The sequence below is a fragment of the Brassica napus genome, chromosome C4 (genome assembly GCF_020379485.1).
Source record: "Brassica napus cultivar Da-Ae chromosome C4, Da-Ae, whole genome shotgun sequence".
Classification (NCBI taxonomy): Eukaryota; Viridiplantae; Streptophyta; class Magnoliopsida; order Brassicales; family Brassicaceae; genus Brassica; species Brassica napus.
The window spans coordinates 58,209,845-58,280,600 of record NC_063447.1 but is presented as its reverse complement, the minus strand read 5'-3'; the positions used below and the strand labels follow the sequence as shown (position 1 = coordinate 58,280,600).

Sequence of the window (70,756 nt, the reverse complement as noted above, 5' to 3'; positions counted from 1 at the left end):
TATACCAAGGTGGACCAGTGAGTGATAGAAGAGCAGTGATCAATGAATCCCAATTTTGCGGCAAAGTGAAACCTAGTCGCGTGGAGAGGCACGACCAGAGAGAAGCAGAGTAGTGGCACTCGAACAGGCGGTGATCACGAGACTCATCAGTGGTGGAGCAGAGAAGGCATTTAGGGTCTGTATTTAAGCTCCATTGAAGCAGGCGATCCCTAGTAGGTAGACGGTTCAGCGTAGCTAGCCACGCCATGAAGTTATGTTTCGGGATTCCACCTTTACTCCATACGATTCCACTCCAAGGTACCCTATTACCATGGTGCTTTAGTACATTGTAGATTCCACCAGTGCTGTATTTTTCCCAGATTGAATTGTCCACAGACCAAATTATAGAATCCGGTTCCGTTGTCAAAGTAAGAGAAGATAGTAGAGCTTGAACCATGACCTGTTTGTCGGATCTCGCAGGTCGTACTCACCATGTACCGTTGTGGTAGATATCTTGAAGAGTGGCGTCTTGAGGTATGCCCATCGAATTGGAAGTGGAGGGGGCCAAGTAATCAGAGATAGCACCCACAGGAGCCCAATTATATGTTTCTAATTCGTACATGTGAAAACTGTAACTCATAACAAGTGACATAATGTCGGGTAGTAACATATAATCAGGTTTATAGTTATAATCTGTCCAAGTTTCCATCTCCCATTTAAGAAAAAAATAAACGATAAAATTGATCTAGTGGTTAACTATTTTGTTTTGATTACAGAAAATGTAAAACTATGGAAACGAATACAGATTCACGTGGAAAGAGTTTTATTTCTAAAAAAAAAGTATTAAATCAATTATATGGTTTTGTATCATTTGAAAAATTATCGCTATCTCTTACGAGACCAGCCTTTTCCTTAAAAATATACATATCCATAGGTTTTGAACCCCCTAATTATAAAAGCTTGTTAATTATTTTTTTTCTCTCATTTTCTCAGTTATGGAATTATCCAGCCTATCTTTTTCTTTATCGTCTGTAATTTAATAAGACATGCACACATGCTCATGTATAACGCACGTCACCTATGACGAAGTTTATGGAGTATTATTCTTTATTTCCCTTATAAGTGACTGTAGCGTCATTAGTTTATATAAAAGTTTTGTATGGACGGTTACATAACCTTGAGAACAGGGCATATTCATCAGATTTGACCTGTCAAACAAATCAAAATTTTGATTGCACGTTACATATGTGCATATATCATACGTACATTAATAATATACGGTCCCAATAATAAACACAGGTATGGACAACGTTCGTGGAGTGCTAGTGAAAAAAAAACAACTCTGGCTTAATAATAACTGTGCGTTGACTTTCAAACAAAAAATCTATAAAAGTCAACTATCTTGATCATGTAATAATTGTCAAGAAATCAACATTGTACTGTAATGACACGAATCTCATAACTCTTTAGCGATTTCTTGATCACCATTTAACTTTTAATCTTGCACCATCTGTATGATAAGAGATTCTAAACACTACAACGAAAAGACTGTTTTTCAAACAAACAAAAACACTACAACGAAAGACTAATCAACTTATAAACCGCACTTACATTTTTCAACTCGTAACAAAAAATCTTTCAACTTCAACAATAAGTATAAAAAAGAAGATAAAGTGTAAAGTGGTGGTAACTAAAGTCTTTGTTTGAGCAGTGTATTAGTTGTGTTGAAAAAAAAAGAGCAGTGTATTAGTGAAGTTTTGGCCGTTCCAAAACATAAACAGCGTCCCTATGCACTGGAGCTAACTATCTTCCCAAAGAACATCTATGAAACTTGCATCTCCTGATTTTCACTATGCTTAGGAAACGAACTTCTTCTTTCTCCTGCCAATTAAAAAAAACATGGATGAGTTTTGCCATGTGAATATTGTTTTCAATCTAAAGCAATAAAGAACGTATTCTTATTATGTTTTATATAGCCACTGAGAGCATGCGCATCGACGTATTTAGAAGGGGTCATGGGCTCGGTATCATATGGGCCAAAATTAAAAAAAAAAAGAAAAAAATTGATTTAAACGAGTGATCCGGTTCATGGGAGTGAACCCGTATGATACGGGTTCATGGTACGTGTCGACGCAAGAGTGGCCACGCGGTATCGCGTCGAAGCGGAGAAAAAAAGGGAATCGCGTGAGAGGAATCATTTTCTCTTCTCCTTTCGAAAACTAGGGTTTCTCTATCTCGGAGGCGATTTCTCGTGCGACGCCGACTGTGGGTGATTTAGTGGTTCTAATCGACGGCGCACTCTCTCCCCGACGAGCTAAGGTCAGTATCGATAACTTTCACGGTTTGATTTAACGGATTTGGGCTCCAAAGGGTTATCGGTGAATCTTAATCGATTTGGGGGTTTCGAGGGAGGGTTCAAAATTGATATGGGAGTTTAGATTTATTGTTTGAAGGAGCATATCGAACGTCTCAGTAAGCGTTTGGAGGAGGTTGAGATGGTGATCAAGTGGATGCCGGAGCTCACTAAACAAATTGAGAGACTGGAGGTAAAGCCACTGAGCAGGTGTGCAAGTTTGTGGGAAGTCATGAAGCCGCTTTGAAGGAGCAGGCTAGCGGAACAAACGAGAATGATGTCATGAAGGCTGCTCATGACATCTTCTTTAATGACTACCATTCGCGGTTCATACTGGAACATTGTTGGAGAGAGCTTAGGTTTGATCAAAAATGGAGATCACAGTCTGTGTCCAGAGAGGGTGCAAAGGAGAAAAGGAAGGAACCGGCGGAGGAGGTGGCTGCGGAGGAAGATGTTAGGCCACCTGGTATTAAGGCTAGCAAAGCATCCAAACGAAAGAAGCACGGGAATGAAGCAGCGTTTGATCAGATTGAGAGCATCTTAGCCGCGAAAAATCACATATCCAAACAGAAAATCCTAGACCGTCTGCTAGCAAAAAATGAAGATAAACTTTCGGCTCAAGAAGTGTGTCTAAAAAATAAACTAATCTCTGAAATGCTTTGATTTGGTGAGAAACGACTTTGTTAATTAATTTTTGAGTAGGTTATTGGTTAATGTGAACTTCTGTTGCTTAGTATATTGATTATGATAAATCTCCACCAAATGCTAACATTATGAATTGCTTTGTAGGTCACGGGTTGCAGGTGGATGCGTGTGGAGGTGGATGCTTGTAAGATAGTCTCGGTAATGTCAGGTCACGGGTTGATGCTTGTAGGTGTAGGTTTGATTCACGGGAGAGTATAGTATTTTGTCACATTCTACACTTGTTTTAGATTCATCGGATTTTAAGGGTATATGTACCCACATTTTCTCTTTTGTAACTCACGGGTGTATGTACCCGTGAAACTTGAATCTTTTGTATGTTAAAAACTAGTCTCTCTATATATATGAACTCTAGTTCAGTTAAAGTTCTGCATCAAAACTTCTCTCTCTAAATATATAAACTCTAGTTCAGTTAAATATCTGCACCACTGCCTTGTATTCATCACAACCACGATCACCACTACCCATTCACCACTGCCTTCTATTCATCACAACCACGATCACCACTAACCACGATTCTGCCAACTTCTACTTGTCATCAAACATTGAGGTTAGGTCTGAATCCTTCTTAATCGCATATAGGAACTGAAAATATTATAATTCTTGGTTTATAGCTAGTCTTTAATCCACATATCTAATAATATAATTCATTTTAGTATACATTACATTATCTAGTTAGCTTTAATTACATGAATAAAAGGCATGTGAGAGTATCAAGAATATATACTAATCTTGTTCTTTTAAATTGTAAAACCGTAATGAAGAAAAAAAATTTGTTAATATTTATAAAACCGTAATTTATAAAACTCTTATCAAGGAAAGAAAAATTATAAAACCCTAATCAAGGGAAAAAATTGGTCTTTTAAATTTTTAAAACCATAAAACAAGAAAATATAAAACCCTAAATCAAGAAAATAAAATTGTTTATATTTAATTTATAAAACTCTTATCAAGGAAAGAAAAATTATAAAACCCTAATCAAGGGAAAAAATTGGTCTTTTAAATTTATTAAACCGTAATCAAGAAAATAAAATTGTTAATATATACCCCCTTTTGGCTTATGTAGTAAGGAAAAGATCATCAAATTTCATCAACAATGTCTTCCTCATCATCAAGCGATGAAGCAGATAAAGCTTTTGATGAAATGGTCGACGAAGTGGTTGATAATTTCATAGACACAATAGTTGCCGGTCAAACCAACAAACCGAAGAGACGAGCTTATATCGAAAGAGACCGAGAACAAGGACACAATCAACTATGGAAAGACTATTTCATGGAAAATCCAACATACCCACCTGAAATGTTTAGGCGGCGTTTCCGAATGAACAAGCCATTGTTCCTTCGCATTGTCGATCGCCTAAGTAGTGAAGTTCCCTACTTTCAGCAAAGGAGAGATGCTGCCGGAAGGTACGGGCTATCTCCACTTCAAAAATGTACGGCAGCAATACGTATGCTCGCATATGGTCAATCGGGAGACTGAAATGACGAATATCTCCGACTTGGTGATAGTACATCACGTTTATGTTTGGACAATTTCACTGATGCGATAATACAATTGTTTGGATATGAGTATCTACGAAGCCCTACACCAGAAGATCTTCAACGATTACTAGATGTTGGAGAGGTCCGCGGGTTTCCAGGGATGATAGGCAGCATAGACTGTATGCATTGGGAGTGGAAAAACTGTCCAACGGCTTGGAAAGGTCAGTTCACACGGGGTTCAGGAAAGCCGACAATTGTCTTAGAAGCCGTGGCATCACAAGATCTTTGGATATGGCACGCATTTTTCGGCTTACCAGGTACACTCAACGATATCAATGTTCTCGATCGGTCACCGGTTTTTGATGACATCTTACATGGTCGAGCACCTAAAGTTAAGTTCAAGGTCAACAACCACACTTATCGTATGGCCTACTATCTTACTGACGGAATTTATCCAAACTGGTCAACATTTATCCAATCCATCCCACTTCCTCAAGGTCCTAAAGCCGAGAAATTTGCACAAAAGCAAGAATCCGCCAGAAAAGATGTCGAACGGGCTTTTGGAGTATTGCAGTCGAGGTTTGCAATTGTTAAAAACCCAGCTCTACAATGGGACAAGGAAAAGATAGGAAGGATAATGAGAACTTGTGTCATATTGCACAATATGATTGTAGAGAACGAACGACACGGATACGCTCAAATAAATACTTCTGAGTTCGAATCAGGAGAGTCAAGCAGAAGTTCAAAGGTGACAACCAGAGAAAGTATTCATGCCGGTGATATGTTAGCCATGCGCAGAGAAGTCCGAGATCAAGAGAAGCATGCTCGTTTGAAAGCTGATTTAATGGAAAATATTTGGCAAAAGTTTGGTGATGAAGATGAATAAACTTTGTTTGTTTTTCTATTTCTCAATTTATGTAATCTAATCTTTTAATGTATTGAATAAATAGTTTTCAAAAATTTAATAATATTTTAAATATTTTATTCTTGTTTTCTGGATAATTTGAATATTAAAAAAATATATATATATATTATTATTTTATTGTTATGAACTCATACTTCAGGTTCACCAATACAGAAAAAAACAATTACAAGTTCATAACTATTCATGGACCCACAAAAAAATATTAAAATAAACTTGTGAACTCCAAAGAGGGGTTCACCAATGCTCATGCTCTGAGTAAACTTCACAGGACCGGATGACCTGATTTAAGATTTAAGAGGCCATAAACTTTTTTAGGTTAATTTTAATTAATAAATACCATGTAACCCATACATAATACTTCTTTAAAATATAGGGGCTAATAATATATAGCTGTGCCTGGAACCGGCCCTAAACTTCAGAAAGGTGTTCTCTGTTATTACTTTCCTCAGGGCCATCAAAGTTGCCTTCCTTTGCATCACACATCTTTTTACTTTCCTCAGGGACATCAAAGTTGTCTTCCTTTGCATATCACACATCAAAGATATAGAAACCGTCAGAAAAAGCTGGATTCACACATCAAAGATGCGGCATAGCAGTAACAAACAAATTTGGAAGACCTGAAAACAATGTAGACAAAAGCCCGAAACCTTTTCAGTCTGCAAGAACCTTTTCAGTCCTGAAATCGTAACCGCCATCAAAGGTTCTAATATCGTCTTGCTCTCGAGAAACTACGCTTCTTCCAAATGGTGCCTTGACGAACTGGTTGAGATTATGAAGTGCAAACAAGAGTTAGATCAAACAGTGTTGCTCATTTTCTACGACGTTGAACCTTCTCACGTAAAGAAGCTTACCGGAGATTTTGGAAAAGTTTTCAGAGAGACTTGTAAGGGTAGAAGCAAAGAAGAAACTGAGAGATAGAAACACGCTCTGGAGGAGGTAGCTACAACTGTTGGTTACCATTCAATCAACTGGTTAATAACTTCTTCTTTTTCCTCTTTTATTATTATTAGTCTATAAAAAATTAGTATCTAAAAAAATGTTTCAAATTCTTTCTAAGGGATAATGAAGCGGCCATGATCGAAAAAATCGCTACTGATGTTTCAGCAGAGCTGCTAAATAATGCGCCATCAAGTAGTGTTATGGACGGTTATGTTGGTATGAGAGCTCATATGGCAAAGATGAAACAATTATTATGCCTAGACTCTAATGAAGTGAGGATGATAGGGATTTTGGGTCCTTCCGGAATTGGTAAGAGCACCATCCCCAGAGCTCTATTTGAAGAATACTCTCATAAGTTCCAGCTTTGTGTCTTCATGGAGAATATCAGAAGACGCTATCCAATACCTCGTCGAGATGTATACAGCGCGCAGCTGCAGCTACAATCAGAGATGTTATCTCAAATATTCAACCAGCAGGGCATCAATATTCGTCATTTGGATGTTTGATTAAAAGACAAAAAAAATGCTCGTAGTTCTTGATGATGTGGACCATGTGATGCAACTCGATGCACTGGCTAAAGAAGCTCGGTGGTTTGGTCCTGGAAGCCGGATTATCATGACGACCCACAAGATAAAAGAGTTTTGCAAAGACACAAGATTAACCATATACATGAGGTGGGTTTCCCATCTGACCGTAAGGCTCTTAAAATCTTCTGCACGTATGCTTTTGGTCAAAAGTCACCGTGTTATGGTTTTGAGAGCCTTTCTAGGAAAGTTACACAACTTGCCGGTAACCTCCCTCTAGGACTAGTGGTTATGGGATCTTATTTTCGAGGAATGACGTCGAGGCAGGAGTGCAAGGTTATGGAGTAGCGTTAACGGAGAAATCGAATGCGTTTTGAAGTTCAGTTACGATGCTTTATGTGATGAAGATAAAGATTTATTTATCTATATAGCATGTTTCTTCAACGACGAATGGTTTGAAAGAGTGGAAGAATTTCTAGCGGAGAAATTCTCTAACGTGAGATATGGTCTTCGCGTTTTAGCTGATAAATCTCTCATATCTATCGACCGTGGATTAAAGGATACGAGAATTATCTCCATGGATCAAGGAAATGACTCGTCTACGTAAACTTGTGATCAGTGGATGCACAAAGCTAGTTTCACTCCCGCAGCTTCCAGACTCCTTACGATGCCTAGAAGCAGAAAACCGTGAGGCTTAGAGAGGCTAGATTCTTCTATTTCTTCTTTACAACATGTTGTCAACTTTGGTAATTGCTTCAAACTGAATCAAGAAGCAAGAGAACTGATCATAAGGACTTGTAGATTTGCGGTCTTGCCTGGTGAACAAATTCCCATGTACTTTCTTTGGCAGGCTACCGGGAGTTCCCTGTTGATGAAAGGGAATGGAATGGATCATATACCGTTGATGGGTTGTGTATTGGTAGTTAACAAGGTTGGTGACAGGAGGAAGAAGGAGTTGGATGTATATTATTGCTTCAAGGATGGTACCACCAGTGTAAGGCATAGATCAGGGATTCACTCGCAACGTTTTCCAGTTTTAAACGAGCATCTCTACACGTTTGAGATCGAAGAAAAGGAGGTGTGTTGCGGAGAATCATCAGTCTTTGAGTTTGAAGTAAGAGATAAGAAATGGGAGGTTAGAGAATGCGGTCTAAATTTGGTTGCCAACTTTGATTTTAAAATTTGAAACAAAAAGTATTTCAACTTCAACAATAAGTATAAACAAGAAACAAGATAAAAAGTGTAGAGTGGTGGTACTGGTAACTAAAGTCTTTGTTTGAGCAGTGTATTAGTGAAGTTTTGGCCGTTCCAAAACATAACCAGCGTCTCTCTATGCACTGGAGCTAACTCTCTTCCCAGAGAGCATCTCTGAGACTTGCATCTACTGATTTTCACTATGCTTAGAAATCGAACTTCTTTCTCCTGCCAATCCAAAAAAGAAAACAAACCGACGAGTCTTGCCATGTGAATATTGTTTTCAATCTAAAGCTATAAAGAAAATATTATCATTATTGTCAGCATGATCGTATTTGAGATTTAAGAGGCTATAAACATTTTTAGGTTAATATTAATAAAAAAAATTCATACGAACTATGTATAATACACCACCTTCAAAATATAGGGTTGTGTCTAGAACTTGTCAGAAAGGTAATCTATGTTATTACTTACCTCTGGGACATCAAACTTGCCTTCCTTTGCATCACACATGTCCAGAGATACAAGCCGAAGCATTGGAAACTGCTCATTGTTGAGATGAGTTAAGCAACAACAGACATAACTCTCTTTATGTGATAAAACATGGAATGTGTGAAATATATATATATACCTTCAAAGAAGCATCAAGAAGGAAGTTTTTCTGTATCCCAGAGCCCTGAATTAATAACATATAAAAACCCTCAGTAAGAAAGCTCAACACAAAGAGCATAGAACTAAAAAGAGTGTGGAAATATGATATCAAAGAGAAGACTCACATTGTGGCGAAGCAAAAGATCTTCAAGAGCAATGCACCCATAGAGAGAAGCAACACCATTCTCTGTTATTCTCCCACATTCCTATAACCCCAAACATGGTTAAATATATTTGTGAATAAACTATACCTTAACATGGAGAAAAGATTTGAAGATGACCTTAAATAATCTTAAAGAGTACTACTAACAAACCTCAAGATGAAGAGATATCATTCCAGGCCATCCAGATGAGATGATTGGTTGAGAATCTGATTAATAAAACATCCAAAAAGGTGAAAAAACTAAGAAGTGGCATTGGGTTATGAGGTTAGGTGATTGGTTTCCTCTGTACCTGAGTTTAAGTGTAAACATCCTACCAGCTTAAGCTCAGTCAAGTTGGGACAGCTTTGCGTGAGAACAAACAAATCTTCATTAGTCATCCAACGAGTTACCCTCTCAAGCCTTAGTTTCCTCAGGTTCGGTATAGAGAACTTAAAACTCTGAAGTGTTATGTCACCGAAACAATACGACAAAGCTAGCTCCTCTAGGTTCTTCAATGATGTCACTATACTCGTCAAGGCAGAGTCAGATATTTCCTGAAAGTAAAGGACAATAGACTCTAGCAAAGGACAAGCCGAAGGTAGAAGGTTTAAACCATCTTCACCTAAGGAAGCACCCAAACCCACACTTATAGCTCGTAGGGACGAAACCGCAGGTCTCATAGACACAAGAGAGAAGTAAGTAAACCCCCAACCAATCTCAAGCTCCTCTAGTCCACTCCCCTTGCTTAAACAGTTAAACATAGTCTCTGATTGTATCAGATTCTTACATCCCCTGGCTTTAAGGCTTTTTAGATTAGAGTTTTTGCTAATGACACAAGTAAGAACCATACTAGATATCTGTAAGAAAGCTTCAAGCATTAATGCATCACTTGAATGATGTTAAGTAAGATAATATTTTGTTAATAAATGAAACTGACCGTGGTATTTGAAATATCAAGTGCTTCTAAGGAAGAGCCAGAGAGTTCACATAGCACACTGTCTGAAACTTTTGTATCCCTTAAGCAAAGACTCTTCAGTTTCTTTGTCCGTGTTATCAAGTTTATAAGCGATGTCTCGCTAATTCCTGAGAACATAACACTAAGTTTATGTTATAAGCCATGAGATTTTACATTAAAGAGAGACTGAAATGGAAAAAAAAGACACACATACCTTCGCATTTACTCATGTGCAGCATCTGAAGATTGGATGCTAATGAATTGGTCACAGAAGTATCAGCGCATAGTGCCAAGACTGAGTTCTCCGAGAAAGAGGTGTAGCAAACTATGAGAGAGTGTAAGCTTTTACACCTCTCTATAACATAAGCTATACATGCATCTGAGAGTAGTGCACACCCTTTTATGTTCAGGTAACATAATGAACCACATGACCTAGAGATGCTCCTTAGATCCTTATCTGTTACAATGAGGGCATCAGCTACTTTAATATACATCTGAACTGCCTTTTAGTTTATTAACAGTACCAAGAAGAAGACTAACCATATAAATCACTTCTACCCTCCAGAGTTAGTCTTGTGATACTCGAGAGAGAACGATGAACTTGGCCAGAATCAAAGATATGACTTCCATATGTTAAGGAGATGATGGGAGGAGTCTGAGCTAAACCTGGACTTGTGTAAAACACAGATGCTTGACACGGTATTATAGGAACGATATCAACTGTTAAATCGACTTCAGTAAGCTTGTGAAAGTTCTGGAGAAGTTCAAGCATAGTGGACACCTTGATGTTTAAGAGGTAAGCAGCTCTCAGTTTTCTCAACGATGGGAATGACTTGGAGATGCACTTGATCGTGACTATATAATCAAGCTTCTGGCACTTGGAGATATCAACCTCTTGCACCGTTTCAAAAGATGAGATTGGTAGAGTTGTCTGAGATGACTGTTCTTGGTTTCTTGCGTCGTCCTCAGGGTTCTTTAAGAAGCTTTTTAAACTCTTTCTCCACATGGGGTTTGTAAAATATGTTTCAGGAAGTACTGAGAGTAGCAGAATGGCTTCGTTTAACTGCGTGCATCCTGAGAGATCCAGTTTCTGATTCAGGGAACAAAGGCATCATTAGACATAACCATGGCCGGTCCTGAGACCTATATATAGACCCCAAATTTGTAAAAAAAAATTACATAAATTTTTATAAATTGTTTATAGCCCCAAAATCTCAGGACCGGCTCTGCCGGAACAAAGCCTTTGAGGACTCAGCAACTAGTACAAATGAATCAGAGACATCCAGTGTCTATATTATATGAACATATAAGACAGAGACTTTGTTTAAGATAGATATACCTCTGTGTATTGAGTCAACCGAACTCTAAGATCAGTAGGAGGTCCATCTCTTAGACTATCAACCAAACATTTGGATGACATTTTGGTTAGTTTAGTAACCAGTTCAATGCTATGATCAGCAAACGTTGAGAAACCATATGACTTTCTTCTTTCTGAAACAAAGGAACAAACTTAACTACATAACTTTCTGCTATATCTCCAAGTATCAATCACATACATTACCTGCAATAAACCACAGCGGCAAAAGACTAAACCGGACCTGCAATATAACACATCAGAAAACAAAAAATGCTAAAGTCAGAACCACAGTTCCATGAAAGCTAAACATGAATGGAATGAGCAAAACCAGAAACTACAAAGATGAAGTGCTTAGAAAATTTATATTACATTATAGATACATGTTTTTGTATGGTCTAATTCATCTCTGCATAGCTAACAGAACTAAGCTTTACCTGTTCCATCAAGTTGACTATGTTATCCTTACTAGTCTCTGACAAGTCAAACAGTCTTTTGTTGGCATCAAGCCAAACAAGAAGTGCATCGGCAAGATGCATCTCACTGTCAGAGTTTGGTCAAAAAGGTGAGAATCTAACGTATGTTTTGCATTGGTATAATAATATAGACAACGTGCACAAGCCTACCTGTCTACAGTCAGGTGAGGATGTCTTATGCAGCACATCAACAACTCATATGGAACATTTCCAAAATACTCATCAGATTTTACCAGCATCTGCACAAGACATAAGGATCAGATTATTAGCTGTCAGAGGCTACACTATATGAATAATTTAGATCGTTCAAACAAAAAGGATGAACAAGCTAAACAAAAGCAAAAACTGTATTCTCTTTAACTTCACAACACCAATATGATTTATAAATACAGATAGAAAATTTTGTTTTCTACATAATTAAACATGTTTTTGTGATGAATTAGTCAGTAAATAACAACAGTAGATGCCAGCATTTTCTTATCATATATCATTGAGATGCTAAAGATGCATCTCAATTTTAGAGTTGTAGATACATACGAGATTCTTTGCAAGATATGCTCCACAGAGATCTGGCACAAAGTCTACATCTGTAAGTATCAAACTTAATATGTTAGAGATATAATAATAATGTCAATAATCATTAGCTTTGTACTTGGAAGGTCGCCAGAAACATTCCACATCAAATGAATCATGATTCAGAGAAACTAACTTAATATAACAAGTGTTAAACTCAAGATTCTAACCACGCTCGAGACCGAAACTCCACATCTGAACAAGGTCAGGCAATTCTAGCATTGGTGATGCAGAGTCATTCGATGATGCCAACAGTAAAAGCCACCTCTTGCATTTAGATAGAAGCCTCTCCACACCAAAATAGAGTGCAGCCTATATTGGCCATTCACAGTTAAGCTTAAACTCTACAAAACATGTAAAAAAAAAAAAGAGAAAGAAAGAAGAAGAGAGCAGAGGATTGATATAGAAAGAGAGCTTACATCGAAAAGAGGTAAGAAACTAGTGGATGTAACATCAAGGGCGCAATCATATATACACCTCATAAGATTCAAGAAAGTCTCTAAGTTCCATTCTATAGAGACATGATCATGACCTGATTCACTATTACAAAATCCAAGTTACACAACACGAGGTACAAACAATAACATAACATACAGAGCAAAGAGAAGATTCTAACCTGAAGCTTCCGCTAAGAAGGCCATGGAAGTAAGATGATTCTTGAACGAGCCTGGCATATAGAAACATAAACCAAGAATCACTACAACTTGTTACTACTACAAAACACGAGATGTTGTATATGACGTGTATGAAACTAGACATGCCTAGTTCGATGAGCTCGAATTTTAACTCTTCTGTAGCAGAGTATCTCTGACAAGTCCCAGGATGAAATATCCAAAGCTGAGATCGAAATCTCTTGACATGGAGAAGAAGAAGACTCATCTTCTTCTTGAGGTTGATTATTATCAACGACAAGGATCACGAAGTCATCGTGTAAGCTTCTTAGCTGCGCCATTGATTCTTCAGAGAGAGAGAGAGAGATGAGAGAGAGATCGGCGGCCAGTTAAAACAAGAGTTCGTTTACTATGGAGTGAGATAATTTTTAACAGTCACTCTCAATTACAGACCGATCCACAAACCAAACCGGACTTAACTTAAATCTTTTAATTTTTAATAACCGGAATAAACCGGTCTCCGACACGAGTCATTTCCACCTGCAAATATGTTTTGGATACTTATTCTATTTCAAAAATGTCATTATAACATTTTTTTAACACAATTCAAATAAATTTGCAAAATAATTATATCCTTTTAATCAATAGTTTCTGAAATAAAAAGAAAATTATTTACAAATCAAAATATTTTATAATTAATACTACACTTAAGATTAGTATAAATTGCATTAAAATGTTAAAATAATAACATGCTTTATATAACAAAAAAAATTGTAAAAATATCACTTCCGTGAAACGAGAGTAACAATCACTGATTAACAAAAAAAAACTAGTCACACACTAACAAAAAGACAAGCCACAACCTTTTCTAGATTGGCTAACTAACAATTCAAAATTTTGGCTTGAGCATCAAAAAAATCATTAGTAGCAAGAACCACCATGTAGTACCAAAAAAAAAGAAAGCAAAACTTGATGTTTCTTGAATCAACAAGACTCCTCCCATGCGCTTGCAAGCTTTGCGGATAAACTCAGTTTCTTGCCACGCACTTTCATCTCCTCGTCAAGCAATTCCTTCAACTCGTCAGCTAGCTCTTTTCTTCTTGGACCCCTAAGGTTTTTCAAATTTTGAAGCAGGGCCTTCTGTTGATATTTACCTATGCTTTGAAAGAATGTCGTCGCCTCAAGTGCATCCTTCAGAGCACAATACTCATCCGCACTATCTTCCTCACTCTTCTCTTTATCAGCTAGTGCATCCTTCATAGCACAAAACTCATTCACACCATCTTCCTCATTATTGTCTTTATCAGTTAGTGCATCCTTCATGGCAACAAACTCTTCCTCACTCTTCTCTTTCTCTCCTTTGTCAGTCTCTATACTTACGTTACTCAACGGTCCATCCTCCGCGCAAGGAACAGCCTTATTCAAAATAAGAATCAACGCATTATTAGATGATGTTTTGTGATAAGTAATAAGGAGATTGGGAGAACAGAACTAACCATCTCTACTTCTTCAGGGTCCATATTCTCGTTAACTAGTTCATGCTCCACACAAGGTACATCCTGTTTCACAATAAGAATCCAAGATCAGTACACATTGTTAACATCACTTTTTACATAACGGTTTGAGATGGTAATGAGGATGGAAGAAAGTCTCAGTACCTTTTCTTGGTCAAGGTCCATATTCTCATTAGTTGGTTCATGCTCCACACAAGGCGCATCCTTATCCAAATCAAGAACCTGAACAGCATTAGACATAGTACTTAGAGATGGTAATAATGAGCTTGGTAGAAACAGAACGAACAACTCACTACCTTTGCTTGGTCCACATTCTTATCGACCCGTTCATCCTCCACACAAGGTAGATCCTTATTTTAAAACAAGAACTTAAGATCAGTTACACGTTACTAATAAACAATTCTGAAATGTTTTCAAATGGTAATGTGGAGCTTGATGGAACAATACTCACTACCTTTGCTTGGTCCATATTCTCATCAACCGGCTCATGCTCTACACAAGGCACATCCTTATTTAAAACAAGAACTTACCATCAGTCATTGCTAATATAACATTCATTAACATTTAGAAATGGTAATGTGGAGCTAAGTGGAACAAAACAAACACTCACTACCTTTTCTTGTTCCATATTCTCATCAACCCGTTCATGCTCCACCAAAGACGCATCCTTATTTAAAACAAGAACTTAAGATCAATTACGCATTACTAACATAAAATTCTATAACGTTTAGAAATGGTAATGTGGAGCTTGATGGAACAGAACAAACGGTACTCACTACCTTTGCCTGCTCTATATTCTCATCAACACGTTCATGCTCCACGCAAGGTACGTCCTTATTCAAAACAAGAACTTAAGATCAGTACTAATATGAAATTCTATAATGTCTTTTACAGAACAAATGGTACTCACTACCATACCTTAGCTTGGTCCATATTACTCTCACTAACTTTTTCATGCTCCACACAAGGTGCATCCTTATTCAAAACAAGAATTCAAGATTATTAATATAAAATTTTACAACAATGTTTAGAGATGGCAATAAAGAGACACTCACCACCTTCCCTTGGTCCACATTCTCATCAGAAGCACACTCTGTTTCATTCGTTGAATCCCAAATGATCACTGACAACTTGAAGATGATATCGTCTTCAGTATCAGTAAACGAAGGCCCTTCCTCATCGTCACACCTCGCCTTGTTACCCAAAAACCTCTTGTTCAAGTTCCTAATCTTATCAGTAAGCTGCTTCTTAGAGAAGTCCGCTTCTATAAAATCTTTAACGTATCCGTAGAACGCATCCCAGTCAGATCTATGACTCAGCTTCGTTTCCTTCTCGTAATCTACAATACTCTGTTTTTTTTCAAGAAAACAGAGTGTGAGTGTTAAAAAAAAACAGAGTAAATGAAAACAGAGAGAGAGAGAGGGTTTCTCACAAACCCCGAGGATGATGAGCTCGTCGTCTTTAGTCCAGGCCATCTTGTTGTTAGAGGGAGAAGACACTGGCGTTGTCTTGGGTTGTTTTCTCCTCCGGAGCATCGACTCCACGCCGGAGACGTTGTCGTCATGGATGATCCTCCTGAGGGGAGACGAAGAGATGGGTTTGTCATTGGAGTCAGTGGAGTGTTCACGAGTTCGTTTTCCAAGAACCATTTGATTCCGGTGAATCAAAGATCGGAACTTGGGGGTAACGAGAAAACCCTAATTTTGATTCAATTGAGATTGAGAAGAAGAAACGAGTCTCTGTATTAGACGTAAATGACTAAAATGCCCCTTTTCCTCACTCAGAAGTCAGAATGATATGACTCAGATTATTACAGTATATGGGGAATTAGTAAATTTTGACCCAAAAAAAATAGTAAATTTGACTGGAGGCATTTAGTGATATTTATGTTTAATCATAACGGAATTTTGGTAATTTTGTAATGCTGATTTCAGAAAGATTTCATATAGAGGCTAATTTGTTTTGGTCTTAAATATATAGGCTAATTGTATGTTCAATTTAGAACGATATGAGTCGACTCAAAATATATGGGCAAATAATAAATTTGACAGTATGCATTTGATGATATTTATGTTAATTACAACAGATTTGTGTTAGACTTTTTTTTTGGTAAACAGACTTGTGTTTACTTTATATTTATTTCAGTTCATATCATTTTTTTAGATTAATTCAGAAATTAGAAATATATAACCCTTTTATAGAACAAGTCAGAACACTTTTTTTTTTAAAGTCAGAACACTTTTAACATAGGTACTTAACTTTCATAAGATGGGCACATAATAACCATTATTGAAACTAAAGTTAAAACATCTAACTAATCACTCCAGAAAAATATGTTTTCTTGTCCTTGTTTACAAGATGTTGGTGCCAACTTTGGTAATTGCTTCAAACTGAAACGAGAAGCAAGAGAACTGATCATAAGGAGTTGTAGATTTGCGGTCTTGCCTGGTGAACAAATCCCCATGTACTTTCTTTGGCAGGCCACCGGAAGTTCCCTGTCGACGAAATGGAGCGGCGCGGATGATCCTATGCCATTGATGGGTTGTGTATTGGTAGTTAATAAGGTGGGTGACAGGAGGAAGGAGGAGTTGGATATTTATTATTGCGTCAAGGATGGTACCACCAGTGTAAGAAGGCATAGATCAGGAATACACTCGCAGCGTTTCCCAGTTTTAAACGAGCATCTCTACACGTTCGAGATCGAAGAAAATGTGAGTTGCGGGGATTCATCAGTGTTTGAGTTTGAAGTAAGAGATAAGAAACGGGAGGTTAGAGAATGCGGTCTAAATTTGGTTATCCAACTTTGATTTTTAAATTTGAAAAACAAAATCTTTCAACTTCAACAATATGTATAAACAAGAAACAAGATGAAGTGTTAGCAGTGGTGTTAACTAAAGTATTAGTGAAGTTTTGGCCGTTCCAAAACATAACCAGCGTCTCTCTATGCACTAGAACTAACTCCCTTCCCAGTCCCAGAGCGCATCTTTGTGACTTTCATCAACTGATCTTCACTATGCTTAGAAAACGAACATCTTCTTTCTCCTGCCAGTCCAAAAATAAAACACATCCACGAGTCTTGCCATGTGAATATTGTTTTCAATCTAAAGCTACAAAGAGTGTATTCTTATGATGTTCTCTAGCAAGTAGCAACTGAGTAAACTTCAACAATGTGTGTTCTCTGTTATAACTTACCTCTGGGACATCAAAGTTACTCACTTATCATTCAAACTCTAATGATCAGAACTACCTGAAAGTAAAGCACAATAGACGCTAGCAAAGGACAAGCTGAAGGTAGAAGCGAAAAACCATCTCCACCTAAAGAAGCACCCAAACCCACACTTATAGCTCGTAGGGATGAGACTGAAGGTCTCAAAGACACAAGAGAGAAGTAAGTAAACCCCCAACCAATCTCAAGCCCTTGCAATCCACAAAAAAAATACAAATAAAGCTTAGTGGATAGCCATGGGCATTCGGGTATTCGGTTCGGTTTCGGATAGGAACCATTCGGTCCCGGATATATCGGATAAATCATTTTTGTATCCAATAGGTACTTATGAAATTTCGGTTTAGTTTCGGTTCGGTTTTGGTTCAGTTTTGGTTTGGTTTCGGGTATCCGTTTAATATATGAACAAATATATATAAAATATATTAGTTAACATGATAATCTAAATAGTCTAATGGTTACTTTCATAAATAAATATTTACTGTATTTATATATAGAAATACCATATATATGTATAATATTAGAGAGTACATAAAATATAATGTGGTCGGGTGGTAACAAGTTGTATTCTTTTGGTCCAACATGGGTTTGATGATATTTTACCTTATATTAAAAAGCTGAATTTTTTTTTTAGATATTCGGGTACCTGTTCAATTTCGGTTCGGTTCAGTTATTCGGATATAGAAATATAGGAACCATTCGGGTATTTGAGGGCTTCGGTCCAGTTTTGGTTTGGTTCCAGTTCGGTTTTTTGGTTCTGATTTTTTTTGTCCACGGCTAGATCGAATATTTCAACTTTTTAAATTGCTTCCAAATATGCATATCCTCTTTTTAAAAAAAAAATCATAATAATTGCTTTGAGGCTTCTAATTTCTTTGTTTGGATACAACCATTTTTCCAATTTTAGAAGCATGTGTTATCCCAGCTCCAGGAAATGACTAAAACAATTTTAATTTTGATAATTACAAAAAAAACATGGAAATTTTAGGAGAATTGTTGAGAATGAACTAAACTAGACTAAGACCATATGTTAGCTTTGGATGAATGATGAGGCGAGTCATAGTCTCTACTGGACTTAGAGGATTAGGCATTCCCGGTTTGTATCTGGTTTGGGTCAATTCCGGGTTTGTTCTAAGAGTCTAATTAGAAGTCCGGTTTACTTGTAAACTCTCGGTATATAAGAGAGTAGATAGAGCTGTGATGTTATCGTTGTTCTCGTTCATCTAGAAGCAGAGAACTGTAACGAGCTCAGGGTTGTTGAGTCTCGAGTGAGAGAGAGATCATTCTAGTGAATTGCTGGATTGAGTCTGGCCCCAGTGATTAGTTCTCCATATCGGAGAGATACACTGGGTAAACACTTGCGGCGTGTCATTCTTTTCTTGCGCTTATCTTTGAGTGATTCATCGTGAGGTAGAGAGAGAGTTAGTTAGGTGAGATTTGAGATCAAGAATGACTAAGAGGCTTGAGCTAAGTCTTGATTAGTTGCAACAAGTGGTATCAGAGCAAAGGTTGTTGAGATCTGCAACAATGTCGAAGTCGATGACTCGGGCGGAGCGACTCGAGGTGGATCGATTCGACGGCACCGGTGACTTCTCTCTATGGACGATTCGTATGATGGCGCACTTTGGAGTCTCCGGATTGAAAGAAGTTATACTCTCAGATAACTTCGAGATTGAAGTGTCGAAGACGAAGGAAGAAGGAAAGAAGAGCGATGAAGACGAAGAAGATCTAGACAAAGATCAAACAGCGAAGACGAAGACGACGACCTTGGATCCAATCAAATTGGAGAAGGATGATCGAGCAAGAGATATGATAATCTTGAACATCAGCGATCATGTATTGAGGAAGATCAAGCATTGTGCGACTGCAGCGTCAATGTGGGCATTACTGGAGAGGCTTTACATGTCTAAGTCACTTCCAAATAGGATCTTTGTGCAGTCACAATTCTATACATTCAAGTGTGATGGCTCGAAGACGATTGATGTTAACGTTGACGACTTCTTGAAGATAGTCACAGAGATGAGCAGCTTGAATGTAAACGTGACGGATGAAATACAAGCCATCGTGTTCCTCAGCTCTCTACCAGGAAGTTATGATCAACTGAAGCATACATTGAAGTATGGGAAGGATTCTATAACCTTGGAGGAAGTGATCTCAGCTGCAAGATCGAAGCAGAGGGAGATAAACGAGAGTAGCAGAAACGAGAAAGCTTCTGCAACAGTTCTGTATACACATGACAGAGGAAGATCAAACAGGAGAGAGTCAAGTGATTCCAGAGGAGGCAGGCCACGGAGTAGCTCAAAGCAGCGCAAAGTTACTTGCTGGTATTGCAAGAAGGAAGGCCATGTCAAGAAGGATTGCTTTGCGAGGAAAAGGCGAATGGAGACTGAAGACAGTGGAGAAGTAGCAGTGGCTATTGGAGAAGTTGAGCAGATGAGTGCTTTACACTCGTCATCAGATGACGCTCAAGATAATTGGGTGATAGACTCAGGATGTACGCACCATATGACCTGCAGACGAGACTGGTTTGTGGAGTTCACAGAGATAGGACCTACGAAGATCTTGCTTGGAGACTATCATTCTATCGAGACTTCAGGGCGTGGAACCATAAGACTAAATACGAAGGGAGGAACTGTTAAACTCATGAAAGATGTTAGATATGTACCAACTCTCCGTAGAAATCTGATTTCTACGAGTACTCTTGACAGGTTAGGATTTACTCATTCTGGAGGAGAAGGGAAGATCGTGTTCAAGAAGAATAACAAGGTGGCGTTACAAGGGAGCTTGAAGAACGGCCTATATATACTTGATGGAGAGACAGTAACATCAGAAGCATGTCATGTAGAGAAACCTCAAGAAGTATCCTTATGGCATAGTAGACTTGGTCATATGAGTTATAGAAACATGCAGGTTCTAGTGAGAAACGGTGTCCTGAAGAAGAGAGACATTGGGAAAGAGGCAATGTGTGAACATTGCATAGTGGGTAAGGCAAAGAAGGTGAGCTTTGAGGTGGGACAGCATAGCTCCAAACAAGTTCTGGAGTATCTACATGCTGATCTCTGGGGTTCACCAAATGTCACACCATCAATGTCCGGTAGTCAGTATTTTCTTTCTATCATTGATGATTTCTCTAGAAAACTATGGGTATGCTTGCTTAAAACTAAGGATGAGACGTTCACTAAGTTCTGTGAATGGAAGATATTAGTTGAGAATCAGGTGGATAAGAAAGTGAAGTACTTGCGAACTGATAATGGTCTAGAATTTGTCAATAATGCTTTTAACGAGTTTTGCAGGACAAATGGTATAACTAGACACAGGACATGTACGTATACGCCGCAGCAGAATGGAGTAGCCGAGCGAATGAATCGAACCCTCATGGAGAAGGTTCGATGTTTGTTGAGTGAATCAGGATTGCAAGAGAGATTCTGGGCAGAGGCTGTCAACGTAGCAGTGTATATGATCAACAGATCTCCTACAGCATCCATACAGTTCAAATCACCCGAAGAGGTTTGGTTAGGTAAGCAACCTGGTTATAAGCATATGAGGCGTTTTGGCTCTGTTGTGTATGTTTATGCAGATCAGGGGAAGCTGAAGCCAAGGGCAACTAGGGGGATCTTCATAGGATACCCTGCAGGCACAAAGGGATATAAAGTTTGGATGCTAGATGGCGACAAGTGCGTGATTTCAAGAAATGTGAAGTTCCAAGAGGGGTTAATGTACAAGGATCTTGAAGGTATCAAGGAATCAGAAGGATCTATTCTAAATGGTGGAGCTCGGGTATCAGGAAGTGTCTCAGAACCTGAAATGGTGGAGCTGTCCAAAGACATGGGAAGTGTGAATGGTAACACATTGGTAAAAAGGAGCGTTATTACTGAGGAGTCAAGCACACAGCAGGTCCCGGAGCAGAGTAATAATGACGAGACAAGTGAGAGTCTAGAGAACTATCAGCTTGCTCGAGATAGGCCAAGAAGAAATGTTGTACCACCATTGAAATACAATGATTATGACTGCACGGAGGAAGAAGTAGCCTTTGCTCTCATATGTTCTGAATTAATGTATGCTGACGAGCCTCGAAGCTATGCAGAAGCAAGAGCTAGTCCTGACTGGGAGAAATGGAACAAGTCTACAGATGATGAGATGGATTCTTTGCGAAAGAATGAAACCTGGGTGTTAGTCAAGAAGCCTGAAGATCGGAAGATCATCAGTTGTAAATGGTTGTTTAAGGTGAAGCCAGGAGTAGAAGGAGTTGAACCTGAGAGACATAAATCTCGTTTGGTGGCTCGAGGTTTCACACAAGAGGAGGGGATAGATTACCAGGAGATTTTCGCACCTGTGGTCAAACACGTTTCTATTCGTGTGTTGTTATCTCTTGTGGTGAATCAAGACTTGGAATTGGAGCAAATGGACGTCAAGACTGCATTTCTACACGGAACACTGGAGGAAGACATCTACATGTACCAGCCAGAGGGATATGAAGTTCAAGATAAGAAGGATCATGTATGTCTGCTTAAGAAATCGCTTTACGGTTTAAAGCAGTCACCTCGACAATGGAATCGAAGGTTTGATCAATTCATGAAGTCAAGGAAGTTTATAAGAAGTGAACATGATCAATGTGTGTATACCAGAGAAGAGTCAGGGAAAGACAGCGTTTATTTGCTGTTGTATGTCGATGACATGTTACTCGCATCGAGGAGCATGTCAGAGGTGAAGAAGTTGAAGGGAGAACTCAGCTCTGAGTTTGAAATGAAAGACCTAGGGTATGCAAGAAGAATACTAGGTATGGATATAACAAGAGACAGAGAAAATGGAGTGTTACGGTTGTCTCAAAGCGAGTATTTGAAGAAAGTTGTTAATAACTTCAGAATGACAGACTCTAAGGGCTGTATGACACCAATTGGAGCTCATTTTAAGTTAGCATCAGTCAAGGAGAAGGATGAATGGCTTGATACAGAGAAACATCCATACTGCTCTGCCGTTGGTAGTATAATGTATGCAATGGTGGGGTCTCGACCAGACTTGGCATATGGTATTGGCTTGGTGAGTCGGTTCATGAGCAAGCCAGGAGAAATACACTGGGAAGCAGTAAAATGGCTGCTCAGATACATCAAAGGGTCGATACAGTTACAGCTTTGTTTCACACGGTCAAAGGAGTTCAACATACAAGGTTTCAGTGATTCAGATCACGCAGGTGATCTAGATAAGAAGAGGTCTACATCAGGGTATGTGTTTACTGTGGGAGATAATGTAGTAAGCTGGAAGTCACAGCTCCAACCTGTGGTGGCGTTATCCACAACTGAAGCTGAGTATATCGCGCTTACTGAAGCTGTGAAGGAAGCGATCTGGTTAAAGGGGTTACTGGAAGACTTCGGCATCAAGCAAGGACCTATCAAGATTTGGTGTGACTCGCAGAGTGCGATTTGTCTCTCAAAGAACAACGTGTTCCACGAAAGGACAAAGCACGTAGCTACTAAGTATTACTTCATCAGAGATTTCATCGAGACGATGGTGGTTGATGTAGTGAAAATACACACAAGCAGGAATCCCGCAGACATCTTGACGAAGGTGGTACCGGTGAGCAAGTTCAATGCAGCGTTGGACATGCTTAAGGTACTCAAAGCCTGAAGCGGCTTTGGCACTAGCCAGACGGTGTAAATCCAGAAGGTAATTCACTGAAGTAGAATGGTGTTTTGTTTATATGGTCAAGTTAAGTTCATGGTGGAGTTTGTTGAGAATGAACTAAACTAGACTAAGACCATATGTTAGCTTTGGATGAATGATGAGGCGAGTCATAGTCTCTACTGGACTTAGAGGATTAGGCATTCCCGGTTTGTATCTGGTTTGGGTCAATTCCGGGTTTGTTCTAAGAGTCTAATTAGAAGTCCGGTTTACTTGTAAACTCTCGGTATATAAGAGAGTAGATAGAGCTGTGATGTTATCGTTGTTCTCGTTCATCTAGAAGCAGAGAACTGTAACGAGCTCAGGGTTGTTGAGTCTCGAGTGAGAGAGAGATCATTCTAGTGAATTGCTGGATTGAGTCTGGCCCCAGTGATTAGTTCTCCATATCGGAGAGATACACTGGGTAAACACTTGCGGCGTGTCATTCTTTTCTTGCGCTTATCTTTGAGTGATTCATCGTGAGGTAGAGAGAGAGTTAGTTAGGTGAGATTTGAGATCAAGAAAGACTAAGAGGCTTGAGCTAAGTCTTGATTAGTTGCAACAAGAATAGATAATTTAGAGATGCAAACAAAATTTATCCGTGCAACTGCTAAATTCGAGTTTATTTAATTTCGGCAGAATTTTATTCAGCTCCAACGTGGATATATCGGTTTCGTTATATCTGTTCTCGGGTTAAATTACTAACAACATGAATAATATATCTTTTAAAAAGATTTGAGGTTTCTGTTACCTTTGGTCCTTTGAAAACTTTCCCGCCATCTCATTGGTGCATATATATTTTACCCAAACCGATAAGGAAAAGGAACCGCAGTGACTCCCGTTACAAGCTTAAAACTAAAACATGCGTGTCGTTTTCTTTCTACTCTCCATACTAAAAACCTCGCTGACCGACGCGTTATTTAAAAAATGTGTGAGCGAACTACGCAACGTTTTTATGGAAATGGTGACGAATCTATGCTACTATAAAATTAGCTTGCAACGGCCTGTTTCTTGTACGTTCATCAATTAGCTTCTCGCAAAAAGAATCGAAGATTCGCTCATCTCCTCCGAAATCGTCTCCGAATAGATTCACGGTGAGTCCTTTAGCTTCAATCGCTTTGCGCTAGGTTTAAATCTCAGTCCCAATACTAACTCGCTTAATTGGGGAAACAATCGAACTCGTATCCTCCCCGTTCGGAGCAATCGCTTCGCGTTTATCGTTGCGTCGGCGATTTTGTTTCTGATCGCGTTCGGTTCTTGAGGTAAGGATCATCTTCTTCGTCTTCGTTGTTATCTTTGTGTTCGTTCGTGTTATCGGAGCAGATTTTGGTAGTGCGGGGTGATTCGGATCGCCTATTTAGGGTTTGTTTTTACTGAAAGGTCGTAGTTAAAGAACGAACTGGCAGATTTTGTGAATTTTTTGATTCAGATGGCTGATTTAGGGTTTGTTTTACTAGAAAGCTGTAGTTCAAGTTCCAATGCCTTGTAGATACCTTTTCTTGATTGCTCATGATGGTATCTTTGTTTCGTTCTTATGCCTTACTTTCTTGCGCCTGTTTGCGCTGAATACTATTATTTGGTTCTGTTTCCATTCAAATGTTTCACTGGCTATGTGAGAAGATGCTCCTATTTCTCTGGTGTACCGTTGCTTGTTTGATATAAGTTTCTTTTTGCTTATGAATATCCACTGTTCTCTAGACTAGTCATCTATGTTTTATGTATGAATCCAGCTCTTGTCTGTGTTTATTTTCTTGCGCCTGTTTGGGTTGAATGCTTTTTTTGGCTCTGTTTCCATTACAAATGTTCCACTGGCTATGTAAGAAGATGCTATTCGTCTTTAGTGTACCGTTGCTGGTTTGATGTAAGTTTCTTATTTATTTGAATATATCCACTGTTCTTTAGACTAGTCATCTATGTTTTATGTATGAATCCAGCTGTTTATTTTCCTAAATAGCAATCAAATGGGTTTCTCTACAGTTGTTCTGACAAAACCAAAACCCCTTGTTGTTTGTTCCCATGCTTGAAGATCTATAACTTTGTTAACGGTTTCAGCTTTCTCGTTTTTCCGGTTAAGTGCTTGCTGTTCTCTATTTACGGCTTTTTCTCCCCAATCAAACCCTCTAATGCTTTAAAAAAAAGCTTTTCCTTATTATCTCCCTTTGCTTGTTAGTTTCAACAGTTGAAGTCGGAATAGATATGCAACCAGAAGGGGGGAAATCTAAAATGTCACATCCCGGGAATACACCAAAAGCATTTACTGGGGAAGATGGAAGCCCGGAGAAGCATCGTTCAGATTCCCTCACCACAGGCAAGACTGGGCAGCTTGTTGAAGTGTATCACAAATGTGGATCCGTGTCAAGGGGCCAGCTCCAGCATGGTGCTGATGGTGAGGCTCCGTATTTTTCTGCTTAGAGATAACATTTAAATTTATAAATCTTCTTGGCACTTTATAAATCTTCTTGGTACTTTCAGGAATAGTTCTAGAGATGCCATCTGCGCTAATGTTACTAGGTAATTCACGGGGGGGATTCATCATTATTCCTGCACGTGAACTTGTGGAAGCTGTCGATAAGGTGTCTGTGTGTACTTGCTTTCATTAGCGATAGGGGAGTTTGAGAGGATTCCACCAACCAAGACGGTCATTGTTCCTGCCGGTGAAATCTCGAAAATTGAATATGTCGAGAAGCACCGGTGGCGTAGGTAATACATACATCTACATATAATTCGAATATCTTCTAGGAATGAATAGATTATTTATGTGCATGCACTTTACGATTATGAATAGCTGTTCTTTTATACATTTGTGCTTGTAGGGGAGAGGAAGAGGATCAGTTACTGTGTGCATTGAGCAGCGCTTACAATCATATGGACTTGATTGCTCATGATGGTATCTTTGTTTCGTTCTTATGCCTTACTTTCTTGTGCCTGTTTGCGCTGAATACTATTATTTGGGTCTGAATACTATTATTTGGGTCTGTTTCCATACAAATGTTTCACTGGCTATGTGAGAAGATGCTCCTCTTCCTCTAGTGTACTGTTGCTTGTTTGATATAAGTTCCTTTTTGTTTATGTCTACTGGGGAAGATGGAAGCCCGGAGAAGCATCGTTCAGATTCCCTTACCACAGGCAAGACTGGGCCAGCTTATTGAAGTGTATCACAAATGTGGATCCATGTCAAGGGGCCAGCTCCAGCATGGTGCTGATGGTGAGGCTCCGAATTTTTCTGCTTAGAGATAACATTTAAATTTATAAATCGTCTTGGTACTTTATAAATCTTCTTGGTACTTTCAGGAATAGTTCTAGAGATGCCATTTGCGTATCTGAAACGAGGTAATTCACGGGGGGACTGATCATTATTCCTGCACGTGAACTTGTGGAAGCTGTAGATAAGCTGTGTGTGTGTGTGCTTGCTTTCTTTTATTAGTGACAGGAGAGATTGAGAGGATTCCACCTATCAAGACAGTGTTTGTTCCTACCGACGAAATTTTGGAAGTTGTATATGTCGAGAAGCACCGGTGGCTTATGTGCGTGAACTTTACACTATACATTCCTTTTAGAAATCTGCTCGCTTGATATGCTTATCCATTTCTTCTTGTAGGGGAGGGGGTGATTTACTGCCTGAATTTGTAGACGCTGTGTTTTCCACTAGAGGGCTGGATACCCGAAACCTTTATGGTGCAAAGGTGATTTTGGGGACTTATTTGCAACTTTATTTTTGTTGTTCTTGCTATAACTCCAAAAATCTAATTTTCCATGCATGCAGATAATCCCGAGTGTTCAAGACTAGGAGCCGCGTGACTTAGGGAATCTCGAGATAGAGCAGATGACCCGGGTATGGTTGAGTTATTGTTTTAAACTAGTTCGACAACCGAACAATTGTGTATATTCACTCATTTTTCTTATCTACAGGAGGCTCGGCAAGTCACAAATGTAGCTAATGACGTCCCGCTAGACATTCCGACTCACAGATATGGCCCTGGTTCATTTGATATACACGGGCTTCCAAATCTATATCTTGGAACGGTAGTGGGACTATTAGGGGGAAAATCTACCGGAAAAACAACCTGTCTCAAGATTTTGGCTGGGCAGCTGAAGCCAAATCTTGGACGGTTTGAGGTAATTATATTGCTCTCAAGTGATATTTGCTTTGTGATAGTTGAATAATTCCTTTTGTTCTTGTGCAGGATCCTCCGGAGTGGGATGAAATTATTGACCACTTCGATACCGAACACATACGGACCTACCTGACCCGACTTCAGACAAACACACTTAATGTATGTCTTTTGAAACCTTATTTATCTTTGATATTTTTTTGCTCTTAGTAACAAGTCACATCATTTCATTTCTTGTAGGTGGCTCTGAAGTCACAAGACCTGACAGTCTATAGGAGTTCTTTAACAGTCAGAACCTCTCTTGAAGAATCCAAGGGGACTGGTTTTGATTCGATGGAGGAACTTATCGAGGATTTAGACATGACCTCCATGCTTGACACCTGTGTCACCGATCTGTCTGACGCAGAGTTGCAAAGATTTGCAATTGCATCCACAATTGTACAGATGGCAGATGTTTATCTCTTTGATGAACCAACGATCTTTCTAGATGCGAGGCAAAAGTACCAAGTTGCACGGGTTATTCTGTCGGTGGTCAAGCCTGATAGGTTTGTTTGTTTCTTATTTTCTTTCTTCATACTTGGTCAATATTCTTACAAATCTATTTGTTTTGTTTCAGATATGTTTGCATAACAGATAATGATATGAGTGTGCTCGATTTGGTCTGTGACCATATCTTATACACTGGCGAGGAAACAACCTCTGGTGAAGTGCACTTAGATCATTATCCTCTCACTCTTGAAGAGCTCAGTGAAGAGATCGTGACTCCACCAACTTATAGATACCCAGAAACAGTAGTTAAAGGTTTTGGAACCTTCAGCCTTCACGTGATGGGAGGAGACCTACGAAGCTCTGAAATAACCGTAGTATTGGGAAATATGCACACAGGGAAGACGTTGTTTCTGGAGTGGCTGGTGAGTGATATTTCCACTTTCATTGTATTCTTTTTCTTTTTCCATATTTTATTCACATACTCTGACTGACAATTTCAATAATCAAATATTGCAGAACCGTATAAGTGTTGGACAAGATTTCTCTCACAAAGATCAGAAGATGATTAAATGTGAGAATAGGCATGATACAGTGGCAACACACTTGTATAGGTTGATTCGATTTTCATCACTGGACAGAGTATTCCAGGAATTGGTGCTGAAACCACTTGGCATCGTAAAGATTCTTGATAAAAGGATCAAGGAAGTGTCTCAATCCACTTTGCAAAAGATCGCCATTGCTACATGCTTGGGACAGGTAGCTCATCTAGTTTCGTAGTCCTTTTCCTTTTGATTAAAATAATGTGTTGAACTGTTTTTCTCCCCAGGAGGGTGCACGTGTCTTTCTGCTAGATGAACCAAGTATTCATCTAGACGCAAGGGAGAGGGTTATAGCCGCCCAGACCATAAAGCGGTTCATCGCTTACTCAAGGAAAGCTGCTTTAGTAGTTGAACAGGACTTTATGATGGCCACTTATTTGGCGGACCGTGTTATCGTTGTTCAAGGAGAACCAGGAGTACAGAGTACCGTTAACTCTCCCGTCTTGATGTCCAATGGAGTTAACCAATATCTTTCGGTAACTTACTCTCTTTGTGATCATCATGAAAACCCTTTGTGGACTCTGAAATAACGTGCTGCCCTTTGCTTTGCAGGACTTGAATATCACGTGTAGAACTAATCGTTTCACGTCTTTAGCTCGGATGAATAAGCCAAGATCCGTTGAAGACGAGGAGCAAAAAACCGGAGGACATTTTTTTGAAGATTTAGGAAGACCTGTGAAGAATCTGGGAAGGGTAGAAGACTGAGAATAGTGTGTGATAAGATGATGAACTATGAAGTTTTCTAGATACGAATCAAGAGTTTAAGTAGCAAGAACAAGTGACATCAAATTGTTTTGAATTGGCTCTCTCCGTCTTTTGTTGTTAATAATACCGTTGCTCCCTTGTTTTAGGATGTGTGAAACTTTGATTTCTAAATCTTTTTTTCTTATCAGTCGAGTTGCTTTTGCCTTTTGCTGCTTATTATAATAGTAAAGGCTCTGTTTATACCACGAGGGTAGATAGGCAGACGCAGGAGGAGCTGCCACGTAATTTGCTTTCTTTTCTTTTTTTGAGTTTTCTCTACTCGCCTCCCAAGTAGCATTTTCTGTGACACGTATAAAGTGTAGATCGTGGAGAGGCTAGGGTGTACATGAAAATTGACCTTTTATGCATGGACATCATAGCAAAGCACTAATGCTCGGTCCTTATATCAAATCTTTGAGATCATAACTTTTGTGCTACGCGAGGAATTTATATGTAACTAGGTGGCCTGGCCCTGACCTAAAGCAGAGGAAGCAGGTGCTTTAGGCGCCACAATAGGTTAAAATTTTGAGGGCATCATAATCGTCGAAAGTTTGAGATAGTCTAGTGGTTCTGCTTTGCAAAGCTCGGTACAGGGTATGCGGTTCGAATGACTTGGTGCACCAAACATTTTTTTTGGTTTAGGCAGTACATAAATAATTTTTAATTCTTAATTCAGTATAATATTCTTTATATTTTTGGCATGGCAAAGATAATCTTATACAATAAAACAGACGTGCCTCTCTCCTCATTAAGCCACGAGAGAGCAAATCTCGACACGTGTCAGCACCACAGGCCTTCTCCCGAATTTCGTCTTACGCGGTCGTATCGTAATCTGGGCTTCGGAGTAAATCGTCATTTGGGCTGTATATGTCGATCATCTGTACATTATATCACTAACTTCTTTTCCTTGATAATCTCTTTGCAGATTGCCAAGTGATGGGACTGACCAGTCAGCGTCTTCATCAAAGGTGGTACACGCACAGAAGATTGAGCCTATGAAAATTTCTGATCTTAACCAATTCGTTATTACCGCTGATCCTCAGGTGAAGACTGATATATCAAAATTGAATACCTTTATAAGCATGAGATTCATATTCTCGACAGGTCGTTGAGTTTTTGTGTACGGCTAAACTGACTGAAATACAAGTAGCAGAGGGTTGGTGTTATATTGGCTGCTCTGTTTGCTCCAAGAAACTCATCCGAGAGGAGACCTCATTTACATGTGCTCCATGCAATGAGACCAATGCTGTTGCTCAACTCAGGTTAGTAGCTTAGGCTTCACGCTTCCGTGTATTTGAACCATGACTAAAAGATGCATCTTCTGCGACAGGTACCGGGTGATACTCTCTGTGTCAGATGAGACTGGCATAGCGGCTTTTCTTGGATTTGACACAGAGATCACTAAGCTGACTAATGTTTTAGCTGCTGAAGCTGCACAGATTGTGGTAAAATCTATGATCAACCTCTAAGTATCAGCTATTACTGTAACTGGTACCAATGGAGACAATTAAAATGTTTGTAACCTGAATGCAGGGGGTAGGTCTTAATGCTCAGGTTGACACTGATCTGCCGCGAGTACTGTCTGAACTTGTGGGAAAAACATATACTTTCCAGCTCAAGCTAAAGGAATTCAATTTTACTGCGCACCACCAGACATTCACCATTTCCCGCATATTCCCTGCACGTGATCTCGCCCCTCTTCTAACATTTGCTGTGAGTTTTCTTCTGTGTTCTTGATGTATAATTGCTGATAATATATAATCTGAACACCAGCTTTTTCATGTTTTTAACAGGAAAATGTTGAGGTTCACGAGCGAGCCCATCTTCAGAATGTGGCACCGGGAACAGATGACAGAGCTGCAATCACGTCCGATGTTGCAGAGGTGTCCACCGCAGGTGATGGTACACTCACCGGTCGTGAAGCAGAAGCGAATGAACACGATGCTGCGGAAGATAACGCCTCTAAGAAAGCACGAGTTGAATGAGTATCATCGCAGAATCCAGACAACCAGTCTCAATCAGTTGTTGTTTTCATCTTTCAGTTTCGCTTTTGCCATTTTTTTTCTTCTGAACAAAACTCTGAGTCGTGGTTGTCCTTTTTCTTTTATCAAATAAAATCTTAAAACAATCGACATGTGCATGTGTTCGATTTATATATTCCATCTTCGTGACTTTATTATTTTCATGATCGAATTGATAGCGATTGCCATACTTATAAAACATATCATGTGTTAAAATTTCTAACGAAATAAACATTATTGATACATTCTAATGCATTTTTTTTTTGAAACATATAGATTCTAATGCATTTAGCTTTGGCAATTAACACTTAACTATTCAAGAACTTAAAAAATTGCATGAAAACTTTGAGGACTGTTTTGTTATTCGTATTTGAAAGAACTGACAACAGTGCGAGTCTTGATGTACGTTAGAAAGCTAAAAAATTATTTTCCTTACCTGAATGAAACACTTTTCGCCTGAGTACAGAGTAGAATATTCATACGAGATGATACATCAGAGTCCTTGAAACTCCTCCAAGAAAGAAGAACACTACTCGGTCATACTCAATCAAGATACCACTTGCTACAAGTTCTGAAGCAGTAGATATTATTCAAACTTTTACATACTTATCTCATCCTATCTTTAATAAACCAGTAACAGTTGCATAGAGTCTATACAGCTCCCACAATAGAAATATAAAACATTACTAGCAACCCTTTTCATACTATCACAACATTTTTAACTCGAACTCTCCATCATTGAATTCTCTTACATCTAGATCGCAAGAAATCAAAGTGGTCCTGTACTGTCCACACCATCATCATCATCATCATCACCTGTACTCTATACTTCTGTTTCGTTTTGTTCCTCAGCCTTCTATTTTCTTATCTTTCATTTTTTTAAGGCTTTCTTTATCAAAAAAATATATTACAACCAAATAAAGGTTTGACGGGATGAGTCAGCTCTACTGGTTAGAGTCTTGGGGGCTAATTGTCATGCTCCCGGGTTCGACGCCAGCCGGAGGCGAACTGCTCATCCATGTCACGAAGCGGGTACTGGGCCTTCGGGCTCAGGACATACCCTCCCGGGTGAAGCCGGCCCGCTGCCTGACCGGACCCAGAGAATGACCCGCGAAGCGGGGAACCCTGGATTACCAAAAAAAAAAAAAAAAAAAACAAATAAAGGCGAAAAACACCAAAAATATAACAGGCATATTGAACCTAATTCTGATAATTAGTTTAAATCTGATTCTACCTCTAACATATTGAAATAAATATATCTACTCCATATATTAGCTAAACCATATAAAACATATTTTTAAATACACGACCAACTCCGTATAGCAATGACTATACTTCCCACTCGGCGCTACAAACGAACACACATATGTTACTACGTAAATGAATAGAGTATATCTAAATAATAAACTATAAATACAAAATTAAACTATCAAATAATTCTCCTCTTCGTCGTTTACAACAAATTTGATCATTTCTTACAGTTGAAATATTGATTTAATAGTATATAAAAAGATATTTAGAAATAGCTCAGTTAAAGAGTTTAATACTAATAAAATAAATCCTCTTCAACGTATCTCTTAAAAACAACAACAATTATGCCAGAATTATTTTAAAAAGGAATTTAGACAAACCCAAACACAACCAACCCATAACGATTATATTTATTATACTTTCAGCGTCCCATTGCAAAACAAAATTCTACGGTCCCTAACCACAATATAATGTACACAAAAATATCGACTTTTTCAACAGTTTACTATTTACTAATGCCGTAAAATTCATTTACATTCATTTGAAAACTAACTAAAGAATTTTGTGATAGTACAAAAAAAATCACAGGCAAACAACCTACAAACTTATTTAGACGTTTCAGGTAATTCACAATAAATTTCTGGAAAACAGTAAATTTTAAGTAACCTAATAGATTATTAAAAGTGTATCATAAAATTAAATAAAAGTCAAATATAACATCTCTTAAATAAAACTGTCTCCATAAAATTAATACACCTAATATGCACACAGTATACAAGTCTCCAATCACTAACACAATTCATCCACCATATTCAAAAACCAGTTAAAAGAAAAAACAAAATGGGGTCGGCAAATTCAGAAACCAATTACAACTCAGACGAAAGTACTGGTAGTTGTGAAGAAAACCCCTCAAACACAGACCCAAACACCTATTTCAAGAACCTCGACCTCCAATTATTTGTAGAAGAGCCACTTGCGATGCTATGTAGTTTCAGAACTTTTAGAAATGAATGTTTGTCTACTGGTAATCCAAAGGCTCACTATATTGAAGGGTTGCTTCAATACTTCCAGCACCGCAGATCCATCAGAGGACTCAAACATCTTCGTCAATCTGCAGATGCAAACTATGATTACGGTGTATATATTTATAGTATACTAATGCTGTGCAGAGGCAATTTCAGTGAGGGGAAAAAATACCTCGATAGGTTATCCTGGAAAACTAATCAAGCTAGAACTGTTCAATGCCTGACTATGGTTAAGAATTCTAAAAGAAATCAAAGTCATTTTGAAGATCAAATATTTAATAAATACAGACTCAATGGAGCCCCTAACAAATTGCGACAATCATGACATGGACAGTGGATGCGAAGATTTTTATTACTTTAAAAGGAAGGAAGAATTTGTTGACTACATCCGCTCAAAAAATAAGTAAACAACACATGAATTTACATGTTTATTTTGAAACATTTCCTTTACTCAATCTTTTCCATCACATTATATTTACAATTCTCCATCTTTATCCTATCTAATATATCCTTATTACGCTACTCGATGTAAATCACATACGGTATTCCTCTTCCACCTATTCAGATATAAACAAAATAATACAATACTAACAATAAGCACTATCAACCGAAACAAATCTAACCAATATACAAACAAACAAAACGTCCGAAACCGGCGCGTAGCGCCGGAATGCCACTAGTAATGGATAAAGAGGTTTAGAGTGGGAAGATTGAGGGGAAAATGAAGAAAAGAGAGAGAAATTTTAGGAAGTTATAAAATATGGCGACACATGACCCGATTGATGATTATTGCGAGCTTTTTAGCTTAAAAGCAACAAAGTGACATTGTCTAAAGATTTTGCAAATTATATATGTGACTAAAAAAAACATATGTGACTAAAACTTGCTTCAAAGTCTCAATTTGTATCTACTTTTACCACATATACATAATACTTGCTTCGATTATTTTCTACTCCCTCCGTTCTTAAAAGATAGGTTTTTTTAGTATTTTCACACATATTAGAAAAATACATTAAACTACCATAATAAATCTATCGCTTTCTGTAATTTTCAATTTTCAATAACTTTTAACCAATAGTAATTTAATAAAGTCAATTAATTTTTTTGAAGTTTAAAATTTTTTCATAGAAAACACAAAAAAATATATCTTTTTTAAACAAATTTTTTTTCTAAAAAAATCTATCATTAAGGAACGGAAGGAGTACTATCAAACGCCTCATTCAAGAGTTTATCCAAATTTAGAATGTTGTGTAACTATCCAACCCTGTTCATATTTCATCCATGAAAAGAGTTGTTGCGGGTCCTACCAACATCTCTCCTGCTCAGTTTAGACAAGAATCACCGGAGCTAGAGCATGATTAACGTGGGTCTCTTAGTATGAAATTCTTAGTGTAATATAAGATACGGTCTCTTAACTTTTAACTAAAAAAACTAAGGGAAGTCTCATAAATAAGAATAAAAGATATAAGAGACAGTCTCTTAGATTTTTTTAGTTAAAAGATAAGAGACTGTATCTTATATTATTTTAAGAACCCGAAACCTGCATTAATCACGCTATCCACACTACTGAAATGATATCAAAAAGTGAAAATATGTAATAACTCAAAGTTTTACCGGTTGTTAGACGCTTCCATTGTCCACCAGAAACACCTCGTCTCATCACCTCACCAACAAGAATGTCAGCACAAATGTCAAGACCAAGTATATGTCAATTTAGCATTTACCAAAGATGAGCCCAAAATATTTTTTATTTTACTTTTTTAATTAGTTCTAAGAAGACGCAAGAAAAGATGTACCTTAAGTACATCATCAGTAACCAAACTAGTTTCTTGCCCTGATATGGCAATAAATTTCATGAACGCATCAATTTCAGGGTCTAGCTTTATACCAGCTTCTCTCTCCCTCGTTGAGATCTCAGTGAGCAACTGGTACCGTGTCCCAATACCTAGTCATCGTCCCCATAAAGTCCAGTGTCTCTCTTACCGTCATTTCTCCAAAGTGAAGATCATGTTGACTAATGTTGTGACGACCCATCCCGCGGATCCAGGCTCACAGTCTTGCAAGACATCGACCCTAACCCTTCACCATGGGAGGAAACGCCTCCACATCCACCGGTAGGTTATTGGTGCGCGTGGCGTTACTCGAACCCAAAACCTCACCATTTAACAACACTCCTCCGGGATTAGTTGTCACCAGTTGGTGTTCGCAGATGGACGGGTTGGAGAACCTCCGGTTTGTAAAATTCATAACTTTTTCCTCCGCGAAGATTTGCTTGTAATTTCAAGCCTCATTGATTCTTTGATGATTTAGCCTTTTTTGAAAGTTGAATTCATGGAAAAAAACCTATGTTGATGGTATCTCCTAGGTGGCTGGTTTGCACAGCTTGATTGACCTTTTGTTCAACCATTGATTTGATGGCCGCATCAATTGTCATTATTAACAATTGTTTTTATTTCCCTTTTATTAATAAAATTATAATTATATTTTTAGATTTAATTTCCTTTTCAGAATACCATATAAATAATAAAAAGGAAATATTTATAATATAAAGATCTTGTATAATATATAATGAATTTTATTTTCATTACTTTATTTCCCTAAACAACATAGATAAAAAAGGAAAATATCTATAAATTTTCAAAATATATAAGTTTATATATTTCAAACATAATTTACAAAAATAACAAATAAAATAAGTTGGATCAAATGGTTAAAAAGAAAATAATTTTCAAGATTACTCACATTACATGCCTAATTAAGAAGAAAATACAAAATTGTTAAACAGGATTTTACTTAATTTTCATACATATAAATTATAAAATGTCTTCTAAATTCTAAACAAGTTACTAACAAAGGATTTAGTTATTTTATATATATATTCATATATGTACATGTATTTTTAAAATTACAGGTTAACTTTATAAATTGTTCATTAATGTGATTCCAACGTTAGATTATTTTATTTTTTAAACAACTTATATGAAATTTTATAATGATTATAAAATATATTTAAAACTCTATCGACCTAATGAAGTTAAAAATAGTAATTTAATTTTAACCTTATTAAACTAAAACAGAAAAATCGTTCTCCAGTTTGAAATAAAATATGCAATTTGACATACCTAAAAATGAATATTTGAAATGATCCAAAATATCATATTTGAAATCAAATATTTAATTATGATAAAAAAATAGATAATAATCTTTTGAATTTTTACGAATCACTTATCTAATTAATTTTCATTTAATTTGAAAGAATAGATGGAACTCAACATACCGTACATGAAATAATGCCAATTACTATACAAAAAAAAAATCATTTATTAAGATGAGAATTAATAAAAAAAAAAACGTATTAGAAAATGAATTAAAACATAAAAAAAATATGTATATACTTATAAATGTGCATTAGAACATAATAATAATACTTAATACAATATAATTTATTTATTTATCGTAAATATAAATTATAAAATTTACACACTAAAATTATAATTGTAAATATTATTTTGTTAATGTTTATACTCGTGCGTGGATGAGTACGAAAGAGTCATCTAGTAAGTAGTCAATGGTTTCATTTTTGTAAACCACATCTATGGCAGGTTCGATCTAAGGAGATACCACGAGAATTTAGCATCGTAGTGGTTCCAAAGAAAGTGTTGGAGCTTTCCAACAATCCTTAATTTCCGTATCTTCGGTTTTGAACACTTGCAGCATCAGGCATCTCTAAATCGTATATGATTAGTTGGGCCGGCCCATTAGGAGTAGGCAATAATTCGACTTTTATCACGATAAAATTGCGCTGAACATAGAATGAAACCCTAATTGAAATTGAAGCTTGGAATAATGAAGACAATTTTCGATATTCCAGGGGAATTGTTAGAGGATGAGATATTCTCTAGGGTGCCGATGACATCTCTGAGGTCAGTGCGATCTACCTGTAGAAAGTGGAACACTTTATGTAAAAATCGTATCTTTTTTGGTAAAGAGACAGCAGCGAAGAAGCAGTTCATGATGATGGACTCAAGGATTTGTTTGATGAACTTCGATCCCTGCAATTTGGTCGACCCATCTATAAAACAAGTAAGCTTACTCGATCAAATCGAGATATCTAAGGTGTTTCAGTGTAATGGCTTGTTGCTATGCGTCCTTAAGGATTGCTCTAGGCTCTTGGTATGGAATCCATACTTAGCGCAAACGAGGTGGATCGAACCCAGAATCAGTTTCCAAAGTTCAGACAGGTTTGCTCTCGGACACGACAACAACAACCTTAACCACAAGATCCTGAGGATCTCTGATGAGCATCATCCAATTACAAGTAAACACGTTTTAGGGTTCGAACTCTACGATTTTAGCTCGGGTTCGTGGAAGGTTCTTGATGTCACTCCTCACTGGGAGATATGGTCTCATCTACGCGGCGTGTCCTTGAAGGGAAACGCTTATTTTCCTGCTCAAAAGAAGGTGGGGACAAAGATACGAAGGGTTGCAGGTTTCTTCCTCTGTTTTGATTTCACAACAGAGAGCTTCGGGCCGCTTCTGCCTCTACCGTTTCAGTCCGAACATGGAGGAGTTTTCACGTCTCTGTCTTGTGTTAGAGAAGACCAGCTCGCCGTATTGTATCAACACTGGGAGGCACAAGAGACGGTCGAGATTAGTGTTACGGATAAGATTGGTCCTAATGTTGTGTCTTGGACAAAGTTTTTGAAACTAGTCACTAGCTTTTGCGTTCACCCTTATTCCGGTAGCTTTTTCATTGACGTGGAGATGAAAATTGCTGTGGTTTTTGTTCTAGAAAGGGCCAAGGCTTGTCGCTACCAAACTGCTCATGTCATTGGACAAGATGGATACTTCAAATCTGTTAGAATCCGAGAAGCTCCTGATCTCGGGAACACTTTTCATCCTCATGAGAGATATTGTGCCCCACTGGTTTGCTCTTCATATCTTCCAAGCTTAGTGCAACTGCAAATCAAGCAGCCAACCTTTCTAATGGAAACAATGTGATTAATCATGTATATTTTGTATCATCTTCTTCAGGACAATTACTCGTTTGTATTTTTGCTTTTTATCATTACCTATTATTCATTTGTGGTTTGCCCTCCCCCATCAAGCTTTAGCTGTTCGAAATTTACTGAAATAGCTTCTTAGAGTACCCTATCTTTTAGTTAGGCAATATTTTCACTTGTTCATGATTTTATCGAAATAGCTTTCTTAGAGATTTCATTATACATATAACTAAACAACATATTCACGTTCTGAAGAAATATTGGGAGATGCTATAAACGAACCAGCCTACTACACTCCTCTTTATTATAGTCATATTTCCCCACCTTTGTTTAATCTGCTAAGATAATTCATTGATTATAAATCTCTTTAGCAAGTGTCGTTAACTCAACCGGAAAAACATCTTAAAAAAAAACCCTAGAGATCTGAGTGATGCTTGGGATGAAACTAAAGTCTATCCGGAATTTCTTGATATTTAACCAAAAAAAAATCCCTTTACAAAGAGCTTTCTGAGTCTTTCTTTAATAGCTTTTGTTGGGAAAGATAGCGGATAATATTTTCTTTGAAAGGTTAAGATGAAATGTAGACGGTTTATATTTGTGATAGCTTTTGTATTTGGGAAAGAGATTTTCTACTAAGGCTTGTGTTTGGAGATTCTTTTAGAAACTTTCTTAGAACTCTTTCTCGAATGTTTTCTCTCAATTGTTTTGCTTGATTCTTGGATGATACAAATGCTGCTAAGCACCCCTATTTATACAAGTGAAGGAGTAAACTCTAACATGTTCTAGATTTTTTAAATTATTATCTTATTTCAAAATATCTAACATTAATTATTCTACTCCATAACTTTCTCTCTTCTTCTCCATAATTCTAGATAATTCTTCCTCCTTGTGCTCTTCTTTTGGGCACTTAATATGGATCATGATTTTTTTGGGTTTTTGGCTAATGGAGGAAAAAACCAACAAATCTCCCCCTTTCCGACTTAGCCCAAAACCGTTGTCATGCCGGTGCCTTTGCAGCAATCTTCAAACTTCTTGATCGGTAATACCTTGGTCATAAAGTCTGACCAGTTTTCATCGGTGTGTACCTTTGTGAGATGTATGAGCTTCTCTTCCAGAACTTCTCGGATCCAGTGATGTCGGATATCGATGTGCTTTGAGCGAGAGTGAAACGTTGGATTCTTTGCTAAGTGAATAGCACTTTGGTTGTCACATAGCATGTTGTACTTTTCTTGCTTTACTCCCAACTCAAGCAAGAAGTTCTTCATCCATAGCATCTCCTTGCACGCTTCCGTTGCTGCGATGTACTCCACTTCCATGGTGGATAAGGCAACACACTTTTGTAGCTTCGATTGCCAAGAAACAACTCCCCCTGCAAAGGTAGTTACGAATCCTGATGTCGATTTCCTTGAATCTTTATCACCAGTCCAATCTGCATCGGTGTAACCGTTCAACTCCAATTTTCCATTTCCAAAACATAGACGCTTCTTCGTTGTGCCTCGTAGATAGCGTAGGATCCACTTAACTGATTTCCAATGTTCTTTTCCTAGATTGGCGAGAAAGCGACTCACAACTCCTATGGCATAGGCAATGTCGGGTCTGGTGCACACCATAGCATACATGAGACTACCCACTGCTGATGCATATGGGGTAGTCTTCATTTCCTCTTTTTCCTTCTCACTTGTTGGACTTTGCTTCGAACTTAGTTTGAAATGTCCACCAAGTGGAGTGCTCACCGGCTTTTCTTTGTGCATGTTGAATCTCTCCAACACCCTTTCAACATATCGTTCTTGGGACAACCATAAAAGCTTCTTTGGCCTATCCCGAGTGATCTTCATTCCAAGAATCTGTCTCACTTGCCCCAGATCTTTCATCGCAAAACACCTTCCCAAATCTTTTTTCAATGCGGCTATCTTGTTGCGATCTTGGCCCACAATTAACATATCGTCAACATAGAGCAATAATATGAGAAAGTCGCCGCTTTCGTACCTCTTTATGAAAACGAAATGATCATTCTTGGTTTTCTTGAAGTTATGATCCACCATGAAGGAGTCAAACTTCTTTTTACCATTGTCTTGGGGCTTGCTTGAGGCCATAAAGACTCTTCTTTAATCGGCACACCAATTCTTCTTTTCCTGGTACCTTGAATCCTTCAGGTTGCTTCATATAGATCTCCTCCTCGAGTTCACCATGTAGAAAGACCGTCTTGACATCGAGTTGTTCAATCTCCAAATCTAGAACCGCTGCTAGACCAAAAACCACTCGGATAGAGGACATCTTCACCACTGGAGAGAATATTTCTTCAAAATCTATGCCTTTCTTCTGGTTGAATCCTTTCACAACCAATCGAGCTTTGTATCCTGGATTTGAGCTTCTCTCCTCATGCTTCAACCTGTACACCCACTTGTTCTTCAAGGCTCTCTTTCCTTTTGGTAGCTTCATCAGCTCATAAATGTGATTATCATGAAAGGATTGCATTTCATCTTGCATAGCTTCAACCCACTCATCTCTATGAGTGTCTCTTATGGCCTCCTCATAGCTTTGAGGCTCCCCCTCATCTGTAAGATTAACATACTCATCTCGATAATATCTTACAGATGGTCTTCTCTCTCTTCCAGACCTTCTTGGCTCATGTTCTTCCTCTGGCTCCAATTGAACTTCTTCTTCACCTTCATCACCATTCGGATCCATGATGGGATCCCCTTCGCCATCATCTCCAATCACTTGTTCATGATCTTGAGGCTTATGAGAATCTTTATTTCTTACAACCCTTAGCTTTGGTTTCTTTGATTTGTTGATGTCGATTGTTTGATCTTCGAATAAAATAACATCTCTGCTCCGGATAATTTTTCTGTTAACCGGATCCCAAAGCCGATAGCCGAAATTATCTCTTGGTGGCCCAAGATAGATGCACTCTTTAGTCTTGGAGTCTAGCTTGGCTCGTTCATCCTTAGGTATATGAACAAACGCTCTGCAACCAAACACCTTCAAATGGTTGTAAGAGACCTTCTTACCCGGCCAAACTTCCTCCGGGACATCGCCTTCCAAAGGAACTGATGGTGTAAGATTTATGACATCCACTGCAGTCTTTATGGCTTCTCCCCAAAATGGCTTGGGTAGTTTAGCATGAGAGAGCATGCAACGAACTCTTTCTGTGATCGTTCGATTCATTCTTTCTGCTAGCCCGTTCAGTTGTGGCGTCTTTGGTGGTGTCTTCTCCATCATGATTCCATGAGCTTTGCAAAACGCTTCAAAGGGACCTCGGTACTCTCCACCATTGTCAGATCGAACACACTTGAATTTTTGACCCGTACTTCGCTCTGCTTGGGCTACAAATTCGTTGAAAGCTTCAAGAACTTGATCTTTTGACTTCAAAAGGTATACCCATACCTTCCTTGAATGGTCATCAATAAAGGTGACCAAATATGATGCCCCTCCATTGGATTTCTCGGACATGGAGCATACGTCAGTATGCACAAGATCAAGAATATGCTTTCTTCTCATTGGCGTAGATGATCTTCGGAAAGCGACCCTATGTTGTTTTCCGGCTAAGCCATCATGACATGGTGAGAGAGAAATACCTTTCATATCAGGAAGAAGTTTCTTGCGAGAAAGTATATTTTAACCTTTCTCACTCATATGCCCGAGTCTTCGGTGCCATATATCGATGTCATCACTTGCGATATTTACTTCTTCCTTGCAAAGCTTGGCTTGTGTTACATATAAAGAGCCTTCTTTTCTTCCTCGAGCCATAATCAAACTCCCCTTGGTTAGCTTCCATTTGCCACTGCGAAAGTGGCTATCCAAACCGGCATCATCAAGCTTCCCGGTTGATATGAGATTGAGTCGGATTTCGGGAACATGCCTCACATCTTTGAGAACTATCTTACACCATGTGTTTGATGTAAGAATAACATCCCCCTTTCCAATGATCTTGCTTCTTCCTTGATTTCCCATTTGAACATTACCAAAGTCACCACTTTGATAGGTCGTGAAGAACCTTCCATGAGGGGTGACGTGAAAAGAAGCACCAGAATCAATGATCCATGAGCTATCATCAGAGCTAAGATTACATTCTCCAACGGGATATAATTCTTCGCTCTGGTCTTCCACAACGGTGGTAGTCTTGTCTTCATGCTTCTTTGTAGGATTGAACCGGTCTGGTTTGATATTACCGGCTTATTTGTCTTTCTTGAGAAATCGACATTCCAACTTCATGTGACTCGGTTTGCCACAGTAATAGCAAGTAACTCTCGGACGTGACTTAGATCATCCTCGAGATTGGCCTTGTCCTCTGCTTCTGTTTTGGCCACGAGTCTCTTCTCTACCTCGTCTATCAACAATGTTAGCTTCTGGATAAGAACTCGAACCTCGCTCCTTCCTGCAAACTTCTTCGTTTAGAAGGCTATCAGTGACGGTGTCCATGGTAAGCTTTCCCTCCGGTGTTGAATTGCTTAGAGTGACAACTAGTGTGTCCCAACTCTCCGGTAGTGAACTAAGGAGTAAAATGGCTTGCATTTCGTCTTCAACCTTCATATAAACTTTGTTAAGCTGATTTACGATCCCCTTGAAATTGTTCAAGTGCTCCATCATGCTCTGGCCATCCTTGTACTCCAACTTTACCAACCGTTGAACAAGAAGAACTTTGTTTCTAGGTGTTTTCTTTTGAATCATGGATTCAAGTTTTGTCCATAATTCAAAAACATTTGTGTAGGTAGAGACATGTTCAAGGAGAGATCGGTCGACATACTCACGTATTACGGCAACTGCCTTTCTATTAAGAATCTCCCATGCTTTATCATCCTTTCCTTCCGGCTTATCCTTCATGATGATGGGCTCATGCAAATCCTTACAATAAAGGTGATCTTCCATCATCGATTTCCAATAAGAGAAGTTGTTTGTCGTGAGCTTGAACATGTCACATTCAAAGGTAACGGTGGCCTCCATCTTCACTTCTTCAAAGATAACGGTAACCTTGCTCTGATACCAGCTGTTGGAAAAGATAGCAGATAATATTTTCTTTGAGAGGTTAAGATGAAATGTAGACGGTTTATATTTGTGATAGCTTTTGTATTTGGGAAAGGGATTTTCTACTAAGGATTGTGTTTGGAGATTCTTTTAGAAACTTTCTTAGAACTCTTTCTTGTAGGAGAAGCACTTTTAAAACTTACCTTAAAAGTTTATTGGCAAGGAATGTGACGTGGTGACGTGGCTTCACGAGAAGCTTTTATTTAGTAAAACGCTTAGGTGTCACGCAGACCAAAACTGTGAATTTAATGCGTTCACACTAACATTCTTTTAAAAGAACTTCATACTATCTATACTTTTCTCGGCGAACACTTTTACGTGATAAACCTTCAGCTTGAAGTTCGATTAGTTGATTTATCAATTATATCAATATAATCATAGCATCAATAAAGATTCATTATTCCTCTATACATTTCTGTTAAAAAACGGTAACTCATCTGATCTATCGCCATTAAGTCAACAGATCCGTAGAGACGACAAAGCGATGAAACTTTAGTACGATGGCAAGTGTTAATGAAAAAACCATTTTCTCCATACCTGCTTTCATGCATTTAGCAGAGTACTCACGTTATTGAGAACCGTCTCTCATTGCTGAAAGAGGACGTTGAAAATCTATTTCTAGATAAATGTGTCGTACTCGGTTTTGTTACTGCTCGGTGAGGTGATCTCTGTTTCGAGGAGATTGAATCACTGTAAATTGTCTCGGCTTAGTGTATTAGTCTTCTCGAGAAAGCAATATAAGCATGCGAGTGTCACCACCTTCGCCGCCATGAGAGCTATGCATTAGACGACCTTGAAGATGAGAAGAAACTTCCAGGAACGAACCACCAGCAAGTCCATAACTATGTTTTTTTAAAGGAGCTATAGTTTTTTTTACTTCACACAGTTATTTTTTTGTTTATCCCCTGTATATTAATAGAGAAACATTTAAAAAATTATAACATTTAGTTTGTACTAATTAAAAAAGTATCATGCTGAGTTGTCACGCAATTAGAATGCAATTTTGTTTACGTGGTGGCTTGAGAATCAATTGAGAATTCTGTTAGTCCAAAATTAAATTGCTAAGGAATTTTATATTATATAATATGTCTATTGTGGACCATTCATTTATCAAATTTATTATATATTATTTCCTTAAATAAAACCTACGGAATTACCTAATGTGATTAAAATATATATGTCAATTAATGATTTTAAATAATAAAGATTTGTTAACAATCTGTATACTTTTTTATCAATTTTGTTTAATTTTTTATTATTAAAAAATTACACAATTACATTAATTATTTAATAAAAATTTAGATTTTTTCTATATGTTGTATTTTGAATTTTTCAAAACGATTATAAATTATTAAAACTGTTTAAAGTCTCACATACACTTTTGTGATCAAGGTTTAAATTTTTTTCTATAATAAGATACAATGGTTATAAAATCATATGAATAAATAATTTATTTTAATAGGTGTTTAAGTTAATATATATATATATATATATTTCATATTGTTTAAATTAAACTATACATCATACAAAAATACATACTTATATTTTGATATTTGTATTGAACATATATTGAAAAGTTAATATTTTAATTTTGAAATATTCATTGTTTTTTATAATGATTATAAATTATTGAAACCACTAGACATTTCACATTAAAAAAAAATCGTTGGTGTAAAATTTTGTTACACAAATATGCAAATAATCATAAAATCATATGAGTAGAATTCTCATTTAATAAATATCCATATTAAAAGTATATTATATATCTATGTTAATATCATTTAAATTTAATTATATATCATATATGATAGATGAGATTGATTGTTTTGATTTATTTACCCTAAAATAATTACGAATAAACAAGAACGGTCATTTGATTTATATGCGCACGCCAATTTATTACATAATAGTAACTGATTTCTAAGTTATTTAATATATATTTAGTGTTTTATTATTTCATAATATGCAGAAAATAGAAATACGCTGCACAAGGCGCATATCTTAACATAAGTATGTATCTCTTTAATAATTTTAAATCTTAAACATTTTCTAGCTCTCGGGCCAAAACAAAAGAACAAAATGAGAATAAACTCAAAAATCAATATTTATATCGAGCAATAACCAAAATGAAAAAAAAGTGACACAAAAAAAGAGGTGAATATTGAAGATAGATAGGATTATCACGTGAACGTAAACTTCTTATAACCATCATTAACATTTAAATTGTTAAATCATGATATAAAGCCGAGTTGACACAGTTTCATTATAACCAAATAGTAGGCCTGAGATTCTTCGGCCTAAACGTGAGGTTCTTATGCGATAAATGATTTTCTAACCTAATATATTTTTAAAAATGAGATCAGCTCATCAGTCAACAAATTATGTATTTAACAAAAAAAAATTAAAAAAATTGTTTAAAGGCCAAAAATATTAATTCGATCAAAAATATAATTTTTATTTTTCCATATGATATTTCTTAAATAATTTTCATATAAATTCACCATGCGCAAGGCGTAGGTATTATCCTAGTAATATGTTATTGATCCACTTTTTTCGGTTTTATTTGTTAAACTCCTAAATCCATAACTACTACAACGTGATAGACGAAATATAAAAAATATTTTCCAAAACTTCTTCTCAGACTTGCAAACACCTTATATTAAATTTTAATATTATTGAACCCATTATAAAAAATATCTGGCTTCGTCCCAGATAACTTTCATATCTTTAGTTCTATCAATTATCGCTTAAAGTATACTTTAAAATATATAATTTCAATATTAATATAGATATTTTATCCCGTGCAAAGCGCGAGTTAATATCTCCGGTAATTGGAAGGATTCTGGGATAGGGAAACAGGTGGGTCACACAAGTATAATCACAGCCAATTATAGCAGCTAACGAGTAACGAACAAATCATAAAATTCGTTAAAAGTCGTTCACGGGCTATTTTAAATATCGCAATTTCACTGCTCCGACGTTCATTAAGACATTCAGAAGCTCAGTAGGTGCAGTAATCGTGTTACCAACTAGTCTATTTCGCATGGAGGTTAGTTACTAATATTTACTAATATCTTCTCATCAAGAATCATTAAGCCCTTTAAACAGAGATTGACTTCCACTTTTGACATGATGCCTAAGGTATTTTTGTTGGTGGCTTTCATTTTATATTTATATTATGTAGTCAACTGTGTCCTGCGCGGAGTGAAATTATTAGTTCCATTATTTTTAAGAGAAAGACATTAAAACTGTTTAATCTAGATATTGGTTCGGTTTTAAGTTTTTTTTTTGTTTTTAATCTTCTAAAATATAAATATTATTTTAAATAATATTCATTTTAGTTTATTCGATTAAAATGTTTGATTTTTGGTTTTTTCGGTAAAAACCAAAAATCAATATTATTTTTTTTTCATGTTATGAATTTAAGAAATTCGTCATGTCGAACTAGTAGTTTCATATTATAGTTTCTAAACAGATAATAGTTTAAGGAAAAAAAAATTATAAAGACAAATCATTTCACTACAATTTGGTCGGTAGTGAAAGAAGCATTAAAAAAAATATTTCAACTTTCAAAAAAATTAGATACTTTAGTTGTGGTGAATACTTAGTTACAAGGTGCTCACATCAAGGTACACATGTATGTATATGTAAAAATTATTTAAAAATAGTTGACAAATATATAAAGATATTTTTAATTAATATTAAATGATATTTTTGTTCAAAAGAATACTTGAAATATAAAATTAAAATTAGTTTAAAATAAAAAGGTCTTGACAATAGTAATTTTTCCATATAAAGAAAATAAAATTGTATCCATAAATAGGGGTGCGCACAGATCGAATATCTGGGTATTTGAAAGCATTTGTATCGATTTGATCTTTAGCCACCTAGATATTTAGTGACTCGAATATCCGAAATATTTTAGAACTTTAATATCCGATTTGATCCTAAAATAAATAAAATTTTAAAAGTAATTAAAAAATTTAATAATAACATTTTATTACAAAAATAAAACATTATTTAAAATTTTAAATTCTAGTACCTAATATAATAAATTTAATTCATAAAAATACTATAAAATTGATATAAAGTATACTATATATAACGTATATATATAATTCTTTACATATATGTGTATATATATATGCATATAACAGATCAAATTAGATATATATTCTTAAAAATATTGGTATTTGTGATTTGCTTCTTTTTTGGATATTGTATTTTAGCATTTGATTTGTTTCGTAGAGTTACGGATATCTAGATTTTTTGGTTCAAATCAAAATGGATAACGAATCGAATCAAAATTTATGAATATTTTGTTCAACTTTATCCGTAAACAATAAAATAATATATATATATATATATATATATAGTTTGGATTTTGATTCGTTATCTATTTTTATTCGAACCAAAAAATCAAGAGTTTTATTGGAACCATGTAGGTGAGTTTTATATTAAAAAAAACGCAAAATACATTGTGTGAATACATTTATGAATATAGTGTGAACGCGTTAGCATATTTATTATCAAATTATTGTGAAGCTGCCACGTGTCTATTATAGTATGAATGCATTTATTACAATGCTTCGCTTTCAATGTATAAGGGATTCATGACTCACCACTAACTTTTGTCTTTCAATGTAATTGACCAGTTTATGATGGGAAATGGCAAGCTTGTTCGTACACTTATTCACATCAGATGATACAAAGTATTTGTCGTTTAACGCCGTTGATGGAAGCTACGTTTTCGTTAAAGGGAAGGTACAAACTTGTCAAAACGATTATAAATTATTAAAACTGTTTAAAGTCTCACATACAATTTTGTGATCAAGGTTTAAATTTTTTTCTATAATAAGATACAATGGTTATAAAATCATATGAATAAATAATTTATTTTAATAGGTGTTTAAGTTAATATATATATATATATATATATATATATATATTTCATATTGTTTAAATTAAACTATACATCATACAAAAATACATACTTATATTTTGATATTTGTATTGAACATATATTGAAAAGTTAATATTTTAATTTTGAAATATTCATTGTTTTTTATAATGATTATAAATTATTGAAACCACTAGACATTTCACATTAAAAAAAAATCGTTGGTGTAAAATTTTGTTACACAAATATGCAAATAATCATAAAATCATATGAGTAGAATTCTCATTTAATAAATATCCATATTAAAAGTATATTATATATCTATGTTAATATCATTTAAATTTAATTATATATCATATATGATAGATGAGATTGATTGTTTTGATTTATTTACCCTAAAATAATTACGAATAAACAAGAACGGTCATTTGATTTATATGCGCACGCCAATTTATTACATAATAGTAACTGATTTCTAAGTTATTTAATATATATTTAGTGTTTTATTATTTCATAATATGCAGAAAATAGAAATACGCTGCACAAGGCGCATATCTTAACATAAGTATGTATCTCTTTAATAATTTTAAATCTTAAACATTTTCTAGCTCTCTGGCCAAAACAAAAGAACAAAATGAGAATAAACTCAAAAATCAATATTTATATCGAGCAATAACCAAAATGAAAAAAAAGTGACACAAAAAAAGAGGTGAATATTGAAGATAGATAGGATTATCACGTGAACGTAAACTTCTTATAACCATCATTAACATTTAAATTGTTAAATCATGATATAAAGCCGAGTTGACACAGTTTCATTATAACCAAATAGTAGGCCTGAGATTCTTCGGCCTAAACGTGAGGTTCTTATGCGATAAATGATTTTCTAACCTAATATATTTTTAAAAATGAGATCAGCTCATCAGTCAACAAATTATGTATTTAACAAAAAAAAATTAAAAAAATTGTTTAAAGGCCAAAAATATTAATTCGATCAAAAATATAATTTTTATTTTTCCATATGATATTTCTTAAATAATTTTCATATAAATTCACCATGCGCAAGGCGTAGGTATTATCCTAGTAATATGTTATTGATCCACTTTTTTCGGTTTTATTTGTTAAACTCCTAAATCCATAACTATTACAACGTGATAGACGAAATATAAAAAATATTTTCCAAAACTTCTTCTCAGACTTGCAAACACCTTATATTAAATTTTAATATTATTGAACCCATTATAAAAAATATCTGGCTTCGTCCCAGATAACTTTCATATCTTTAGTTCTATCAATTATCGCTTAAAGTATACTTTAAAATATATAATTTCAACATTAATATAGATATTTTATCCCGTGCAAAGCGCGAGTTAATATCTCCGGTAATTGGAAGGATTCTGGGATAGGGAAACAGGTGGGTCACACAAGTATAATCACAGCCAATTATAGCAGCTAACGAGTAACGAACAAATCATAAAATTCGTTAAAAGTCGTTCACGGGCTATTTTAAATATCGCAATTTCACTGCTCCGACGTTCATTAAGACATTCAGAAGCTCAGTAGGTGCAGTAATCGTGTTACCAACTAGTCTATTTCGCATGGAGGTTAGTTACTAATATTTACTAATATCTTCTCATCAAGAATCATTAAGCCCTTTAAACAGAGATTGACTTCCACTTTTGACATGATGCCTAAGGTATTTTTGTTGGTGGCTTTCATTTTATATTTATATTATGTAGTCAACTGTGTCCTGCGCGGAGTGAAATTATTAGTTCCATTATTTTTAAGAGAAAGACATTAAAACTGTTTAATCTAGATATTGGTTCGGTTTTAAGTTTTTTTTTGTTTTTAATCTTCTAAAATATAAATATTATTTTAAATAATATTCATTTTAGTTTATTCGATTAAAATGTTTGATTTTTGGTTTTTTCGGTAAAAACCAAAAATCAATATTATTTTTTTTTCATGTTATGAATTTAAGAAATTCGTCATGTCGAACTAGTAGTTTCATATTATAGTTTCTAAACAGATAATAGTTTAAGGAAAAAAAAATTATAAAGACAAATCATTTCACTACAATTTGGTCGGTAGTGAAAGAAGCATTAAAAAAAATATTTCAACTTTCAAAAAAATTAGATACTTTAGTTGTGGTGAATACTTAGTTACAAGGTGCTCACATCAAGGTACACATGTATGTATATGTAAAAATTATTTAAAAATAGTTGACAAATATATAAAGATATTTTTAATTAATATTAAATGATATTTTTGTTCAAAAGAATACTTGAAATATAAAATTAAAATTAGTTTAAAATAAAAAGGTCTTGACAATAGTAATTTTTCCATATAAAGAAAATAAAATTGTATCCGTAAATAGGGGTGCGCACAGATCGAATATCTGGGTATTTGGAAGCATTTGTATCGATTTGATCTTTAGCCACCTAGATATTTAGTGACTCGAATATCCGAAATATTTTAGAACTTTAATATCCGATTTGATCCTAAAATAAATAAAATTTTAAAAGTAATTAAAAAATTTAATAATAACATTTTATTACAAAAATAAAACATTATTTAAAATTTTAAATTCTAGTACCTAATATAATAAATTTAATTCATAAAAATACTATAAAATTGATATAAAGTATACTATATATAACGTATATATATAATTCTTTACATATATGTGTATATATATATGCATATAACAGATCAAATTAGATATATATTCTTAAAAATATTGGTATTTGTGATTTGCTTCTTTTTTGGATATTGTATTTTAGCATTTGATTTGTTTCGTAGAGTTACGGATATCTAGATTTTTTGGTTCAAATCAAAATGGATAACGAATCGAATCAAAATTTATGAATATTTTGTTCAACTTTATCCGTAAACAATAAAATAATATATATATATATATATATATATATAGTTTGGATTTTGATTCGTTATCTATTTTTATTCGAACCAAAAAATCAAGAGTTTTATTGGAACCATGTAGGTGAGTTTTATATTAAAAAAAACGCAAAATACATTGTGTGAATACATTTATGAATATAGTGTGAACGCGTTAGCATATTTATTATCAAATTATTGTGAAGCTGCCACGTGTCTATTATAGTATGAATGCATTTATTACAATGCTTCGCTTTCAATGTATAAGGGATTCATGACTCACCACTAACTTTTGTCTTTCAATGTAATTGACCAGTTTATGATGGGAAATGGCAAGCTTGTTCGTACACTTATTCACATCAGATGTTACAAAGTATTTGTCGTTTAACGCCGTTGATGGAAGCTACGTTTTCGTTAAAGGGAAGGTACAAACTTGTCATTCATGTACATGTACATGTTGGCATGTTGTGTATATTTACAAAATAATTTTCTGATAACTCTTCTAATTGTTAATGTATTTGGCTACAGGTTCAGAAGGTGCTGGCAAGCTTTTCGGTTATGTTCAGGATTACGACAAGAAGGACCCGAAAACACATAACGGAATGGATTTGACCAAACTTACAACTAAGGAACTGAATTGCGTAAGCTCTATGTTGACGGTTATCAGTCTCTGCACCTGTCGACACAAATGCGAGCGATAAAATGTACAAAGTAAAATAACACTTAAATTAAGTTTTCTCTCTTGGATAAATCAAAAACGTTTCAATTTCTAAATCTTTTAAAAACACCGTCTCCACTTATCCGTTTCCGATTTCATGCGACATATATAGGTTTCGTGGTTGCTAGATAGGATTTAGTAAATTATGTTATTTACACACTTTATAATTCAGTTGCTTAATTGTAATAGCCAACCATAAAGTTAAACCGTTTTCGTTTATTGGAAAAGATTCATCGTATTTTTTTTTAATATGATTCTGTAATCAACTTTTCTAGTATTATATAAACTTTATAAAATATTTGTTTTTTTTTTGCTAACAATAAAATATTTGTTTTACCAATATTTTTAACTTGATTCAAGTTTAGCGCGTCTCATTTCAGTTAGCTATAGTTTCCGATCTATAAATTATTACATTTTTTACTTCATTCAGGTTAGCAGATAATATTTATTTATGTTTCGTTGATATGAGACTATATGCTAATGAATAAGGGTGGGCATTTTACCTGATACCCGAATCCGTATCCGAACCCGACCCGAAAAACCCGAACCGAAATCCGAATCGAAATAGCAAAATGCCCGAATGGGTATTGATTTAGGATAGATTGGATATCCGAACCCGAATGGGTAATATCCGAACCCGGATGGATATCCGAAGATAACCGAACATATGTATACTCACCCTTATATAGATATATTTCTTGTTTACATCTCTCATTTTATTTAAAATATTTATGTTGATGTTACACATACTTTAAGCTTATATAATATACATATAATTACGGAAAAAATGATTTGTCACTCATGTCAAGTTTTTTTTTCATGTATTAACAAAAGTTACATTCAAAATTCCAAAACAATAGCCAAATTAATGTTTATTTATTTTTGAAATGTTATCTTCAAATCTATCAATCATTCAATCTATTAAAAAAGTAAAAAATCAGTTAAATGAAATTAATATTTTTAAATAGAAATAAACCTAAAATGAAAAATTTAATTTTTTTTGCATTCAAAATCTCAATATGTGAACCCGACCCAAAATAACCGAACCCGAACTAAAAATATCTGAACCCGACCCGAAGTATAGAAATATTCGAACGGGTTCTATACCCCTATACCGAAATACCCGAAATTAATCACGTTAACTTTTATAATGAGGCAACTTCTACTCTAAGTTACAATAACGTTCGCAACGCAACTCCATCCATGTCGGATACCCGTTCGAGTTCGGATCGAATATTTTGGATTTTCGGGTATTTCGGTATAAGGATATAGAACCCGTTCGGATATTTCTATACTTCGGGTCGGGTTCAGATATTTTTAACTACTGAAGATCTAAATTAATCACGTTAACTTTTATAATGAGGTAAGTTCTACTCTAAGTCCATAGACTTCTCCATCACCTACCAAAAGAAACAGAGCGAGAGATTCTTGGGTCAAAATCCAGACTTGAGGAGCTTCAGAGGAGAGGATATGAGATGGATAGAGTTGCGTTGCGAACGTTATTGTGACCTGAAAGCTCAAAGAAGTTATGCTGATGGAGCATAAAAGCATGTTGAGCCTTGATTCTCCTAATGTTTCGCTTGAGCCGTTACAAGCACTCTTGCATGGCTAAAATATGATTTAGCAGGATTGAGAGAGGCCTTTGAGACCGGTTTGCATAAAAATAAAAAAGACATCGTTACAACTTAATACATAGAGACATGATTAAGCGCATCTCTAAACGTATGAAAACTAATTTAATTTATTGGGTCATCATAAGCCCATTAGGAAAAAACCGGTGGCCAAGCTGACTTTATCACCAAGGCAGAGCAGAGCCAGAGAAAGAAACCCTAATTGAAGATTGGAACAATGAAGACAATTTGCGACCTTCCAGTGGATTTGGTAGAGGATGAGATAATCTCTAGGGTGCCGATGACATCTCTGAGATCAGTGAGGTCAACCTGCAAAAAGTGGAACACTTCATGTAAAAATCGGATCATATTTGGTAAAGCAGCAAAGAAGATGATGGTTTCGAGGAGGATTAGTTTGATGAACATCGATCTCAGCAAAGACAATGGCGACCTATCTATAAGACAAGTAAGCGTACTTGATCAAATCCAGATATCTAATGTGTTTCACTGTGATGGCTTGTTGCTATGTGTCCTTATGGATTGCTCTAGGCTCGTGGTGTGGAATCCTATTTAGGGCAAACGAGGTGGATCGAACCCAGAAACAGTTTCCAGAGTTCAGAAAGGTTTGCTCTCGGATACAACCACAACAACCTTAACCACAAGATCTTGAGGATCTCCATTAAGAATCCAGATACAAGTGGACAATTTTTAGGGTGAGAACTCTACAACTTTAGCTCGAGTTCCTGGAAGGTTCTTGATGATGTCACTCCAGACTGGGAGATATGGGATCATCATATACACAACGTGTCTTTGAAAGGAAACGCTTATTTTCCTGCTCACAAGATCATAACGGAGGAGGGGAGTAGTGTTGCAGGTTTCTTCGTCTGTTTTGATTACACAACAGAGAGATTCGGACCGCTTCTGCCTCTGCCGTGTCAATATTATCGTGGACGAGTTTCTGTGTCTTATTCTTGTGTTAGAGAGGAACAGCTCACTGTATTGTATCAACACTGGGATGCACGTGAGACGATCGAGATTAGTGTTACGGATAAGATTGGTCTTGATGTTGTGTCTTGGACAAAGTTTCTCAAAGTCGTCTCGAGCATTTGTGTTCACCCTTCTTCCAGTAGCTTTTTCATTGACGTGGGGAAGAAAATTGTTGTTGTTTTCCTTGTAGAAATGGTCCACGCCTATCTCTACCAAACTGATCATGTCTTCGGACAAGATGGATACTTCAAATCTGTGAGAATCCGACAAGCTCCTGATCTTGAAGACATTTTCTATGGTCCGACACTGGTGTGCTCTTCGTATCTTCCAAGCTTACTGCAACCAATCAGGCTAATTGAAAGAATGTGATCATCTTCTTTCGGATAATCTTTTTTTTTTCTTTGACCATTTGGCTTTTGAATGTTTTGGCCTCTCTTTTCAGACTGTTCATGTCACTTGTGCTATGTATTAGAATCGGGCTATTGACTTAAATTTTGTTAGCTGTTCTGATACAGGTTCATTCTACTCACCTGTTAGACTGCTTAGTTTATATGACCATTTTTGCTTCCTGGGAGCTATCCTCAAACAATTGTTCATCATTTGGAAACATGTTTAGTTTGCAACAAACACTCTCTTTAGTCTTTGTTGTATAGTGTCGTGAAATTGTTTTTATAGGATATCCACAGCTCTTTTTCTTAATTTGCTCATTATATATTTGAAGGGATTGATCATTAAATCATTCTTTGCGGTGGCTATGCCCTGTTCAGATTCTGTATTGACACTAGTGATTATTGAAACACCCATGATTATTGAAATCTTTATTAAATGTCTATGGCTATGGATATTGCTGTTTTCGTTGTGCCTCTCTGTTATGTTTCAGATATATAGGTTTTTTGAGCTTCTGTTGTTGTCACTTATCCTCCCCCTCAACCTGTTTCAGATTTACTTAGGACCTCCCCGTTTAGCTAGGGTGAGATGCTTGCTTCCCTGCGACGGCTAAAACCTTAAAACACCTAAAATATAAACGATTTTGTTGATTGGTTCTGGTGAAAGATATATGGTTTTTCATATTAAACAATCACCATGACATCTAATACATAAGGTTTTTCTTTTTTTTTATAGAATGCTATTGATTTTCATTAATATCTTTTTTTAACACATTTCATTATTTTTTTCTATCACTAATCTAAAGTAAATACATTATTAACTTTAAAAAATCCAAAATTAGTTTTTTTTTTGTAATATGGCATGATTATTTATGTCTGCATAGGGGTTTTTTATGTTAAATTTATTTTATCATGGACACATCTCTAGTAAAAATAAAATATATACTGAAAAACAATTGCATAAAATATTACGATTTTTTGACATATAATTTGTATTGAAGTTATGATTGTTTGACATATATATTTAGATTTTTATCACATAAATTTTAAAGGTTGTGTGTTCATGAATAAATTTGGAGAGAACTCATCTTTCAATAACTTTGAATTTAGGTAGAATTAGAGAATCAATAATAATTAAACTTTTGAAAAAATTGAACAGATTTTAAAAATTATCACAATAACATTGGATTTTACTAATCCATGAACCAATAATATGAAATCTCAAAATTTTAACAATTCTTTTACCATTAACCCCAAATATATAGTAGGCATTTGTTTTTGGAAAAATTATATTAAACATATCTAAAACGTACTAAATCTTTATAAACTAAGTGTTCTGCTCGCGTCTGTAGACATAAACATTTTTAACCACTTATTAATAATTAAAAAATTATAATAATAAATTGTTTTTTTCTGTTTTCATTTGAAATGTTTTACGTATTATATTTTTTTACACTTCATCATATAAATCTTAAAAGCACTCAATATTTTTTTAATTATATAAAATTAAAATTTTATTTTATTAATATTTAGTTATGTGTTTTCTGTTTTTTAACCTTTTTATTAATAGTTTTTTCAATCAATATATATATAGATTTTTTTTTTATATGTTTTTAGATTTTGAAATATTTTTATTATTATTAATTCTAGTCATTTATTTAATAGAAAAAGAGAACAATACTAATTCGAATGCAAAAAAAAAAAATCATTTATATACCCATTAGGAGAAACGGATCGGCCAAGTGGACTTCATCACCACGAAACCCTAACAGAAGTGGAACAATGAAGACAATTTTCGATTGTTGGTTCAAAAAAACGAAGAAGAAGAAGAAGAAGACAATTTTGGATCTTCCAGAGGATTTGGTTGAGGATGAGATAATCTCTAGGCTGCCGATTTCATCTCTGAGCTCAGTGAGATCAACCTGCAAAAAGTGGAACACTTTATGTAAAAATCGGATTTTATTTGGTAAAGCAGCAAATAAGCAGTTCTTGATGATGGATTCGAGGAGGATTTGTTTGATGAACTTCGATCTCAGCAAAGACAATGGCGACCCATCTATAAAACAGGTAAGCGTACTTGATCAAAAATTCCAGATACCTATGTGATGGCTTGCTGCTATGCGTCTTTAAGGATTACTCTAGGCTTGTGGTATGGAACCCTTACTTAGGGCAAACGAGGTGGATCGAACCCAGAAACAGTTTCCATAGTTCAGACAGGTTTGCTCTCGGACACAGCAACTTTAACTACAAGATCCTGAGGATCTCCGGTGAGATTCATCCAGTTACAGAAAGAAAAGTTTTAGGGTTCGAACTCTACGATTTTAGCACGAGTTCTTGGAAGGTTCTTGATGATGTCACTCCCGAGCGGCAGATAAGGTCTTGTCAACAGTGCGTGTCTTTGAAGGGAAACTCTTAATTTCTTACGAGTGTTAGAGGTTCCTTCCGCTGTTTTGATTTCACAACAGAGAGGTTCGGACCGCCCCTGCCTCTGCCACCGTTTCATTCTTACGATGGATTCCATTGCACGTCTTTCTCTTGTGTTAGAGAAGAGCAGCAGCTCGCTGTGTTGTATCAACGCTGGGAGTGGGAGTCAAGTGAGACGATCGAGATTAGCGTTACTGATAAGATTGGTCCTGATGATGTGTCCTGGACAAAGTTTTTGAAAGTGAACACTGGCTATTGGGTTTACCCTACTGCTGGGAGTTTTCTCGTCGACGAGGAGAAGAAAATTGCTGTGGTTTTCGTTCTAGACAAGGTCAGTAGTGGATGTCTCTACAAAACTGCTCACGTCTTCGGACAAGATGGATACTTCAAATCTGTGAGAATCCGAGAAGCTCCCTATCTCCAAAACATGGTGTGCTCTTCGTATCTTCCGAGCTTAGTGCAACTCAACCAGCCGGGCTAATGGAAAGATTGTGGTCATCTTCTTTCGGATAAATCGTTAATTATGTGTTTTGTCTTTTGAATGTTTTAGCCTCTCTCTTTTCAGACTGTTCATGTCTCTCGTGATATGTAACGTAACCTATGATACAAGTTCATCCTGTCACCTTTTAAACTGATTAGTAGCATATATGGATTATGTTTAGTTCCTGGGAGCCGTCCAAAAACATTTTTTCATCATTTTGCGGATGTGTTTAGTTTTCAAAACACTCTCTTTATTGTAAACTGTCCTGAAATATTCTTGATAGGATATCAAACAACTCTTTTTAATTGGCTCATGAAGGGATTGATCATTAAAATCATTCTTTGCAGTGGGCTATGCCTTGTTCAGATTTTGTATAGCCACTATTCATCAATTGCCTTTTACATATTCCCTATGGCTATGGAGATCGCTGTGTCTTGTTATGCCTCTCGTATTTTGAAAATTATCAAAGCAATAACATTGGATTTTACTATAACCATAAACGAATAATATGAAACTAGATGGTTTATCCGCACATGCGCACATAATTCTTTTGTAGAAACTTATTAATAAATGTATTATTAGTTTAAAGATCAAAAAATTTAAATCAAAAATCAAATTTATACTATTTTATGAATATTTTATGAATATTTTATTTTCTAAATTTTTAACTTTTATTGATTTAAAAATAATATTTTGGATAAAAAATTATCATCATTTTATTTTAAAATATGTTGTTATCTAATTAAATAAAAAACATAATTTTTAATATAAAGTGACGTTATTAAATCAAATTTTTAGAATTACCAAAACCTACAAAATCTCAAAAAAAATCAAAAGCACAAGAATGTTAAACCGAACCCAACTTTACATATATTAATCAAAGTAAATAAAACTATTAATATATGTATAATTATATTTTGAAATACCTATCATAATAACTGAATAAACACTCAAATAGATCAACTATGTTGACAAACAAAACATTAATATGTAACTGGGAGATATCCAGAAATATATTTTCATCATTCTGCGAACGTGTTAAGTTTGCAACACTCATTATTGTAAACTGCCTTGAAGTATTCTTGATAGGATATCAACAAACTCTCTTTATTGGCTCAAGAAAGGATCGATCATTATTCATTATTTGCAGTGGCTATGCCTTGTTCAGATTCTGTATAGCCACAATTCATCAGTTTTTTATGTATTGAGCTCACGTTAACTCTCACGATGGTTGATTACATTGATACCATTAATGAATTAAAATAGTATATTAAATACTATTATTGATTTTCTAATTTAGTAAGCTTTTTAAAATTTTCCAAATAACATATATAATAAAAAGAAAACCTTTATAAAGTTTAAAAACGAATTTAAAACAAAAATATATGTATATATAATATGATTTCATTAAAAATGAAAATTCACAAAATAGTAATATTCCATTTAAAAAATCTTTTTAAATAACATAAAATATAATTTTGAAGTAATAAAATACTTTCTTTATTTTTATATTTTCTTAGATATATAATATATATTTTTAAATAATGTGATTTCATAAAAAGAAATCACACATATAACCTTGATATTAAGAAAAGAAATATTATTTCTTTTAGAACATAATTTCAAACAGTACAATTTTTTTCAAAGTAATAAAAATATCTTTTATATATCTATCTATTTTATTAGATTATTACATAAAATAATTTAGTAACATAAACTAATATATGTTTAATTGACAAAAATAGTTTATAATTGGTATTATTGAAATATTTTATTTATTTTCTTAATATTGAATTTGCTTTTAAATTTGATGTTTTTATAATTGTGGAATTAATATAACCATGATCAAAATACCAAATCAAATCTGAATTCTCATTTTTAAGATTATTTAAAATAAATATCAGTTTACCCGTCCATAAATCTAAGGCATAAATTATTAAGAATTTATAAAATATTTTTAACTATTGTAAAATTGATTTGTGTTCGTGAGTTTCCAAAAAAAAATATCTTTTGTAAAATTTATATATATGCATGAGCCTTCAAACTATTATCGTAATATTGATTTATGTAATATAGAATTAGAAAGTTTAATTTATTTTTATTTATTCTAAGCATATTATATCTTAACTTATACATAATCTTTCTAAAATATATTTACATATCTAAGACAGCAACCAACCTAAATGCAAATAAAAAAGTTAATCAAAATTTTAATATATTTAAGATAAAAAAATATTATAGTTGAATTCAGAGAAATAAATGTAATCTAATACACCAAATAATAAATAAATCGATGTAAAAAACAACAAAATCGACTAGATATTATCGTAATATTGATTTATGTACTTTGGAATTAGAAACTTTAATTTATTTTTTTATTCTAAACATATCTTAAGTTATGAATAATCTTTCTAAAATATATTTACATATCTAAGACAACAATCAACCTAAATGTAAATAGGAAAATTAATCAAAATTTTAATATATTTAAGATAAAAAATATTATAGTTGAATTCAGAGAAATAAATGTAATCTAATACACCCAAATAATAACTAAATCGATGTAAAAACAACAAAACCGACTAGATATAACATATTTAAAATCATATGTCTAATTAAAGTAATATAATATCATAAATATATATTATACATACAAATTATAAACTAATGTATAATTAAAAATAAATAGCAATCAATTATTATAATATATTTATCTTATAAAAAATTTATATCCATGCATGAGCACGGAAAAATCACCTAGTACAACATGTTTGATGATAAAAAAAAAGTATATAACATGTTTATTTATGTTCATATATGAGTTCTTATGTTATGTTTTATTTAATCATATAAATATTGCTAATAAAAATAAAATATACAGTGTAAAAGAAATTGCATAAAATATTATGATTTTTTACATATAATTTGGATTGAAGTTGTACTTGATCTTTGTTTGTTAACAATAAATGTTTTATTACTTAGATTTTTTTAATTACATAAATTTTGAAAATGGTGTCATATGAAGAAAGTGGGAGAGAATTAATCTTTCAGTGACTTTAAATTGAGGTAGAATTAGAGAATCAATCATACTTAAATTTTTGTAAAATAAAGATATAAATAGATTTTAAAAAATTCTCAAAACCAATAGCACTAGATATTGAAAATTATCAAACCAAAAACATTGGATTTTACTAAACCATAAGCAAATAATATGAAATCTCAAAAAAATATTTCTTTTACCAATAACCCCAAAATAAATTAAATATTAGTCATCTCTTTTTTGGAACACTTATATTATGCATCTCTAAAACGTATTAAATCTTGTTTGATTAGTTGGGCCATGAAAGACCCATTAGGAGAAAGGGATGGGACAAGTTGACTTCATAACCACGACAGTATAAACTCCGGCAGAGAATAGCAAAGAAACCCTAATTGAAGTTTGGAACAACGAAGACAATGCTCGATCTTCCAGAGGATTTGGTAGAAGATGAGATACTCTCTAGGGTGCCAATGACATCTCTGAGATCCGTGCGATCTACCTGCAAAAAGTGGAACAATTTATGTAAAAATCGAATCTTTTTGGGTAAAAAAGCATCAGCAAAGAAGCAGTTCTTGATAATGGGCTTGAGGAGGATTTGTTTGATGAACTTCGATCTGCGCAAAGACAATGGCGACCCATCTATGAAACAAGTAAGCGTACTTGACCAAATCCCGATATCTAAGGTGTTTCAGTGTGATGGCTTGTTGATATGCGTCCTTAGGGATAGCTCAAATTTTAAATATTTATTTTTATTTTATAAAATTTTAAATCTCAATCTCAAATCACCACCCTTAAAGTTTGGATTAGTTAACCCTAGGGTATAAGTGTATATTTACCTCTTTAATGAAATATTTTGGTCATTTTGATCTTTAAAGTCTTTATTTGTTACAGAAACTTTTTTATTGCTATCCTAGGGTATTTCGCTTATATAAAACAGAGTTATAATTTTTTTTTACATAAAACAGAGAGTTATAATTTTTTTATATATAAAACAGAGAGTTATAATTTTTTTTACATAAAACACAGTTATCAAAAATTGAAGTCTATTGAATTTATTGTACATCACATTTGTATTTATAATTTTTCAACGACATTAAAATTGGACTTAGATTGAGTTTAAACAGATTTACTTATAATTGGACGGGCTTGGGCTGTTCAGCTGGGTGATGGGTGAAATTGGGTTTGGATGTTATTGGGTGTGGGCTAAATATGGGTGTGGGTGTTTTGAGTCAAGAAAAATATATGCCCAACTTGACACACCCATTTGGGTGTTGGGCCGCCCACTTGACATCCCTAGGCTCGTGGTATGGAATCCTTACTTAGGACCACTACAAGAAAACAGCGGCATACTGAAGGAAAAAATCGTCGGTATGTCATCGGAATAACGCTATTCCGACGACATACCGACGAAAAAAGTCCTCGGAAATAACTCCTCGGAAATTCATTTTTCCTCGGAAATCCCTCGGAAATTTCCGACGGAATTCCGAGGAAATGAATTTCCGAGGAAACTCCGAGGACCACTAGATCGTCGGAAAGTTCCTCGGAATATACCGAGGGAGGACTTCCTCGGAACGTGGCCCTCGGAAATTTCCTCGGAACGTGGCCCTCGGAAATTTTCGAGGAAAGTGACCCTCGGAAATTTCCGAGGAACGTGGTCCCTCGGAAAATTCCGAGGAACATTCCCTCGGATTTTTTTAAAAAATTCCGACGACTTATTCCGAGGAAAAGGTCGTCGGAAATTTCCGAGGGTGCTTTTCCTCAGAATTTCGAAAAAATTAATTTTTTAAAAAAAATTAAAATATGTGAAATTTAAATTCGAAAATATAAAATTAAAATTAAAACTGAAAACATATTAGATAATTCAAAGTTCTACAAATAAATATAAAACATTCCGAGTTTTTGGTAAAAAAAAAAACTACGGGTCTTGAATGTTCGGGAACACCTCGTTCGGGTACATCCTCTTCATCATCTCCATCATCTGCTCGTTCAGCCTCTTCTGTGTCTCATAGCCCGCCTGTTGAGCTGCCATCTGGGTCTCCAACGCAGATATCCGATCATCCTTGTCCTTCAGCTGAGCCGTAAGAACTTCTGGATCAACATATGGCGGTGGTGCAGAAGAAGGAGCAGCCGACCGAGAGCGACGACCCAAACCGACCAAACGTCCCTTCTTCTTTGGAACCGACTGAAATATAAATAGCCAAATTTAAATAATATAAATTGATGATAAAATAAAAATCAAGAAATAAATAAATTGAACTTTAAAAAAAAGAACTTACCTATTCAACGATTTCGTTGATTCGAAACCGGGACCAAAAAAATTACTTAACACTACAACACATAACCTTACTCAATGGTATATCTTGTAAGGTTCGCTCTTGCTCCTCCCCTTTCAACACCAAAAAAATTCTCTTCAAACCGAACCATCCTCTCTGTGTTTCTTCAAGCAGTCTCACAAGACATAGAAGCTTTGATCCTCTCAACCGTGCAAGCAATCAAATTGTTAACAGTTGCAACAGATCCAAGAGACAGCTTAGCCGTGGGAACCGAGTCAACAAGAATCTGAAAAGCAACTGTCAACAGTGACCCTCCTTCTCCTCCACCGATGGCATTACCATCAGGAAGAATAGCAAAACCTGATGGAAGAAGAGCTACATAGTCTGGATCACCTCCATTAAGCACTATGTTCATCGCTACAATATCCACTGGAGCATATATAACAAAGGAAGCTGTAGGGTCAGTGCAACTCTCTTGTAGGATCAGCATGTTGCTCTGGCTAGAGTTTGCACTCTGTGACATAAGTTAAAGATTCAAAATCATTAGCCTTGATCAGATGAAATATAGCAAGAGTTTTACATATCTACTCACATTTACACGAAGGAGAGAAACACATTTTCCTGTATCCCTCCCATTAGCAATATGTGCCATCTCTTGAACAACTCCACCATTTGACAGAATATCCCACTGCAATGTTTCACAAAGATTCATTAAAACCAGTGCTTTTAAATCCGGACCAAACAAATCCGGTTTGGATAGAAACCAGATTTGTTTGTAATTTGTTATCAAAATTAGTTTAAATAATTATTTTTTTCTTTTAAATCATAAAAATATTATTTATTTTTATTTTTTATATTTCAAGGTAATATGAATTTAAATTTAGAATATTGAACTTTAATTTGAAATTAAATATTACTTTGATATTTGATTTTCATTTGGTTTGTAAAATTTTATTTCATTACTATTCTATTGAAGACTTTAATTAAAACTCTGTTCCAAGTCAAAAACCAAGTTGTTAGTAACTAAAAGGGTTACCTCATTTCTTAAATTCTCATCTCTGAGGAAGTCAAAAACTCTCTTTGGAGGAACAGGGATCCCAAACGAAATAGCTGCACTAAGAACAATACCCGGAGGCCTTCCTGGATCATCCACACTCTTTCTGGTCATCACTCTAACATCTTCAGCTCCTGTACCAGACAATGTAGTCCATGTGTGAGCAGTTGAAGCACTCACTCCTGCACAAAAGCTTATAACCATCCTCTCCGCCAGTTTCAGCATACTCATCCTCCCTTCTTGATTAGTTATCACTGCACATTCATCAATATAGTACACTATAACTCTGCTTCTAAAATGATTCAGAGAGATTACTTGTGAAACAAGTAATATATTTGTACCGCCAACTTCGAATTCTCCTGAGGAAATTTTTGTTGCCATGACGCTAGCTAACCTCTCGCATTGGCGGTCAAGAATAGCTACCCAGCGTTTAGCACCAAAGGCATGACCTACTAACCATGTGCTTATATAAGTCATGAACTCCTCTGTCATCAACTTCCACATGTTCCACCCAAGTCACCTGTTACATTTGTAAACTTAAATTTGTTGCATAAAAACATAACGTATTGTATTTTGTTTTTCATTAGTTTTTACCTTAGAGTATCCATTAGGCATTTCTTGAATCCAACATCCTGAAGCTCGCCGCCTGCGTCTAACCAGGGGATTTGGTTGGAGATTATCCAAGGAAATATCGACAACCGCCCACGAACCATCTGCTTGTTATTTACAGTAACGTGCGAAATACGTTTCCCTGGTCGGTGCTAACGGTGTTGGAACTTGAAACTTTGCAGTCTTCTGGTCTCTGGAGAGTAGCATTTGTAATCTTTTTGAGTAGTAGAATACCCAATGAACACTACCTTTGTGCTTCTGGCCTCAAGTTTGTTCCTATGATCACCTGTTTGCAATACATAGCACAAGCACCCAAATACCCGTAAATGGTCAATAGATGGTTTTCTTTTGTTCAATACCTCATAAGGTGTGGCATCATCAAGGACTCTTGTTGGAGTTCGGTTGATGAGATAGCATGCTGTCATGACTGCATCACTCCAGAACCTCTTAAACATGTTGGTGTAAAACATCATGGACCTGGCCACTTCCATCAGATGTCGGTTTTTCCTCTCAGCTACACCATTTTGTTGTGGAGTGTAAGGGCAGCTGGTTTGATGGTTTATTCCATGCTTGGCCAAGTGGGATTTGAAAGCTGTGCTTGTATATTCTCCTCCATTATCTGACATGAATACTTTGATCGTAACATTGAACTGATTAGTTATGTAGCTCTGGAAGTTTATAAATGCATCTAGTACTCTATCTTTAGATGGTATTATAGTCAGCCATGTATATTTAGATTTCTGGTCTATGAAGGTGACAAAATATCTATGATTTTCCCTAGAAGTGCATGGTGCAGTCTAGACATCAGAGTGTATAAGATCAAAGCAGTTCTCATATATAGTAGATGACCTGGGAAACACAGTCTTGCAATGTGTGCCAAGAATACATGCTTCACATCCATCATTTTTGAAATAAACATTAGGCAATAACAGGTTCAGTGCTCTAGAATGGGGATGACCTAACCTAGCATGCCACAATACATAATTTTCTAAGACAGGGATTGAACTAAAAGCATAAGGTAAACATGATCTAGTTGTGGTGTCTTCAAGCAGGTACAAGTCCCCTTTAGTAACACCCTTTCCGATCATCTTAAGAGTCTCAATATTCTGAAATACGACATCATTAGGACTAAAAATAACCTTGCAGTTAAGATCAGCACTACAAGAAAACAGCAAGGATACTGAGGGAATAACGTAATTCCGACGACATACCGACGAAACAAGTCATCGGAAATAATTCCTCGGAATTTCCGACGAAGTTCTCCCTCGGTATATTCCGAGGAACATTACCCTCGGTATATTCCGAGGAAAGGTGTCCCTCGGTATATTCCGAGGAAGATGTCCCTCGGTATATTCTGAACGTTTTTTTATAAACAGATCGATCGATGGATATATGTCCAAAAACGCATCGATCGATCGAGTAAAAAATATAATTAATTTCCTCGGAATGTAAAAAATATTAATTTTTTTTAAAAGTAAAATTTTTGAAATTTAAATTTGAAAATATAAAATTAAAATTAAAATTGAAATCATATTAATTAATATTCAAAGTTTCACAAATAAAAATAAAACATTCCGAGTTTTTGAAAAAAAAAAACTACGGGTCTAGCACGTCCGGGAACACCTCGTTCGGGTACATCCTCTGCATCATCTCCATCATTTGCTGGTTCAGCCTCCTCTGTGCCTCATAGCCCGCCTGTTGAGCCGCCATCTGGGTCTCCAACAAAGATATGCGATCATCCTTGTCCTTCAACTGAGCCGTAAGTACTTCTGGATCAACAAAGGGCGGTGGTGCAGAAGAAGGAGGAACCGACCGGGTGCGACGACCCAAACCGACCAAACGTCCCTTCTTCTTTGGGACCGACTGAATAGAAAATAGCCAAATTTACAAATTTAAACCAAGAAATAAATGAATTGAACTTTAAAAAAAAAGAACTTACGGATTCAACGATTTCGTTGATTCGAAACCGAGACAAGTTGGTCGAAGCCGTCGAAGCGTCATCCTCGGTTTGAAGCTGAGACACTTCGTCTACCACCTGAGTTTGGACCAGGTCGACCATGTCCCTCACAAGACCGTCATCAATCTGGCTGGTCTTCTTGTTGGTATATGCCCTCCTCATTAGGGCGAGATCATCAAACGGCTCGCCATCATTTTCTTCCGCCTTGAAAAAAAACATGAATTAAAGAAACATTAGAAATTAGAAGAAATGCACAATAAATTAAAATTCTGAAAATCAAATAATTGAAGAAAAAGCGGTTGAACTTACCATGCGATCTCCCAGAGTGACAATAGATTGAGCACCCAAGTTATGCTTGTAGATGCCCTTCCCTTTACGGTCGCTCCTGCGGTTGGTGGAGTTGGTGGAAGAAGTTTCTTTCGTCTCTTCCTTATCTCAATGCGCACACAACTCCTTCCAGACCGTGTCGTTCATCGACTTTGGGACCTTTTAATAAAAAAAAAGAAAATAGTTTAATAAATTAAAAAATTGTTTAATAAATTTAATCGAACCTTATTGATTTTCCACTTCTTCTTCCACTCGTGGATCTGCTTCCCATAGTTGTCCATAACTTTATGGACGAAGTGGTGATAGATAAAGAGCGTCTCATCGGAATTCCAGTTGAACTCTTGCTGAAAAAAAACACAATTAGTAGAAAATTTATATTAAAGATTAAAAATATAAGTAAAAAATTAGAATACTTACCGCAAACTGACGAAACCACAGATGTTGTTTGTCGGTAGGGAAGTGAGTGAAAGTCGGATGTCCCCTGTCGAGGGCCGAGTACATCATACGGTTGATCCATGCGCTGATCATGTTCCCGGATCGGTTGAACCTAATAAAAAGAACAAACGGTTAATAATGAATCCAAATTTAAAGAAAAAAAAATGTTTAATTATCATGTTTGACCCCGTTCATGTGGATACGGAGTGAGATACGGAAGATGGTCACGACCGGGCTGTTGAACCAACTCCGCAACACTCATCACTCCCGGAGGACCCGGAGGAGCAGGAGCAGATGCAGCAGCGGGAGCGAGAGGAGCAGGAATGGGTGCAGCAGAGGGAGATGTATGGTTGGAGCTGTGGGGCAAAGGAGAATACTGAAAATGGCTGGAATCCCGAGACTGGCTCCCCGTACCACCACGACCACGACGCTGTCGAGGCCGGGTCTGATCATCATGAGACCTGTAAATTAAAAAAATATATTTAATAAATACAGAAATATATAAATTAATTTTTTTTAAAAAAAAATCCCCAATAATAGTTTTTAATCAAAAAAAAGATTTATAGATATTAAAAATATTTAATAAATATATAAAAATAGTTCAAATAAACAAAAAATAGTTTTAATAAATAAAAAATAGTTTAATAATTACAAAAAAATAGTTTTAATAATATATTTTTAAATCCTAAATAATAGTTTTTAATCACAAAAAAAGTTTTATAGATATTAAAAATGTTTTGTAAAATCCAAAAAATCGAATTTATATACAAAAAAGATTTTGTAAAATCCAAAAAATCGAATTTATATACAAAAATCGTTTTGTAAAATACAAAAATCGATTTTATATACAAAAATCGATTTTATATACAAAAATGAATTTATATACAAAAATCGATTTTATAAATACAAAAAAAAATAAAAAAAGTTATAAAAAAATTCTAAATCAATTCAACAAAACAAATTATTCAACCAAATCACAATTCTAAACCTATTATAAAACAACCAAATCACAATCCTAACCAATCACCCTAACAAAAATCTATCAAAACTACACAAAAACCTAACAAATAGAACCTAAGAGAGTGGGATAGGGTCCTTACATTATTTGTATAAGAGAAGAGGGAGATCGCCGGAGATATCGTCGGATTTCAGGGGGAAATCGCCGGAGAGGAGAGAGGAGTGGCGCAGAGGAAGAAGAGAGAAATGGGGAAGAAGAAGCGGCTCGTGGTTATAAAACCTAGGGTCCGACGGATATTATCCGTCGGAATTCTAATTTTCGCGAAATATTTGCCCGGTAAAATGAAAATATTCCGAGGAAATACCGAGGAACTAGTGTTTGGGGTTTCAAAACATCAATTTGTTTTGCCGTATTTCATTTCTTATACAATTGTAATGCATACTATTGAGGATTCTTTGTATAGATGAGCATAAACCATGAAATAACAAATTTCAAAACTAATTGAAAGTATTCCCTTTACCGTTCATTAAAGTGTATAAGTGTTTCTCTTATGTTGTGGGATTTCGTTCATACAATCGGAAAAATGTTAATTATAGGGTAAGAAACAAATTTTTGACTTCATAATGAACGTAAGACACTTAATAAGGGTTATATAGGTGTTATTCAAACCGCAAAACGTTGTTTTCGGTTTAAAAACCTTATTTCCTCGGAATTTCCTCAGAATATTCCGAGGGAATTCCGAGGAAACCCTTTTCTTCCTCGGAATTCCGTCGGAATATTCCGAGAAAATTCCCAGGAATTAGTGTTTGGGGTTTCATAATGTAAATTTTTTTAAAACGGATCGATCGATGGATATATGTACAAAAACGCATCGATCGATCGAGTATATCAGGTGTTCCTCGGAATATTCCGAGGCTTTTCCGATGAAACAGGGTTTGGGGTAACAGTGTGATCGATCGATTAGATTATCCCATCGATCGATGTGGATATCCCATAGATCGAATGGACAAAATCTCGAACATTTTTTTATAAACGGATTGATCGATGGATATATGTCCAAAAACGCATCGATCGATCACTAAGATGGACCAAAGCGTGACAATATGATCGATCGATTAGATTATCCCATCGATCGATCGAGTATATCACCAGATGAATCTGGATCTTGGTGAAACTCTCCAATCACTGGTTCATCCTCTACGTGAACGACGGCTTCCTCTCCGAAGTCGGTTAAATCGACTACAATGCCAACTCCAGCTAAATCTTCTGCTGCACTTAAGTTGCCGGATGTGCTTTGTTGTAGTGGGTCTTCCAGCTCAGAACTTCCCTGAACTCGGCCTCTCGGGTTGAGTCTTGTAACAGTAACCCATGGATCATCTCTGTTCCTTACCCGGGGGTACTTGATATAACAAACCTGTAACATTTAGAAAATTATTAGTAAAATTATAAATTAATACACATGATGATGAATCATTCTGAATAATTAACATTTAATTACCTGATTGGCCTGAGAAGCAAGAATGAAAGGATCATAATATTGCAGCATTCGCCTCGAATTTACTGATGTAACACCAAATGCATCTGTTCTCACACCTCGATCTGGAGTGTTGTCGTGCCAATCACAATAGAAAACAGTACAGCGCAATCCAACCATGCCCAAATACTTGATTTCCAAAATCTCATGTATATGTCCGTAGTATACATCATCTCCTGATGCAGAATAAACGCCAGCATCATAAGTCGTACTCGAACGTCTCCTCTTCTGAGTTGTGAATGCATATCCTCGAGTACAAAATCTCGGATATGACTTCACAACAAAGTTTGGTCCAACAACCATCTCACGTATCCAATCGTCAAATGTTTCACCTCTGGCCAAACCAGTAGACACCTATTAATAGCACATATATATATGTTATATCAATAAATGTGAATTACTAGAAATATGTGATAAAATATATTTTAATTTGTTTAAAGCACTCACATAAGTAAACATTCATCCAGTAAATTCTCTCGGCTTCATTTCTTCTAGTTCGTCCTCTGTGGCGTATCTCTCGAACCGCTTTTCTGCCATGAAAATCCTGTATATGATGACAATAATGTAATTAATTAAGATTTAAATTTCAACTTGTTAAAATAAAAATTTGTAAGCTAATTTATTTACCTCTCATATTGAAGAACGT

General features: G+C 35.6%; 7 protein-coding genes, 1 long non-coding RNA gene and 2 pseudogenes across 16 annotated transcripts; 5 read left to right on the top strand and 5 right to left on the bottom strand.

Annotated features, from left to right (window-relative positions):
* Positions 1-1,767: 1,767 nt before the first annotated feature.
* On the bottom strand, positions 1,768-13,260 carry LOC106447333 (BTB/POZ domain-containing protein FBL11-like). 3 transcript variants are annotated; one of them, XM_048755061.1, is made up of 18 exons: positions 13,012-13,260; positions 12,867-12,917; positions 12,670-12,790; positions 12,421-12,562; positions 12,215-12,264; positions 11,828-11,916; positions 11,639-11,744; positions 11,409-11,445; positions 11,187-11,338; positions 10,388-10,937; positions 10,062-10,304; positions 9,830-9,975; positions 9,203-9,749; positions 9,064-9,119; positions 8,875-8,955; positions 8,730-8,774; positions 8,573-8,641; positions 1,768-1,860 (listed from the first exon to the last, which is right to left on the bottom strand). In XM_048755061.1, the coding sequence occupies exons 1-18, from the start codon at positions 13,200-13,202 to the stop codon at positions 1,783-1,785; spliced, it is 2,754 nt and encodes a 917-aa protein (XP_048611018.1). In that variant the 5' UTR covers positions 13,203-13,260; the 3' UTR covers positions 1,768-1,782. The 3 variants fall into 3 exon arrangements, with proteins under 3 accessions (XP_048611018.1, XP_048611019.1, XP_048611017.1); XM_048755062.1 differs by lacking the exon at positions 1,768-1,860 and adding an exon at positions 8,049-8,326 and having other exon boundaries at positions 9,203-9,446; XM_048755060.1 differs by lacking the exon at positions 1,768-1,860 and adding an exon at positions 8,049-8,326 and having other exon boundaries at positions 13,012-13,259.
* A 337-nt stretch (positions 13,261-13,597) lies between these two features.
* Positions 13,598-16,147, bottom strand: LOC111197878 (GLABROUS1 enhancer-binding protein-like 3). Of its 7 annotated transcripts, none has more exons than XM_022701441.2 (10): positions 15,808-16,147; positions 15,431-15,724; positions 15,294-15,350; positions 15,152-15,208; positions 14,989-15,042; positions 14,827-14,883; positions 14,672-14,725; positions 14,520-14,597; positions 14,358-14,420; positions 13,598-14,277 (listed from the first exon to the last, which is right to left on the bottom strand). In XM_022701441.2, exons 1-10 carry the CDS (start codon positions 15,979-15,981, stop codon positions 13,846-13,848), a joined length of 1,320 nt encoding a protein of 439 aa, XP_022557162.1. In that variant the 5' UTR covers positions 15,982-16,147; the 3' UTR covers positions 13,598-13,845. The 7 variants fall into 7 exon arrangements, with proteins under 7 accessions (XP_022557162.1, XP_022557158.1, XP_022557159.1 ...); XM_022701437.2 differs by having other exon boundaries at positions 15,812-16,143; XM_022701438.2 differs by having other exon boundaries at positions 14,830-14,883; positions 15,812-16,140.
* A 9,329-nt stretch (positions 16,148-25,476) lies between these two features.
* LOC106391467 (ABC transporter E family member 2-like) lies at positions 25,477-29,158 on the top strand. The gene is made up of 14 exons (XM_048756073.1): positions 25,477-25,639; positions 25,726-25,764; positions 25,854-25,953; positions 26,067-26,140; positions 26,545-26,583; positions 26,678-26,777; positions 26,852-26,936; positions 27,163-27,369; positions 27,438-27,527; positions 27,606-27,910; positions 27,982-28,276; positions 28,371-28,610; positions 28,681-28,929; positions 29,006-29,158. Exons 1-14 carry the CDS (start codon positions 25,477-25,479, stop codon positions 29,156-29,158), a joined length of 2,139 nt encoding a protein of 712 aa, XP_048612030.1.
* Positions 29,159-30,094: 936 nt separating this feature from the next.
* Positions 30,095-31,376, top strand: LOC106394585. Its single transcript, XM_022718875.2, has 5 exons — positions 30,095-30,240; positions 30,302-30,459; positions 30,528-30,642; positions 30,731-30,910; positions 30,991-31,376. The coding sequence occupies exons 1-5, from the start codon at positions 30,193-30,195 to the stop codon at positions 31,180-31,182; spliced, it is 693 nt and encodes a 230-aa protein (XP_022574596.2). The 5' UTR covers positions 30,095-30,192; the 3' UTR covers positions 31,183-31,376.
* Positions 31,377-32,961: 1,585 nt separating this feature from the next.
* LOC125585630 lies at positions 32,962-37,298 on the bottom strand. Its single transcript, XR_007322648.1, has 2 exons — positions 33,667-37,298; positions 32,962-33,580 (listed from the first exon to the last, which is right to left on the bottom strand). It is a non-coding gene; the product is annotated as an uncharacterized LOC125585630 (long non-coding RNA).
* Positions 37,299-37,300: 2 nt separating this feature from the next.
* Positions 37,301-38,576, top strand: LOC106391466 (F-box/kelch-repeat protein At3g13680). The gene has a single exon (XM_013832111.3). It carries the CDS (start codon positions 37,341-37,343, stop codon positions 38,493-38,495), a length of 1,155 nt encoding a protein of 384 aa, XP_013687565.1. The 5' UTR covers positions 37,301-37,340; the 3' UTR covers positions 38,496-38,576.
* A 14,715-nt stretch (positions 38,577-53,291) lies between these two features.
* Positions 53,292-56,454, top strand: LOC125585629 (annotated as a pseudogene).
* Positions 56,455-56,780: 326 nt separating this feature from the next.
* Positions 56,781-59,281, top strand: LOC106394070 (annotated as a pseudogene).
* Positions 59,282-63,262: 3,981 nt separating this feature from the next.
* On the bottom strand, positions 63,263-63,960 carry LOC106392443 (homeobox-leucine zipper protein HDG2-like). Its single transcript, XM_022701433.2, has 2 exons — positions 63,829-63,960; positions 63,263-63,750 (listed from the first exon to the last, which is right to left on the bottom strand). Exons 1-2 carry the CDS (start codon positions 63,946-63,948, stop codon positions 63,403-63,405), a joined length of 468 nt encoding a protein of 155 aa, XP_022557154.1. The 5' UTR covers positions 63,949-63,960; the 3' UTR covers positions 63,263-63,402.
* A 147-nt stretch (positions 63,961-64,107) lies between these two features.
* On the bottom strand, positions 64,108-64,831 carry LOC125585628 (homeobox-leucine zipper protein HDG2-like). Its single transcript, XM_048755058.1, has one exon. The coding sequence runs from the start codon at positions 64,792-64,794 to the stop codon at positions 64,216-64,218; it is 579 nt and encodes a 192-aa protein (XP_048611015.1). The 5' UTR covers positions 64,795-64,831; the 3' UTR covers positions 64,108-64,215.
* Between the last annotated feature and the right edge of the window lie 5,925 nt (positions 64,832-70,756).

Excerpts from the sequence above, each read along its gene's own strand:
- LOC106447333 (XM_048755060.1), bottom strand. The coding sequence starts at position 13,202 with ATGGCGCAGCTAAGAAGCTTACACGATGACTTCGTGATCCTTGTCGTT. Across the intron at positions 12,563-12,669 it reads GTTTCTTACCTCTTTTCGAT|GCTGCACTCTATTTTGGTGT; the intron begins GTAAGCTCTCTT and ends TGGCCAATATAG. Across the intron at positions 9,120-9,202 it reads ATGTTTACACTTAAACTCAG|ATTCTCAACCAATCATCTCA; the intron begins GTACAGAGGAAA and ends TTTATTAATCAG.
- LOC111197878 (XM_022701437.2), bottom strand. The coding sequence starts at position 16,024 with ATGGTTCTTGGAAAACGAACTCGTGAACACTCCACTGACTCCAATGAC. Across the intron at positions 14,884-14,988 it reads AGAATATGGAACAAGAAAAG|GATGTGCCTTGTGTAGAGCA; the intron begins GTAGTGAGTGTT and ends GTTTTAAATAAG. Across the intron at positions 14,598-14,671 it reads AGAATGTGGACCAAGCAAAG|GTTCTTGATTTGGATAAGGA; the intron begins GTAGTGAGTTGT and ends AATGCTGTTCAG.
- LOC106391467 (XM_048756073.1), top strand. The coding sequence starts at position 25,477 with ATGTCACATCCCGGGAATACACCAAAAGCATTTACTGGGGAAGATGGA. Across the intron at positions 25,765-25,853 it reads ATCTGCGCTAATGTTACTAG|CGATAGGGGAGTTTGAGAGG; the intron begins GTAATTCACGGG and ends TGCTTTCATTAG. Across the intron at positions 27,370-27,437 it reads CAAATCTTGGACGGTTTGAG|GATCCTCCGGAGTGGGATGA; the intron begins GTAATTATATTG and ends GTTCTTGTGCAG.
- LOC106394585 (XM_022718875.2), top strand. The coding sequence starts at position 30,193 with ATGAAAATTTCTGATCTTAACCAATTCGTTATTACCGCTGATCCTCAG. Across the intron at positions 30,460-30,527 it reads AATGCTGTTGCTCAACTCAG|GTACCGGGTGATACTCTCTG; the intron begins GTTAGTAGCTTA and ends CTTCTGCGACAG. Across the intron at positions 30,643-30,730 it reads CTGAAGCTGCACAGATTGTG|GGGGTAGGTCTTAATGCTCA; the intron begins GTAAAATCTATG and ends ACCTGAATGCAG.
- LOC106391466 (XM_013832111.3), top strand. The coding sequence starts at position 37,341 with ATGAAGACAATTTTCGATATTCCAGGGGAATTGTTAGAGGATGAGATA.
- LOC106392443 (XM_022701433.2), bottom strand. The coding sequence starts at position 63,948 with ATGAATCTTTGTGAAACATTGCAGTGGGATATTCTGTCAAATGGTGGA. Across the intron at positions 63,751-63,828 it reads TTTCTCTCCTTCGTGTAAAT|AGTGCAAACTCTAGCCAGAG; the intron begins GTGAGTAGATAT and ends CTTATGTCACAG.
- LOC125585628 (XM_048755058.1), bottom strand. The coding sequence starts at position 64,794 with ATGTGGAAGTTGATGACAGAGGAGTTCATGACTTATATAAGCACATGG.